The sequence below is a fragment of the Onychostruthus taczanowskii genome, unplaced genomic scaffold (assembly GCF_017590055.1).
Source record: "Onychostruthus taczanowskii isolate IOZ18803 unplaced genomic scaffold, ASM1759005v1 scaffold76, whole genome shotgun sequence".
NCBI classification, from domain to species: domain Eukaryota; kingdom Metazoa; phylum Chordata; class Aves; order Passeriformes; family Passeridae; genus Onychostruthus; species Onychostruthus taczanowskii.
In genome coordinates, this window is record NW_024505450.1 from 2,768,167 (window position 1) to 2,839,370 (window position 71,204).

General features: G+C 45.2%; 1 protein-coding gene across 2 annotated transcripts; it reads left to right on the plus strand.

Moving 5' to 3' along the window:
• The first annotated feature begins 8,633 nt into the window (after positions 1 to 8,633).
• Positions 8,634 to 42,066, plus strand: WT1 (WT1 transcription factor). Of its 2 annotated transcripts, none has more exons than XM_041423254.1 (9): positions 8,634 to 9,374; positions 13,326 to 13,448; positions 13,668 to 13,770; positions 19,653 to 19,730; positions 28,464 to 28,566; positions 29,965 to 30,115; positions 37,251 to 37,340; positions 38,059 to 38,151; positions 41,240 to 42,066. In XM_041423254.1, the coding sequence occupies exons 1-9, from the start codon at positions 8,984 to 8,986 to the stop codon at positions 41,359 to 41,361; spliced, it is 1,254 nt and encodes a 417-aa protein (XP_041279188.1). In that variant the 5' UTR covers positions 8,634 to 8,983; the 3' UTR covers positions 41,362 to 42,066. The 2 variants fall into 2 exon arrangements, with proteins under 2 accessions (XP_041279188.1, XP_041279189.1); XM_041423255.1 differs by having other exon boundaries at positions 8,984 to 9,374; positions 38,059 to 38,142.
• The last annotated feature ends 29,138 nt before the right edge of the window (positions 42,067 to 71,204 follow it).

Here is a 71,204-nt window from a genome sequence, read left to right on the forward strand (position 1 = left end):
ATGAGAGAGAGACAGAAGAATTATGTGGAGTTTGGCAGGAGGATGTAATGAGTAATAGATGGAATGATGAAGGGGAAATAAAATCGGCTGGATGAAGAAAAGCTTCCTGACCACGAGATCTTGTTTGATTACTGAGGTTTCCCAGGGGACTTCTGTGATTTGGGAAAAGTTATACAAGGCTGTTCAGAGCCTCACAATGCACAGCTCTTAGTCACCTCGTAACGCGGCATCCAGGAGTGGATAGTGCTCCCCTCTTTTAACTGTGTTTGAGGTTCCTGCGATTTGCTGGGCAGCCCAGAGCATCTCTTGAGTTCTGTCTGGCCTCTGGCTTCTCTTTTAGCTAGGCTTGATGAATAATATTACCGATCTTGAAGAAAATCTGCCTCCTCTGAGGTTGCAGGCTTGATTCTGGTTCTTTGATGCTAAGGGCAGGAGACTGCAGGGTTGGATTGAGCTGTCCAAAGTGACAGGACCTCTGAAGATGCATTAGGTGACAATTGCAAATGCCTTTGTGTATGTCCTCAGAGCTCTGAGCCCAACCCTTTACAAGATCTGCATTGATATTACTGATGCACAGTGTTGGAGTGGAGCACATTGCAAGTGTTAAATACTCTGAAATCCATATTTGGCCAGAGAACTTATCCAACTGATTCAAGAGCTTTCACTCCATGATAAAGCAGATATAGCTATTATGGGGTGTTCGTGTTACCCAATCATAGAATTATTTCATTATAGATCTGGTATCTGGCTAAAGCTGACTCCAGGAGTTCCTCAGAGAAAAGTTTATCAGATGAAAAATTAAGTGTGCTTTTAGCTGATATCCAACCAATTTGCTGAACTTATTTTGACTTCTGCCCAGAGGTTCTGAGAGTTGGTTTAAAGCTGAGAGTCCATTTGGGTTTGAGCATTTAGGAAAGAAGCATTCGAAAATCCAGAGGCAGTGAAGATCACATGGCTTCTAGAAACTGGGGAGCTCAGATCATGAAGTACAAAAATGGGTTTAAGTCTGCTTTCCTGGTGGGTCTCTTCTGCTTGGCCTTTCAGTACATTCCTTCTTTTCAGGCAGCTTCTCAGAGCAATAGGATCCATTTCCTCAAAAGCACATGGAAACTGCAAAGGGTGAAACTGAGATAAACTGGGATCAGTGACATGGACAGTGGGGTGGGGGGAGCAGGACACGGGGGAACAGCTTCACACTGACAGAGGGCAGGGTTAGATTGATTATTAGAAAGTTCTTCTCTGTGAGGGTGGTGAAGCCCTGGCACATGTTGCCCAGAGAAGCTGTGGCTGCCCCATCCCAGGAAGAGTTCAAGGCCTTGGAGCAACCTCATGGACTGAAAGTGTCCCTGCCCATGCCAGGAGGTTTGGAATGAGGTGACCTTTGTGGCCATTTCCAACCTGAAGCATTCTATGATTCTAAATATCGCCAAGAACTCAATTTTGAAACGGCACACGATCCAATGTCTACTTTACTCCCAGCAGCTTTCAGAGTTTTGAACTGTGGAAGCCCTGAATTTTGAAACAAATCACAGAGAAATGTGAGATTTTTCATGCAAGTTCATCTGCAAATTAAAAAAACCCCGAATTTATTGTGAAGATATTCCTTCTTTGAAATATCTTCTTATTTGAATTTAATATTTGTTATCTCATGGGTGCATGATTAACTGCATATCAGTAGGTACATAGCTTGTACATTCTGAGATCTATCTAATGTCTACAAAAGGAACAAAAATAAATCATTTAGATCTGGAACAGTGATCACAATGGAAGTTTCATTTGCCAGGGATTTATGGGGACTTGAAGTGAGTATTATGTTTTGAATAAATGCACCATTGACCAGTATCAGATTTCCATAGGCTTTATCTTGCTTTTCCTAAGCAACTGCTCATAAACTTTTTAATATCTTGACTAACATGATGGTGCTACTTGCAAATCTGTTCATAGAGCTATTAATCTATGATACTGCAATCTAGAGAAAGGAATCACACTTACTTGCTCATTCCTTTCACTATTTCATTTAAAAAACATAAATAACAAGTTGACAGAGTTCCTTTGTGCTTCTTTCTCTCTGACTAATATGTGATAAATATATCAGGAAAGGTTTGTCAAGACATCACAAAGTAGGTCTCAGTTCCGATGTGAACTTTACTGAACTCTGCTTTCATGTAATAGGAAGAAAAACAAGAGGTAGATTTGATCAGTCTGCACCCCTGACTCAACAGCTACAGCAAACCCTCAGTGCTTTTCATTCCTGTGTCATAGCAGCACTCAGATGAATTTAGTGCGCTCAAACAGACATAAAATCTGAAGGGAAAGGAATGTCCTTCTCATGAAGAAGAAATTTGACTTCTAAGGCAAGTTCAACACGTGGGTTCGCTCCCTCCTCTCCTTTCTTCCCCCACCTCTCCCTGCAGCTTTGTCTGTAGCTGTCCCTGCATAGCCCACCTCAGCATGAGCTTTGTGGGACAGTGGCATGGGGGCAGCAGAGGCTGCAGCTGGACAGTGACAGTCACAAAGCTGCAAGCAGGGACAGCTACAGCCCATCTGAATTGTGTCTGATACTGAGGCTTCTGTCCCTACTTGCAGCAGACCTCTCTTGGGTGGATGCCCTGAAGCCATGGACTTTTCACACTCATGTCCACACCAGATATCCCCCACCCACACAAGGGAGAGTTTGCCTGTAAACCTCCAGGTTTGACCAAAAGCCACACTGAGTGGGAAGCCTTGGAATTAAGAAGTGGGGAAAAAACTCCTGTATCAGCTGGGGGTACATTTTTGCTGCCTGTTGCTTCCAGCCATCCAGATGACTAAAATGAGCTTCTCTACCTCGTGTGTTGCTGCAATCCTCGCGTATCAGTACATGCAGTCCAGGGAGAGGAGAGACACACACACACCTTCCTGGAGCTGTGCTTACAAAGGACTGCGTTTGCTCTGTTTCTAAGGAAGCCAAAGGGCTGTGCTGGGAGGCTGGGGGCAGTGGAATGTCTGCCCAGGCTGCGAAGGAGCCGTGGGTGTTGGCTGTGCTGTGCTCCTGGGGCTGGGAGGAGGGACTCGCAGTGTTGCAACAGCTTTTGGGCCCTGCCACCCCCTCACAGGTCACATCACTGACACATCACACAGAGCCGTGCTGCAAAACGCAACCATCTGCCTTTCTTTGCTTACCCAAGGTCTCCAAGCACTCCACAAATGCTGCTGGATTCCCCCATTGTTCTGGCAAAACTGCTGGCACCTCCTCTGGGGTGTACAGAAGATATTGGACAGAACCCAGGGGCTTTTGGTTCTCTTGTGCTTTAGGCATTAGGCACATTGTCCCCACTGCTCGTCTTCCACGCTCACCAGGCATCCTCAGGCAGGGGACGTGCTCGGCCTTCTCCACTGCATGGTACAAGTCCTGCTGGGCTGAGCAGTGCCATCCTTGGCACTGGTTTCAGTGGGAACACTTGCCCTACAGCGCTTTCAGTCAGGGGCTGGCATGGGTGAATTCCTCTGAGGTGTGTACAGTGAACAAAACCCAGTGAAAAGGGGTTTAGACCCTCAGCTAAGAGGGACCAGCTGCTGGAGCCTTCTTGTTTCCCACTGAGGACAACTGATGAAGGAGGTATCTTCTCACAGGGCTGCAAAGGGGCTTTGCCAGAACAAAGGGAGATTTGGGCTTTGTTTTGCATTGTTAAAGTGTGTTTGTTAAAGAATTAAGTTGATAGCTAAAAGGCATGGATGGTTAGCGTTTAGGATAACGTGTTCACGGCCAGTCTGTGAAGAAACTGCTGAAGGACAATTCATCTTCTGTCCCTGTCCTGTAGTACCCTACAGTTAGTGAGACCTGAGGGTGCCTTTCCTTACCTGTGAGGTACCGAGGACACTGCAGCGTTTGCCCAGTGCACCTGGAGCCTAATTCTTTTGAATGTATAAATGTTTGGTTTGCATGTCCATGTCCATATTCAAAGATGGTGTCCCAGGTGGCTCAAAGAATTCTTTGGATTGGTGTCCATGCCAGGTATTGTTACTGATGTGTTTATTTATTATTACATTTTGAGTTCAGTGTGCCTTTACAGTGGGATCTGCATGCTACAACCTGGGAGTAATTAATTCCTTAAGTCTCAGTTACTAGACACCCATTTATAACACACTGCATTTTAAAATATTTTTATTTTCTCCTGCAGAAATAGTAATTCTATTACTTTCAAAGCCATTAGCGGTAATGCCAAGAACCTATTGAGGTTAGAGCATATTACCCAAGAGCATTTTCCCCCAAAATTTCTATTGTATGTAAGTACAAAATACCTATAAAAATTCTGTGTAATAGTTTTAGCTGCTCCATAACTATATCCCATTGTATATCTAAGACTTTAAAACCGTCACATACTCCAGATCTGAAAGATATTACGGATACCCAGCTTTCCATGAACTCCTATTCACCAGAACCCGGGCGAGGGCGGGACGCTCAGGGATGCTTTATGGCCCTATACAGCTCGGTGATTTATACCGAGCCTCGTCCTAGCCGCACGCTAATAAATTTCCCGGAGCCCGCGCGGTGCCTCGCTGCTGGCCGCAGGCTGGGCTCGGCAGCGGGCACGGCCCGGCCCGGCCCGGCCCCGCAGGTGCGGGAGAGGCGGAGCGGGGCCCGGCCCGGGTTGAACGCGGGGTCAGGGCCCCTGTCCCGGCGGGGCCGGGCCGGGCCGGGCCCATCAATTTCCCGTGCTCGGTGCCTGCGTCCCGGCGCGGCACTAATGCGGAACAAATTGAGACATATCCTCTCCGTAATTAGTTCCAGCGTTTCCAAGATTTACGGTACAATAATGGCCCGAGCCCCGCCGCTGCTCGGCGCTGGGGAGGCTGCCCCGGCGGAGCGGGGGAACAGCCGGGGCCGCGGGAGATGTCCAGCAGCCCGCGGGGGATGCTCGCCATCCCCGCACCCACCGGAGGGGTCCCCGCCGCGGGGGGACCGCAGCTTCGGGGAGAGGTCGCGCATCTTTGCTTCTCAAAAAAACACCTCTTTTACCCTCAGGGGATAAACAAAATGTCCTCTGGGCAGCTCGAAAGCGTTCCGGTGCCCGCGTCAGCCCGCACGGGGAAGGCTGGTCCCGCCTTGCCGGCTGCCGTGGTGCTCGCAGCTCTCGGCGGCGAGAAATGAGAGATCGGGCCCGCCGTGATGAGTTCCTGCCCCTGTGCCCTCTGCGCTCCTGCGGATGCTTCGCAGCTTTGTTTCTGCTGCTCTTGGCGCTTAAATGATCAAACTCTGATCAGCTCCCTGAGTGAAAGGAGACAGATCCCCCTGCGTGCTGTGAGCGGTGTGGGCAGGAGGGGAAGGGCTGGGGATTGAGCTCTGTTTCAGTCAGTCTCGCCCAACGCAGAACCCCGGGGCGTCGTTTAGGAGTTTAGTAAGAATTACCGATCCTTTAATTGGTTAACACGGCAGAGGAAAAACGCTGGCTGGGGAGGTGCGGCAGCGGTGCTCAGGTTAAAGCAGGTTCCCGAGCCCGTTTTTCTCGGGATCGAGTGGGACTCACTAGAATAATCCTCCTCCAGCTATTGTTTAGCCTTGCAGAGTATGCCTTCGAGCACAATCGAAGACTGAGAGTTATCAGGAATTACCGTAGCTGTAGAACAGCGGGCAATGAAGCCTGCCAGAGTTTTGGATCAGGTCGTGTTTGGAGGGGACAGGGCAAAACGTTCCGGACCGCCTGGCTCTGGAAATGGACAAAGGAGATGCTGGCCCTGAGCTGCCATCTCCTCGGCCATCGCTTTCAACTGCGCACCTAAACCCGGACGCGGGCGCCCGCTGTGCGAGACCTGGAGTGATTTAAGCCGGAGTTTGTCTGGAATCGGGGTCGGGATCTCTGGGGAAGAGGCGGGCAAATGCCTCCTGCAGAGAGGGAGCAGCTCCTCTCGGCGTGCCGTGCGACCCCGGGGGGAGCGGCTGCCAGCGCTCCCGGCCTGTGCTGGAGGATTGCAGCGTGGCGGGACATTTGTCTCTCCCTGGCGCTGGCTAGATGGGAACAGCTGGGGAAAGTGGCGCTGGCCGTTTCCCAAAAGTCCTCAGCCCATCCCGAGACAGAGGGATCCGGGCTGTCCTGCCCCGGGACGCCCCCGGGCGTGTTGGCGGCGGGCGCGCTGCGTGCCCCGCACGGCTCAGGCGGCCCGGGAGGGCGCAGGTGCCGGCGCCCGGGGCAGCACAGGGCTGGGCTGAGCTGAGCCGAGCCGAGCCGAGCCGAGCTGAGCTGGCAGCTCCGGAATCCACCCAGCCTCGCCAGCAGCCGCGGGGAGGAAGGATGCGCTAATGGCCAAGGGGTCGTCTTGTTTCACTGCTGGAAAGTGCGAGGGGAGAAGGTTTGGAAGGACTTTGGCAGTTCTTCCTTCCAGGTGGTGTAATGCAGAGCTAAGCGATCAAGAAAACATTTTTTTTCCCTTTCAAGATGATTCATCAAGCTAGGTTATTTCAAGAAAAGAGAAAATTCCCGTGTTAGCTCTAAAAAACAGCCCTCTAAGGGAAAGGCATTTTCTGTTTGCTCCTAGAGAGCTTTAGTTTTCATGGGAAATTAAATACGCCGCTTAGGCTGGCCAAAGGCTTCCATTCCTATATGTACGGCGTCCATCGCTGAGCCGGAAATCACAAAATCAATCATAAAATCGTTTAGGTTGTGAAAGACCTTTAAGGTACCAAGTTCAACCAAACCTCGTGTGTCTGTCCGTCACGGAAACGAGCAAAGCCAGCAGCAGCCCCTGTCCCGGTCCCGCAGCTCCCCGCGGGTCCCGGGCAGGGGGTGACCGCGGTGTGCGGGAGCCCCGGTGCGGCCAGAGCGGGAGCCCGCGGGCAGCAAGGTCAGCGCGATTTCCCCGCACGGGCTGCGTTCACAAGTGCCGTCCAGGGTGCCTTAGTTTGCCGTGGGCTCTGAGGTGGCACGTCCTGTAAACTTAAGAGGATATTTAATATCAGCAAAAAATAATGAAGAAATCTTTCGCGCTTACGTTACACGTGGATTTTTGTAATAAATGGATGCATGCGCCAAAAGAGAGATTTTTAAAGGGAATTATCTGAAATAGTTTGTGAAAAAATAATTTCGCTAATAACAAAACCCGACCTTATGACTAATTAGTTTTAAGAGAAAATGAAATTATACTTGGCTGCTCCAATAACGACCTATTTTAATTTCTTTTGTTGTAGCATTTACCCTTTTAATCTTAAAACACCTCTTCAACGTTGACGGTGCTTGCGGTGACCTTTGATGCCGCGAGGGATAGGAAATCCCGAGGTGTACACCGTTCCCGGGAAGACAAGGGGCTCGGCGTGTCCTGCGGCAGGTGAGCCATCACGGCGCTTCTGTCGCTGCTGTCGCCGCACAGGAGGGCGAGGGTGCGGGCTGGGCGCCGCGGGGGTGACCCCGGTTTGCGGTGCCGCGGGGGTGACAGCGGCCGGTGACAAGGGACAGGGCGGCGGGGCCGGTGCCACCACCCCGCGTTCTCCGCGAGAAGCCAGAGGCGGCGGGGCCGGCAGCCCCGGGTGACTGTTCAGCGGTGCTTCTGCAGGAGGGCGGCACGATTCCCCTCCTCGCCCTTGGACGGAGCGCGTCCTGCCCGCGGCAGGCACCGCCGCCTCCCTGCCTGGGCGCTCGGTCCTGGGGGGCTCCCGCACCGCCACAGTCACGGCACCCCTCGCTGCCCCGGCCGACCGAACCCTGCCGTGTGTCCTGCCAGGAAGGAGCGTCCGGGGATAACGTGTCGGGTGCCCTCGGGGGCCCTCCGGCCGCCGCCCCCGGGATGGACGCTGAGGAGCCGCTGTCCAGGAGGCTGGAGAGGAAAGAGAGGCTCCGGGCCTTCCCGGGAGCAGTGCCAGGTGAATCTCTCAAAAGCAGGTTACTCACTGCTGTCCTCCCCCGCCCGCCCAGCTGCTTCCTTCCCCTCGCCCACAGGCAGGTTCGAGGGACAGGGCTAGGGGCGGCCACACGCCGGTCCCGGGCCCCTGCAAAGGGCACCCATCCTTTCCCTGGCCGGCGGAGCCCTCGGTACCCCGGCCCGGCCAGCCCGGGGACAGGGAGCGCCCGGGGTGCGGGGGGCCCGGGCAGGCGGCTCGCACCCCGCAGGTTCCTCCCGTAGCGGGAGAGGCACCTGGAAAGACACTTTTCCCTCTGAGGAACGGGGTCCGCCCGGCCCGGGTCGTGTCACTTCCCCCGGTTCCTGCAAGGGCGGAGGCTTCCCCGCGCGGTCCCCGGGGCCTGCGACCTCGCCGCCCTCGGGAATCCCCACGGACATGCAGGGAGCTGGCGGGGGAAGTCAGCCAGCACGTACTTACTGGCCACCTGGATCCCTCTAACAGTGCCGCAAGTCTCTCCTAAAGCGGAGGAACGTTAGGGTGAGATTTAGTGGCGCTTGCACCAGAAGAAGGGTGGGAGTGATGTGTAGGGGAGATATATTCTCCCACAGCCACCTCTCCCCCTCCATCCCCGGCTCTCCTGTGTCTCCCCTCCCCCCGCGCGTCTGGTCCGGCTGGGTTCAGCGGAGCGGGCTGTGGGCAGCCCCTCGGCGGAGGTTGTGTGAATGGAGGATCAGCGTGGCTGACTCCTCCTCCCCTGCAAGCGCCTCTATTTGAGCTTTGCAAAGTTGAGGGTGAGCAGGCATCCGAGGTGAGGCGTGCGCGGCGGCCGTGCCCCCCTAGCTCGGACAGGCGGACGTTCGTACAGACAGACAGACACACGCGCGGACACACAGACACACGCACCCCGCACCCCGCCCTGCGCTGCGAGCGGGTGCAAGCCCGGAGGCGATCCTGGAGAACAACCTTTCCCTGTCGCTGCTGCCGGCTCCCGCAGGGCTGGACCCGGGGAGCTGCGTCGCGGAGCAAACTTCCCCCAAAGGGCTGAGCTCGCCGGCCTGGTGCCTGCAGCCGGAGCCGGCCTCCGGCTTGGCGGGCAGGGGCCAGGTGCCTTGGAACAAGTGCGGCCCTGGGGGAGACTGGCTGCCCGGCGGCAGGCAGAAGGTCTGCGAGCAGATGGGCTCCGACGTCCGAGACCTCAACGCGCTGCTGCCCTCCGTGCCCTCCCTGCCGGGCAACAGCAACTGCGCCATGCCGGTGAGCAGCGCGGCGCAGTGGGCGCCCGTCCTGGACTTTCCCCCGGGGGCCTCCTACGGCTCGCTGGGGCCGCACTCCTTCATCAAGCAGGAGCCGAGCTGGAACGGATCGGACCCGCACGAGGAGCAGTACCTGAGCGCCTTCACCGTCCACTTCTCCGGCCAGTTCACGGGCACGGCCGGGGCTTGCCGCTACGGGCCCTTCGGCGCCCCGCCGCCCAGCCAGCCGCCCTCGGGCCAGGCTCGGATGTTCCCCAACGGGCCCTACCTGCCCAACTGCTTGGAGAGCCAGCAAGCCATCCGCAACCAGGGTAAGGGCCGCGCTGCCGGGCGCCCCGGGCTCGGGGGGCGGCCCCCGGAGGCGCCCGCTCAGCCCCGCAGGGCCGCGCCTGATGTAAACACCAAGCCCGGTCTTTCTCCGCGGCAGCCGAGCCGGGTTAGGCGAGGCGGCCCTGCCGTGCCTCCCTTCCCTCCCTGTGCGGCAGCCACGTCGCTCCTGGGAGCTTTAGGAGCCACGAGTTGCTCGGCCCCCACCCCTCCTGCGGGGCAGCGGATGCAGCGGGCGGCTCTGCCAGGCGGGCTGGAGCCCCCGGCCCCCTCCCCGGGTTGAAGCAGCCTCTCGCCTTCGCAAAGGTTTGTTCGGGCCGGAGACGGCACAAGTCCTGGAATGGAGCTGGGGCCCGTGGCCCGAGACAATTCCCTCTGCATATCTCGGGGGTGATGGGGTGTTGGCGGGGGTAAGCCTCCAAACTTCCTCCTGAATCCGAAAAGCGTTGTCCGCACACTAGTGTTTTCGAGCCCCTTGTCGAATTAGCCTCGGGAGGGCTGAGTATTCCCGGGCTGGAATGCACAAGCGGGGGTGACTCGTCCTTTCTCGTCCGCATCTCCGTGGCCGGGACCGGCTGCGCCGTAACTCCCCGCGGTCCCCGGTGTTCGCACCGCCCCGAGCGGCTGCCGAGGGTTGAACGGCCGGGCAATGGGTCATCCGCCTGTGGCACCGGGGTCAGCACTAATCCTTTTTCTTCCAGTGCCTGCAGTATAAACATTTGCGTGTGCGAACGCGAGGAAGAAAGGAAAAGGGGCCAGCGTGCGAAGAGCTTGCATGAGACCTTTGGGGTCTCGTTCCCCCTCCTTCAGCTGGCCCCGGAGTGGCGGTGTGCCGGGGTTCGCCCCGCACTGCCCGGGGGAATTGGACCGAGGGGAGCCGGGCAGCCCGGGCGCCGCGGCTCGGGGCACCGGGATCGGCGGAGCGTGCGCGGCCCTGCCGGAGCGGGATGAGTGCCGGGTCTCTGCTTTTAGGATGGGGTTCCCCGCACCCAGCCCGCAGCTCGGGATTGCTGTGCCCCGCGGGGGCAATCGCGTACCCCCAGAGGGGCTGGGACAGACGGTCCCGGGAGGGCCCGGGCGATTCGGGCTGCAGGGCGAGGGCAGAGCAGAGGCCGAGGCCGGCGGACGCGCTCGGTGCTGGCCGCCGAGGTGTGTCCCGAGGCCCGGGCGATGTTTGCAGCGAGGGGCTGGAGTTGTTCAGCACGGAGCTCCCCCGGGCAGTGCCGGGTCACGGTCCCGGTGTCACCGCGCTGCTGCCTTCGATCCCCGGGCCCTGCCCCAGGGGTTCGCCCGGCGCTGGGCTCCGACGTAGGAAACTGCAGAGCGGGGCTCCTGGGCCGTGCTGCAGATCCCGGCTGGGAAAATGGGCAGCATCCCTGGAGCTGGGGAGTGCTCGGCCCTGCCGAGGCCCCGGAGCCGCTGCGTGCCCCGCGGGGTCCCAGCTCCAGCTGCGGGACGCGAGGGGAGTGGCCCGGAGCCCACCGGGACAGGGACTCTGTCAGGGACTTTAGAAAGATATCTGAAAAGATTTTGGACATTGGAAGGGATTCATAATCGTTGGGCGGAAATAACGACGAGAAAGCGGAGAGAAGGGCGAGGGAGTTAGCGAGGGACAAAATAACTGCGAACCCGCTCCATCCTGACGTCCGGGTTTACCCACCTGGGGAGAAATGGAGCCTTTAACGCCCCAAAACACGGAGCCCACGCTGGGCTCTCCTCGTGCCCGGCGCCCCGCGGGCCGTGCTCCGCCTGCGGCACCGCACAAACCCGCAAACACCCGCGCACACCCGCACCTGTGCGGGCCGGGAGCCGGGGCCGCGCTCTGAGCCCTCCGCACAGCCCCGAGCATCCCGGCCCGGTAGGGGCCCGGGGACGGCGCCGTGATGGGGAGCAGGGGCCGTGTCCCGGCTCCCTCCCGTGCTCGGAGAAATTCGGCAGTGTTTGGTTTTTTTTTTTTTTTTTTAGAGGTTTCTCCGACCGTGGGAAAGATGCTACCTTGGCTCTGTGATGACATTTCTGCCAAGTCTGGGATGGAATGGGGTGGGGGGTAGGAAGCTAAGGCTTTGAAACCTCTGCCCAGTTTCCCTCTTCTCGTTTGCCTGCCTCTTTCATCCAGCTGGGCTCCTCCAACAACTGGATGCCTCCAGCGGGCCCCGTTCTCCACCAGATGTACAACTTTCAATTATTTTCAGCACATTTTAATCAGGCCTAGTTCTGATAACGCCCTAATTAAAGAGACCTCACTATCGGCAGCTCGGTTCAGAACTCAACTTTCTTATCACATTCCTGAAGCTTTGGGTCAGGCAACACCGGAAAATGCGGCCAAAACCTCGTCCTGCTCCGAGCTGAGTTTTGAAGGTCACCGAAACTCTGTGGCGGGCCAAAAGTAACGTAGAAAGTGTCAGTGTTTTCTGAAAGCTAAAAAAGAGACAGAGGGAAACGGGGAAAAGGGAGTTGAAGGTTGAGCCTCTACCCTGAGGGCTGAGGGAGGAGATAAGGAGCGAGAAACAGCTGTGGGATGGGAGCCCGCTAGGTACCGGCCTGTCAGCGCTGCCCGCGCCCCGGCCAGAGGAGCTCTGCGCCTGGGGTCAGGGGGATGTGAGGGACACTTGGCCAGCCCCACTCCCATGCCAGCCCCGCGGTCTCAGGGCCGACTTAAAATCGCCGCGAAGGCGGAGGTTTTAAAGTCTTCTGGGATATTTTCATTCCTCCTGTGGCTCCCTCAGTTTCTCCCGCTCCGCCGCGCAGGTTAATAAAGTCCTGTGATGTCTCTGGACCCAGGCTGTCAGCAGAAAGAATAAAGCAGAGAAGCAACACTCGAATCCCTTTGCTGCCTCTCCATTTTATTCTCTCTGAAACCCCCTGTGGTTACGTGTCGTTGGTGAAGCAGAGACCTGCCCAGCGCCGAGCATCCGGCACCGAAAGGGAGCTGAGACAGGCGCCCGAAAACAGCCCCGAGTGCTCCCTCTCCAGCCACACACCCCATCCAGGCGGCTTCATGAGGGATGCCCGTGCGGGAATATGCGGGCTAAGGGAGAGGAGTGTGAGGGAGAAAGCGCTCATAGTCCCTTCGGTTTCTTTCCCCTGCCCGCGTTGGACTTTTTGTTCTCTTTTGGTTGGGGTTTTTTGTTTTGCTTGGTGGTTGTTTTTTTTTTTTGTTTTTTTTTTTTTTTGTTTTGTTTTTTTTTTGAGAGTGACTCTCGGAGGAGCTTGGTTCTCGGAGTAAATGCTGATGAGCCGAGAAGCCTCTGAGATAATATTACTTTGTAATTACTTTTTTAGCTGAAGTTGTTTAGCCAGCTCCAAGTCATTAATGAAAGTTGGTGTCCAAGCACCTGATTTACGATTCTGTGCCGGCCCGGGGTCAGCAGAGGTGGTCTCTTTCCATCTGAATCTGCTCGGTGTAGGAAACAAAATAGGCTGTTTATTATTTTGGAGAGCAGTTTTCGCTGAAAGGAGGAGTTTTATTTTTGCACGTAATATTCCGCCTCTTTATTGCAGACTCTTCAGAAAGCCGCTCTTAACAAAATAAAAAGAGCGCAAGATTAAAGGGCAACTTCTAAATTGGAAGCGCCAGATGTGTACACTGAGCAGATGGGAATCTTCCACTTTTAATATGAGCAACAATTAATGAAAACATCCTTTTTATTACCGAAGCCGATCTGTTCTCTTTAAACACGAACGAGATTTCCGACTTTCCGCGCCTGGGCGCGGGCTCGGCACGGCTCTCCCCGCGGAGAGAGAGTGCGAGTGCCGAGGGGCGGTGGCAGAGGGGACGGAGGGGCTCAGGGAGCCTGGCCCTGTCCTTGTCCCCAGCGTGGGCAGCTGCCCCGCGGGAGGATCGGCGAGCTGCCCCAGGCGTTCGGAGCCCGCCGTGGGTCCCCGTGGCTCGCCGGCGGAGGCTCCCGCTAACCCCGCTGTGCTCTCTCCGCCAGGTTACAGCACCGTGGCCTTTGACGGGACCCCCAGCTACGGCCACACGCCGTCCCACCCCGCCGCTCAGTTCAGCAACCACTCCTTCAAACACGAGGATCCCATCAGCCAGCAGCCCTCCCTAGGTAATTTCTGCCTCCGAGCGCGGGGGCCGCTCCGGAGGGCTCTGTCGGGCGGCTGGCGACCCGCAGGGACCTGCCCCAAGCCCCCTTAGGCCTGGAAAAAAAACCCTGGAGCTGCCTAATGCTGGAGGACGGGGCCCTGGAGACCCCCGGTTCAGCGCAGGGCAAGCGGAGGGGTGGCCGCTCGCCCCAAGGGTTAACTGTGTGCTGCTCTCTCCGCAGGGGACCAGCAGTACTCGGTGCCTCCCCCGGTGTACGGCTGTCACACGCCGACCGACAGCTGCACGGGCAGCCAGGCGCTGCTCCTCCGGACGCCCTACAACAGGTACCTCGGCCGGCAGGGAGCTCTGCCTGCCCTCCGTGTGCGCGGGTTGTGTCTGGGTTGCTCTCTCCCCCGCATGCCGTTCGAACAGCTTTTCCTTTATGCAAGGAAACAGATTTATTCTTTCCCTTCTCAAAAAGAACCCCAAAGAAAACACCAACAAAAAAAAAAAAAAAACAAAAAAAAAAAAACAAAAAAAACCCAAACCCAACTAACCGAACAAAAAAACCCACCAGAAACCAAACCAAAAAAAATGAAGATTCACACGTAAAAACAAACCGTACCAAGGCAAAACAGCCCCAAACCCTCAAACAAATAAACAAGCAAAAAGCCAACAAAAAAAAAAAAAAAAAATAGAAACCAACAAAAAGCCCCCAAACAAAACTACATCCCTAAACCCCCACAAAACGAAAAAAAGCTGCCGCGCTTTCCGTCGCGGGCCCCGCTGTGTGTCTCGGAGGTTTCCCGGCCGGCTCGCCCGCCCGAGCCGGGGGCGGCGGCGCCGCTCGGCTCCGGCAGAGCATCCCGGCGGGGCCGCGCTCCCGCAGCAGGTGCCGGCCGCCTCTGGGAAGCGAGAGCCGGGCTCCCCGCACTCCTTGGGACTGTCCCGTAGCCCGCCGGTGCAATGAATTTGGGGTTTGCCCTTAACCGCAGCGGGGGAAGCACTTGGGGCAGCCCGGCTGAGCCCCACGCCTCCTCTCCGGCCCTGGCTCTAGGAGTCCCCGCAGCCCTGGAGCTCTTGCCCGAGGCTGGGAAGGTGTGGGAATGCTGGCTGGTGAGCAGCAGCCACGGGCAGAGCGTGGTGCAGGCAATTAAAACTCAGCTCCGTCCGAGGGCTCCGTCTTGCAGGCCAAGGGCCATTCCGATGGCTCCCAGGAGTGATGGGAGCTGGCCCGCAGGGAGGTTATTTATTGAAATCGGGGCAATAAACCTATCGGATTTCCTTGCTGCGAGAAAGGTGCGTCTGGAACTGTGCTGCAAGCAACGAGGTCTCTCTGCCAACAGACGGACCCGTGGCAAGCGCGGCTTCCCGGTTGGTTTTTATTTTTTCGGCTCGACATGGGGGCTGGGCCTTGGAGTTTTACAACGTGTTTAGTGAGTGAAAGAAGTTCCCCAAAATTTATTCCTCAACTTTTTGTGAACTTGGAGCCAGTCCCGTATCTTGGAGTTGCTAAGTAACTCTCGCACACAAAACAATGCCCCTCTGCGAAGGAAGCCGCAAGCGGCTCCTCTTGTAGGCCGGTTATATCATCTCAGATTAATCGACACTGGACGTGAGACAACAAAATTCTGTCACTTCCAGAAGTCACTTCTCTAATGAACGTGAGTTGACGTCAAGGGAAGGAGGGAATGAGGTAATGAAGGAAGGAAAGAAGCCTATCCAGAGAGATTAGCTTGCAGAATAATTGGCGGGGCGAACTCCTGCGCTGAAGTGACAGAGATTGCTCGCCGCGCAGGGAAATCTATAAATATGGTTTGGAGGAGGCTTGGGGAGGGCAGCTCCGAGCGGCCGCGGGCAGCCTCCTCCTTCCCCTGTCCCCGCGGGCCCCGGGGCTCGCCCTCGCCCCGCTGCTGGAAGCGGCAGCGCCTGCAGGTGTGAATCCGATAGGAGAACGCTGATAGCGTCGAGAGCTCTCTCTTCCATGTGCCTCCGCGGCGGCAGGGCTGAGCACAGGGAGGCTGAGCCTCCCTAACGCGGCCACCCCCGCCCTGCGCTTGGGGACCCGCACCCGGCGCGGGTGGGCAGCGCTGCGCCGCGGGGACACATTTCCTCCCGACCTCAGCCTTGATCCTGCCCTGCTCGCTGGGAGGTTTACTGCTTACTCCAGTAAGATAAGGATTTAAGCCTTTAAACCTCTCAGGAGCCAATACTGATGTGTGGGGGTGTAAGCGAGGCAGCAGCGCTTGCTCCACGTCGAGGGCAGCCCCAGCTGTACAATCCTGCTCCCGCAGCGGGGCCCGCACAGGTGGCTGAGCTCGGCGCGGCCTCTCCTTGTCCCTTATTGAACACGTTCAAAACCGCCTGGAAAATGTGGCCGGGAAAGCGGACGAACCGTTGCGGTACAGAAACGGGCGGGACTCCTTTCCCACCTCGCCAACGCCCTGAAAACGACCGCCCTGCCCTTAACCTTTTATCTTGATTTGGCAGAATCGTGATATTTTTAGTTTTTTTCAAGACCGTATTTATTCCGCACCTCCTTCTTGAAGATTTCTTTTGCTTTTCGCAGTTCAGGTCAAGTTCGACAGCACTGCTTTGTCAAGCGATTGCTCGGTCGCCGCATCCGAGCTCCGGGGCTGGCGCCCATGCCCGAGAGCGCCCGCGGGATGGTGCTCAGCCCCGGAATGGGGGGTTCGTCGGTCCCCACACTGCCTGGGGACAACAGGCGCTCCCGTTCGCCTTCAGCAGCGGAGAGGGGGGGATGCAGCGGAGAAGACGAGGTGGGGAACGGGAGGGGGTGTTGCCTCTGCCCCCGGCGGGATGCGGCGGCCGGTGTTTCCTTGCACCGCCTCCTCTCTGCGTCTCCCGGTACCGAGCAGCGCTGGTTTGCGGTCTCTCAACCACTAATCCCAGCCAGGGCTGCGGGTCCGCTCCGCCTTGCAGCGCCTCGCACGCACGGCCATCCCAATTTTGGATCAGCCGCGTCCAGCAGGACCCGAGGGGTGATGCTTCGGCGGGCGGAGGTGAAGGGAGAGAGCACAGGGGGAGGATGCAGAGGGAGTCACCTCCACCTGATTCTCTCGCTTCCCCCTCATCGCCATCCCTCCAGCTGGGTGCGAGCGACCCTTCCGAGCGCGGCGCCAGCCCGACCCGCGGGAAGCAGGGCAGGGTCGCAGGCGGGCGTGGGCAGGAGGGTCCAGCCCGTCTGCGGTGCGGAGACACTCGGGGCGCAAGCGCCTCGCCCTCTCTCCCGTACCGCGGCAAAGTCGGGAAGAAAGAAATGGTTGAACGATCGTAATTCTTAGGCTGGAAGCAAAACGGTCTCTAGAATCTCTCGCCCCGGCCACTGCTTGCTCTCTGTTTATGGCCCGGCCCGCTGCGCTGCCAAGGAGCCCCGCGAGGGGCTGTGGCTGGTAGCCGGACACGGGTGACAAACCCGCGCAGATCGCAAGAAGCGTGCGTTTGTGGGTCCATTAAAACGGTGATGTGAACTTTTCTACCTCGCGCTGTTTAGTGTAGTAAACATGCTCGATGTTGAAAATTTACTGTGAGTCACACTTGCAAAGACTTTAAAAGTGGAGGAGTCTCGGTTCAGATTATAGCTCTTTCTGTGCAGAGGTCAAGAACTCGGTAATACTGCAGTGCAGGCCAAAACAAACTCTATATGATCTACTACTGGTTTCCTTTTAAGTTCCCTTTTTGCTCAGCGTTGACTTCCTTTTATTCCACTCCAACTTACATTAATCCCCGTTGTAGAAATGTTCCCCCCCTTCCTCTCGTTTCTCTTTAAAAGCATCTTTGTAATGAAAATAAGTTATTTTTAGTGTCTTCTTTGTGGCCGCTCGAAGGGCCAAGGATTCAGATTGGAATCAGCACAGGCAAATCCCTGGAGACCTCGCTTTCCTCCTCCTCATTCAAATCCCATCCAAAGCTGAGATTTTGAGTGGAGCTCTCTTGGTTCCGTGAGATCATCTCACGGTACCGTCAATAATAAACCACGGCGAGGCGTAAATGGCGTTAGGGCGTCCCGTTCTCTGTCACATGTCAGATCTGAGATGTTTAATCCGAGCCCGATGGCCCCCGGGCAAGCAGCGACCGGACGGGCCGTTCTTCTCTCCGGGCTTAGGGGCACGAAGCCCGGCGGTGCCCACCTGCCTCCCGCCAGGGCCGATTTAGCCAAAGCTCCGGCAATTCCGGCTTTTTCGGGATGAGAACCTCGCAGCTCCGTGGCTCAGCATAGAAATGTCTCCCCTTGGCCGCTGCCGGCAGCAGAGGTGGCTCAGACCCCCCCGCAGCCCGCGGGCGGGGGTGCGGGTGCCGCTCCGTGGACACCGCCGTGCGCGGGTGCGCCTCACCCGGGCCGTGCCGAGAGTCCGGAGCGCGGCTCCTGCGCCGCCCGGGCTGGCGTGGGGTCCGGGCCGAGCCGGGCACCTGCTCCCCCCACACTCAGCCCGCCGCAGCGGGAGGAGCAGGGGGGACGAGGGCTGAGGGTCTCTCCCCGCTCAGGAGACACCGAACGCGGCAGACAAAGCGGGGTTTAGCGCAGATAGCGGAGCTCTGCTCCCGGCGCATCCCACGACCTGCCCGCAGCCACTCCAGGCTCCCTTCGGAGGCTGAAGCCAGCCCGAGCTCCGCCGGGAGCCGCGGCCGGCGCTGCAGAGCCGGGAGCGGGGCGCGGGGAGCGCGTTGGGCCGGGCGGGCACCGGGAGAGCGGCGGCGGCGGCGGGGCGCGGGCACCGGGCGGCTCCCGGGGCGCCTCGTCTCGGACACCGTCACCCAAGGGCGGCACGGAATACAGTGGCTGCGGGCTGTGACAAGATGAATAAGTGTATTGCTTTATGAAAAAGCAAAGGAGGGGGAAAAAGTGGATATTGTGGGGGAGGCTCTTATAAATGAACTGTCAAGCGAAAGAAAGTTAAAGGGAAATCTCCTGCTGTAAATGCATCGGGCGGGCACTTCTAATAAAAATCAGAGTCCTGGAGGAATTAATTACAGCAGCATTACAGGAAGAATTCGTGGAATTGCAAAACGTAGTTGGCACAGGCCAGCACGGACTGCTATTGCAAATGGGGAAACTGCAGGAGAGTTTAACAATTCCTGAGCTGATATGCAGGACATTGTAGTAGCATAATAGCACTTCAGACACACTAATGAATAATAGCGTCCAGTGATACTGACAAATGATATTACGCATACTTCGAGATTGAAGTCACTTAATATGTTTTTATATGCAAAAGCTTCCCACTGGATTCTGGCTTTTTTAGGTCGCTTCTACCTGCCACGAAGTGAAAAAAAAAAAAACAAAAAACGAGAAAAAAAAAAAAAGAAAAAGAAAAAATGCCGTCTCCTAATAACAAAATGATAGAAATTCACCGCGTAAATCCAGCGAATTTAGGTGTAATTAATCAGCGAGGAGACTTGCGTTTATTGTGAGCGGCGGTGCCCGGCATCCATCACACCGCCCGCCGGAGGGGCCGGGGGCTCGCCGGGAGCTGCTCTGCGGGGAGAGCCCGTCCCGGGGGAGCCTGCCCGGGCCGCGGCACCTCCTCGGCCCCGCGGGGACCTGTCCTGCCGGGGGAGCGCTGCCGGGGCTCCGTGGCCGCCTGCCGCCCCTCGGCGCTGCCCGCTGCCCCGAGCGGAGCGGGGGAAGCCGCGGCTGCAGCCGGGCTGCCCGCGGTGTGTAGCGGCGGGGAGAGAGCCTGCTCCAGCCGTGAGCTCCGCTTATCGCCCAGCCACTCCATTTTTCTCCTGCTTGTCAAGCCCCTCTGTGTAGCAACATCCATCACGAGTCACGATAGCTGTTTCACTCCATTACCCACGTGGTCTCTCACACTCCTGGTTAAAACAGTTAACAGATTTGACTTTTTAAAACAAATAATCCTTTGCGTTACCCCTTTGCGCTGCTTATATTCGTTTCATTCGTTTCAACGTATCAATATCGGATATTATTTTTCGGGAAGGAAAAAGCTTTATGTTTCTATTTCCAGCTCTTTACAACTCGTCAGGTTTGCAGATTCAGTGTCTTTTCGACCCACAGATTCCCTTTTATTTCCTTTTATTTTTAAAAATTCGTAATGCATCGAAAAAAGGGATTATATAAAATAAATTCACTTTCTACTGTTATATATTTAAAACAAATAACAAAGAAATCGTTGACATTCTGATTTTTTTTGTTTTTATTTAATAGCTGCAATTTTAGTCCTAACCCTACATCTTTTCACAACAGTGACAATTTATACCAGATGACCTCACAGCTTGAATGCATGACATGGAATCAAATGAACTTGGGATCCACACTGAAAGGGTAAGGAGCTTTGTTCTCTTCTAACCTGCTGCCCTAGTGAAGCTGCATTACTGAGCTAACTTTATCTTGGATTTTTGAATCCGGTCACTTGCACGAAAAAAAAATGCTGTCTTGTCCTGAGGGTGGCTCATCACCTGGCTGTAGCTCGCCGTGTTTCTGGCCATCCTTGCCCCAGCTGGCCGTGCTGGGTGTGTCGGGGCCCCGGTGGCACCGGGCGGGGCAAGGCAGGGCAGGGCTGGGCTGCGCCCGCTCCCGGTGCCCGGGCCCCTCCCGCAGGGGCAGCCGCGGCCACTTCTCGCTTTGCTCCTTGAGCTGCCGCCCCTTCCTACCATCCCTCTTCCCTTTCCCTGCCTTCGCCAGGCCCCGCGTCCTGTGTCCCGGCCCGGCCGCCTCCCGGCTTCCTTCCTCCCGGCCATTGTCGCCCTCCCACCTGCCGGGAAGAGGCTCCGGCCCGCCTCCCCCGCGGGCTTCCTGCGGCCGCCCGGGCAGGAAGGCTCCGAGGCGCCGCGGGGCCCCGCCGGGGTGGCGGCCGCGGCAGGGCGGGCAGAGCTCTGGGGCCGCCGCCTGCACCTCCGCACCCACCGTGCCCGCTGCCTGCCCGGGTCTGCCGGGGCTGGGCCGGGGCTGGAGCGCTGTCCATTCTCACCCCGGTGCAAGCGCAGTGGCTGCCGTGAGCGGCAGAGCCACTTTTTGATCTTAGCCAAGGGAAAGCCACTCTGCTCAGAGAAGATAATTCACTGCTCTGGGGAGATAACTGACTCTGAGAACTCTCCCACTGAAGGCAGGTATTGCCAGCCTTGGGATGTTCTCAGTGTCCAAGCGTGTGCAGTCTCAAGGGAACAGCAGGAGAGGCTGATAAAAGCCTGCACAGATCTGTGCTTTCATGCAGTTGTCCATAGATGTGAAAATCTTGTTCAAGATGGACTTTGTGTACACTGCTGTACTGCGATAAAGAAAAAAATATTATGGGTCTCCTTGTAGCTCATAAACCAATGGTGTTTGAAGGTTAGAGGGAGTAGTGTAGTAAACTATCTGTATTGAAGTGAACAAGGGAACTGAGCCTGAAGAAATCCATCAAAGAGGTTTTTTTTTGGTCAGAGAAGATCCCAAAATCCTACAGTTGTGTGCAGTTCACTGTCTTTGCTGCCCATCCCCTCTTTTTAAAGGTTATTTCCTACTTTTCTTTCATAAGTCTTTTTTATTTCCTCTTGAAACTGTACCCCTTAAAGATCAGTCATTGCAATATTAGACACTGTTTTGTCTCTTCTCAAGAAAATATCCTGCAAAATGGAGAAACTCATCAACCTTGACTGAGGTCCAAGTTATTAAAGCAAGGAAGAGGTTATTCTTTGGGAACTCAGTGGAAAAAAAAAAAAAGTCACAATAGAAATATTAAAGGAGTACTGAACAAAATAAATGGCTTCTTACTTGTCCAGGAGTCAGACTGTTAGCAGTGTAAAGTATGTGACCTAGGATGCATGAAAAGGGGGAAAGAATCAAGATGAATGATCTATGGTAAAACAAAGCTGAAAGTTTTGGTATAGGCCAAGATTGTAGAATCTGTGGAAAATCAGTGCTAGACATAGCCTCATCACTGGTAATATGAGCCAAAATAGTTATCTGTCTTTTCTGGCTGAGAGTTACAATACACAGTACCTCCAATCTCAGTTGCCATGAACATAAGGTATTCTTCCCAAGATTTACATCTTTAAAATATATGAACTGTTCATAAGTGATTCCCAGGCGTTTAGTGTTTCAGATGCTTTTCTCAATCTCGTAGTTGTAATTTAAGAATTTTGGAGTCAATCTTCCTGTTGAAATATGGAGCTTCTAGATTCTGTCCAACGATGACAGTCCTGTTTAGCTCCTTGCCTTCAGTTCTCCCCAGCACTTCTTTCTGGCTTCAGTGAGAGTTTGCACATTCTAAGAAGGAAGAAAATGTTGCCAGTAAGTTCTGCAAATAGTTAGAGAACTCTACTGTTATATAAAGCTTATGGGTCACACACTTTATGCTTGACAGCAGACCAGGTCAGTAGCTTGCTTTTCTGGGTTCCTGTTCAGCAGAAGTTTAACAGACTGGAATGAAGCTTTTGCAGAGCAGTTTAGGCAGAGTTAGTTGGCAGTTTCTGTGCTGAAGTTGTCTAGCAGTTTATCTGAGAGCATCCTGGTTCTAGCTCTTGTGAAGAGCCAATGTTTGAGTGATCAGCTCCAGAATCCCCTCAGCCCAGATTCAAAGTTTGAAATTGGGCAAAGAATACTGTCAGGTGGCCAAAGCTGATTGTGAAAATCATTCCCATTGGGTTGCAATCTTATGAACTTGTGTGTCAGCAGCAGCAGCAGCAGGAGCCTGGCATCTGAACTCTTGAATGATTTTATCTGCTCAGAGCCTGCTTCAGCCTGTGGCTTTAAGGCCATGGAAGACTATTTTTCCTGAATGCTTTTTCATTCGTGGATATTTTAATATTGCATGTTGGAACTGAGAGCAAGAAGTTTCTGTGTACCAGTGGAGTTTGGCCTGAGTGCTTTCAGTAGGGGTAAGAAACATGAGTTCATGGAAGGCACAGCCTAGAGAAAGGCAGAGGTGGGCAGTAAAAGCTGTGGGACAGAGATCCTGGCCAGCCATTGCTGGATGGTGAAGAGACACATCTGAAGTGAGCTGAGATGTTGTCTTCTGCCAGAGTACAGCACCATGACGGACTGGCAGGGGAAGGGGAGAGTGGTGCCAAAAGGGAAGCAGATAGAAAAGGCTGCAGCCATGGGTTCTGGGGGTTTCTACTAGAAAAGTAGATGTCTGACAGCCCAAGATGACCTTCCTTCTGCCAAGAGCTGCCCCTCGAGAAGAAGACAACCCACTACTGCTACCATACAGTCCAAGTGACCTGAATCTGCATTTCAGATTTTCACTTGGGTCCTGAATTCCAAATTGATTGTGCTCTGATTGAGCTCAAGTTCTTACAACTCACGTGAGGGAAGAGGAGTGCTTTGTGAGCTTGTGTGTGTTAGTTGTGTTTCTTGTTTGTCCCGGCATCCCTCTGTCACCTTCTGAACTCTGGGTGGACCAGAGGGAGGGCTGGCTTGTCTGCAAGCTGTCTCACAAACTGGCAGCTTCTAGAATCTGAAAGGAAAGCTGCGTTGTTAAGGCAGTGAACCTCACTGTGGGACTGGATTTTATCTCCTCAGGCTGTTTGCTGATGATTTGTTCCTCGTTTGTGGTATTTTGTTTGGAGCTGCTGGGATCAGATTTATTCTGCTGCAGGAAAGTCAGTGGGTCCCAGACATCTCAAAATTAATGTTCCGCATTAGTGGACACTTTTGCCATTGGTTTCTCCTTCATATTTTTGTGTTGCTTTTTAATTTGTCCAATATGAAAAGCACTGCTTCCTTCCATAGCAGTTATAGAAGAAGATCTCAGGGCTATAAACCCCTCCTTTATATTTTGATGAGTTAAGTGTAAAAGTGACATAGAAATAACTGATACCAAGCAGGAAGTGATACAACATGGAAGGCAAGAATTGTAGCTACATTCCCAACAGCAAGACTCAATGTAATTTTCTCTTCAGCTGCTTGAGTGAAAAGCTTTGATCCATATTTCTAACAGTAATCTGAAGTCAGGCATAGAACCAGACAACGTTTTGGTTTTCCTCTTTTGGTTTTGCTTGGATGTTAAACTCCCAACATGTTCCATGGAAATTGGTATTGATTGCTGTTTTCTCAGGCTCACTGTAAGGAATATTAGGTATAATCTCTATAGAACACTATTAAAACCACATCTTAAGCAAGGCAGGGAAAACCTTTCTTGTTTAGGAGTGGTTTGTAAAGTCTTTTCTGTTTAGCTTTGGTGGTATTAATTAGTAAAATTTGGAGGTGTGAGACTTGGGTTTAGTTCTGCAATCAAGAGGAGCTGGAAATGGGGCAATAACCTCCAGTCTCTAATATGGAATTTACCCTTTCCCATAGGTCTTGTTCTGAAGGGAAGGGTTTGGTGAAATCCTGATTCCACTCAGGTCTATGGTAAAAAATCCCAAACCAAAGAAACACTGTTGAAGTCAGAAACACAAAGATCCCCTGAAAATTTAGAGCCTTCCTTTCATTAGGCAGCTGATTCTCCCATTGAGGATGGCAGAAGGGCTCAGATCTGTGAAACTGCATTTTTTAATATTCCTTTGCCTTGGAAAGGGCAGATAAAAATGCAGCTTCATACTCCACCCTCCATAATAGTATGAGACAAAAGCCAGGCAGAAACAGGATATTCTATATAACTAATCAGGATCTTTTTCTGTCTCCATACATATTTTTCCCAGGGTGCTAGGATGGTAAATATTTTAGCAGAGGGAATTAACTCTACTTCTCTTCCTTTATGTTCTGTTATCAACGGGACTAGCCCACACCCTCACTTTGCCTCATTTTTGGCTCTGTTTCTAAACCCTAAAATTCCTGTTCCTGCAGTGAAACACAATTAAATTGAAGCTTAATGTGGTGCCTGTTTTATGTAATCTTGCTTTCTGGCTTTTTTTATTCTTCCAAGTCTGAATCTCATGAATCAATGTGTATTCAAGTTTCATCTGAAATTTTCTAGCTCTCCTCAGTGTGTCCTAAAGCTTCCCTTTTTTGGTTTATGAAATAATAATAAAAAGCTTAACTCTTCAGATTAAGTTGTAGCTGCTTTATACATTAGACAGGCAATTTTAGTTTTACAAAGTAAAAATGGTGTGAGAGAGAAATTGCAGCTTGATTATTTTTTTGAAATATTCAGATTAGAATGTCATCTTTTATGAGGTTTTTTTTTATAACCACTTAGATTGATACAACTCTCTAAAGCTGCTCTGTTTTTCATCACACATTCTCATCTGTAAACCCTTCATTTTTATTAATCTCTGTACAATCTGTACAACTCCGAGATTAATCATTTTAAAAGAGCTACTCTGCGAGTGTTAAGGATTTGCTGGGCTAATGGTAAATGCAAGTGCTTCTAAATACTCCACAGCACAGAGCTCTTCCTTTGTAAGTATCAGCCTTTGTTTCCCAGTTATCTAGAATTACATTTTATGGCTGTGTTTCCAGCTCTGGCTGTCTAGATCCAAAGAGCAAAATACACTGAGTCCTTTTTTCACCAACTAACCCAAACTCTAAATGTTTACAGTCCATTTCTGGCTTTGAGCAATTCTGATTGAAGTTAAAGGGAGTTGTATATTTACAAATAATGGCAGAGCTGGACTGTGAGGCCAAATCTTTCAGTCCTTGCTCAAAGAAAGATTTGTGTCGGATCCTGGCAGGGCAGTTCGGCTGCATCTGGTCCTGCTTAGTTTTGAGTCCTTTTAGGACCTGTGGAGGGGTCAGTCCAGTGTCTCTCCTTGGTGTGACTCTGGACCTTACTGGGGATTTTTCTGTTTGTTTTTTTTTTTTTTTTTCCTTTGGTTAATTCAGCTGAGCTTATAAGGCATTGTCTCTTTGCTTACTTTAACACAGAGTGCCTGACTAGAAAAGATGAAAGTTAAGGACTGTGCTACCCTCTGGAGATTTCCATTTAGTTAATGTACTGCAGGTGTAAATTCACCAGCCACTTGTATTCCTCATGTATGTGGCATTGCATTATCTCTTGCATGCAATGAAGCAGGTGTTTGAGTTTAATAATGGATCTAGATTTGTATCTGTTCTTCTGTCCCTGCCTTTATTGTAGTATATAAACTGCAGCCATATGAAACAAGCCAACTGTGCCTGGTGTGATGCCTTTGTGGCATAAATCATGGCTAAAGCATGGACTGCAGAGGCTGGAAGGGAAAGAACTCTATTTCCCCATGAGGATGCAGAGTGAAGGCTGAGCTTCAAGAGAGCAGCAGTGCAGGGACAGTTTGTGAAAGCTCCTCCTTCAGTGCTCCAGTTTCCCACTGACTGGAAGGAATATCCACCTGTTGATTTCCACCCTCCCCAAAGGTCAGATTATTCCACAGCACTCCATAATGAATAAACAGTGTTTTAACCAAGAAATCTCTCATGATCCATTTTGCTGTCAGCAGCCATATGGCCATGCTGAGTGCCAGCCAATGCTGATGGAAATGTGCCCAATGTAAAATGGGAAATAGGCCTCCTGGTTATTGAAGCATCTCTCCTGGGGAGCTGGTTAAGGACTTAGTGTATCATGGGTCAGGGGGCTCAGAAAGCAGGTTTTAATCTTCATGGATTATTGTATGTGCAGTTTTCGTGAGGTATAACTAGAAATAAGGGGAGGAAATGTAAAAGGCTGGTGGTTGAGGAAGGCTTCCCAACTGTGCAATAAAAACTGAGATGGAGATCACCTGGAGGATACCTCTCATTCATTCCCTAGGGCACAGACAGGGTCTTTGTTCTGCCTCTTATTTCTGGGAGGAATTATTTCAGAACTGGCTGGTCCTTACAAAAGAGGTTATCACTGAAAAATGAAAACCATGAGAATTTGGAGGGAAAGTGGGGTTGTGTTTTATGGTGTAAGATTTTATTACGTATTCCTGCTTCTTCTTACACAGTTTCTGTCCTGGGAATTCTTATCAGCCTTTGTGCCTGTTGTTTATTTGGTGTTTAAGGTTGTTAGGACAGGCGTGAAGGGGAGGTTACACTCGGGGTGACCGGTGCTGAAGTTCACATTTACCCTTGATTTACTGCTGTGCTGCAGGTCAGCAACAGCTTCTGCTGCAGAACTTCCTCCTTATCAATGGTGGTTCCCATTCCATCCCATTCCATTCCATTCCATTCCATTCCATTCCAGCTTCAAAATGCTCTGTGGAATTTGTGATCAACTTGGGTATCACCACCCAACAATCACCCAATACCCCTCTCCCCAGCTTTTTTTTTTTTTTTTTTTTTTTTTTTTTTTTTTTAATGAAAAAAAAATTGATGTGTACAGACTTGCTGCCTTTAAACAGAGAGGAAAATTTGATGTTGGTGGGGAATCTGTGCTGATCAAGTGGTGATAGCAAATGGTAATTCGTTACTTGAATTAGGCTGCAAAAGGCCACTTGTGGGCTCTGGGCAGAGAGGAGACCCCATTTATTTGGACATGGTGCATATATACGGCAAAGTTTAATCCATTTAAATCAGCTAATGGTATCTTCTTTATCTATTATTACATGTACTACATGTAATAATACTGTATTATTATTATTATAGTATTACTATACTGTTACTACTATACTATTTTACTGCTACTATTACTGTATTAATGTAATAATACTGTGTTACTACAGAATAGAGATCCTTTCTTGTCACCCCCCCGTAACTTGTTTCATTATGATCACCTTAAAACTGAATTAAATTTACAAAAAGCAGAGCATGCCTTTCCAAAAGACGTGGCCTTTGATTTGAACGGGCAGGTGGAGCCAGGATAGGAAATCAGCAGAGCAGAGCAGTGGAAGAGCTGAGCTCAGAGAGCAGCTCTGCCAGGGAGCAGCCTGCCAGTCGTGCCAGTGGTGAGGAGTGCAGCCCACCCTGGGCAGGCAGAGCTGCTCCCAGGCACTGCTCCCCTCCTCTGCAGCCAGGCTCACAAACCCCTTGGACACGTCCTGCATTCCAGCTCCGCTGCCTGCTCTGCAAATCACTTAAGAGGTCTAAAACTTCCTTGTAATTCTACTCTGCACATGAACTTTGAGTGAAGGGAAAGGAAGGACCAGTGAAATGAGAGTCTGGACCTCTGGGACCCTTTCAAATTGCTATTGCAAGCATTTGGCAAAGGCTGGGATAACATCCTCCATATCCATCTTTGTCCCTAGCCGTGTGCCCTGGGGTTTTGTTCTGGGCTTTCTAATTCCTGGTGCTGTGCAAAACATGTACACTTGCCATTGCCAATGTGTACTTCTACAAGTGATAATGTAACATACTCGTTCAAAAATTAAACCTAAAATGTATTTATGTGGTTCTGACATTAGGAAGGCTGCAAACAGGAGACACAGCAGTGTTCCAACATTCAGGACAGTAGAACGTAGAATTTTGAAGAACATAATTAGACAAAACAAATGGCTGTGGCCACCCCAAAACACACCAAAATTTGCAAATTCTTAAACTTATTATGAAAATTTTTACCTCGTAGGGATAGGCTGTTTTGTTTTTTTAGATTTTTTTCCAATTTTATTTTTATAAAGGGTTAATCTGTAGTGTATCCTGCAAGCTGATACATGGGATAAATAGTTTAGACACTGATTTGTAATCTCTGTTTATGAGTACATGACTGCTATTCTTATAAATGTCATCACTTGCTTGGTAGTATCGGGTAATATCTGAGTCATGAGGTGCTGACAAAAATCCACTGCACTTAATGTGAAACTTGAGGCATTTTGCTCATTCCAAAAGATATTAGCAATAGCCAGCCCCACGTTTGACTGATAAATAATGTGAACATGTGCACATGACACTGTTGTGCTGCTATGTGAATTTTTCCCTCTTACCTAGAATCTTTGTGGAAATACATCAGAGTTCAAATAATGATAATTTCTTTTTTTTTTTGTTGTTTTTTCTTTTTCCCCTGGACACCTTAATGGATGCTATTAGATGTATGTATGGAGTCAGTGCACTGTGCCAGGGGGAGCAGATCCACGTGAATGAAGGCAGAGCAGGTTTCCTTTGGTGAATTTCACTTGAGCTTGGATATCATGGCTGTAAAAGCAAACTCTGCATATGTTACCACTGACTTAAGGAAAGCAACTTCTCACGTGGAGCTGAGTACTGAAAAATCTGTAAATTTTTGGTTATTCCTCTCTTTACTTACAGACACACAGCAGGATATGAAAATGAGAACCACAGCACTCCCATGTTGTACAGCTGTGGGGCCCAGTACAGAATACACACCCACGGGGTCTTCAGAGGCATACAAGTGAGTATGGTGGGGCATTCTTCACAGGGAAGCAAAACTGCTGCCTGTTTATAGTGTTCACTCGTTACTGCACTGGTGTTTGTAAACCCATCCTTGATTTGTGGCTTCCCCACGTTGTCAGGAGATGTTTTATGTAAGTGTCCTGACCTCACTGAAGCCATTGCTCTCTAACATAAGATTTCTTTCTGACACAGTCATTTAAAATTGCTCATCTCTTCTTCTGAAATACATCTGCAAGGCACTATTCCATTCTGTGCTTACTTACCTTACCAGTTTCCCAGGATGGTCCAAAATGAATGATCCAGCTTCCAGCCCCAGTCACCCTGGCCATGTGAAGCCTCTGTGGTTATATCTAATATAACCACATATCTAATCTATATCTATAGCACTATATCTAATAACTACATATATGAAAGTGTCAGATTACATTTTGCTTTTGCGTGTTTCTGAAACTTTACTAATTCAAATGTATTTCCTTAAAACGAAATATGTGATTGTTTCCTAATAACTAAGTAATTAGTGAATATCTGGGAGGAACTTACAATTCATGGGAGTTCATTTCCTCCCTTTCTGAGACAGTCATATCATTATTAAATACCCCTGTAAAAGATATGCCTTGTTAAAACTGATGGCAAAGTCATTACAGAGTATCTGTCTCTTCTGTGTTGCTCTGTGTTGTCAACCTACATCTGTGTTTTTAGATAGCATCTTTTCTCCTTTTCCTCTTCTGTGTAGTTTAGCAAGTCATTATTCAGTGGCAAGCTCTCAGAAACAGGCTCCTGAGCTAGATTTTTTTGGGTGAATAAAAGTAAATGGTTGACATTGTTTAAGGAAGTTAATTATCCCAGAAGGAGGAGATCATCTTTGATGGAACATTGTGACAGTGGCCAAAATGCATTAAGGCTGAACTATTCACCAGCTCCACCTAGACAGTTGTTTTTGTTTTGTTGTTAATCAGTTTGTGTTAATCCAAGACATCCATTTCCTTGTCCTTTAGCTTTAAATGAGTATCTAAAATTAAAAGGACAATACTCCTCTGGCTCATGCTCTTTCACCCTGGTATAAACTTAAAACTATTTTCTGTGGCAATAGAAGCTGTGCCAGGATTGTGTGGTTATACATGATGTCAGAGTGTGCCATCCAATCTCTCATACCAACTCTGGTGAGAGAATTCACTGGGCAGAGCTCACTGTGCTCCACCTTCAGATAACTTTAACACTCTGCAAAGAACCAGTCAAGGCACACTAAGGTGGCTGACGTAGAATGAAGCAAAATTTCCTGTTTCCAACATGAATCTATCCAAGCATCTCTTTGTCCTGGGGAGGTGCTGAGTGACCTGGGTGTGTGAAGTCAGAGCTGAGGACACGCAGGTGGCCTCAGCAGGTCTGTGTCCCGCAGGACGTCCGGCGCGTGCCCGGCGTGGCTCCCACCATCGTGCGCTCGGCGAGCGAGACGAACGAGAAGCGTCCCTTCATGTGCGCCTACCCTGGCTGCAACAAGAGATACTTCAAGCTGTCCCACTTGCAGATGCACAGCAGAAAGCACACTGGTGGGTATAAATCACGGCACAGCAGGGTGGGCAGGGCGGGTTTGAGGTGGCACAAGGGGCAAGAAATGCGCCGCCAGGTCAGGGAGCGCGAGAATCCGTCAGATGAGTGAGCACTGTCAGCTGGGCAACATCTTTCTTTGTCACCTGGGCAACCCCTCTTGTCAGCTGGGCAACCCCTCTTTTTGTCACCTGGGGAATCCCTCTTTGTCACCTGGCAATCCCTCTTTGTCACCTGGGCAACCCCTCTGTCACCTGGGCAACTCCTTTCTTTGTCACCTGGGCAACCTTTCTTTGTCACCTGGGCACCCCCTCTTTGTCACCTGGCAACCCTTCTTTGTCACCTGGCAACATTTCTTTGTCACCTGGGCAACCCCTCTTTGTCACGTGGCAATCCCCCTTTTTGTCACCTGGCAATCCCTTTTTGTCACCTGGCAATCCCTCTCTTGGAGCTGAAGGCTCTCTGGATCTGGCTAAGACAAACACACAGCGAGCAGATCTCCTCCCTCCCTCTCTTACTGTTGCAGGGCTATGAGTTATTTTCTCTTTTATTTATTTATTTTTTTCTTCTTTCCCCCCTCATTTGGGACCATTGAATCTCACCCCAAATCTCATCTCATGTTAATTATGAAGGAGTTTCCTCTGCAAGAGGAACCTAGACATTCAGCATCCTCTGGCTCTCCTGTGTAAACCTTTTCTGGTTGGGGGTGTAGGCAGGGATTGGCAAATAGGTTCCCTGCCATGGGATCTTTCCATGAAGGATTGAGCCTGAAGCCAGTCAGTTGTAGGATAATGTCTGGATTCTCTCTGAGTTGAGAAAATAAGACCTCAAAATGTGGAAATCAAGTGCTCTGCTGCACCTTGCCAAAGAGTAGACAGTGTTATTTCCCCTACTGGGAGATTGATGGTGTTGGATGTGTAAAATTATGATATATTTTTAGATATGTTCCTTCCTTATGGGTTTTTAATTTTTTTTTTAATTGGCTGTCATATTTTTATTTAGAAAGTTCTTTCTGTGCTTACCTAGAAGTCTGTGCATGTAATCTGTAAATATGGATGTTCAGTCAACCACTGATGTGATGGGAGACCAAAGGGATGAATGAGGGCAGGAAGGCAGCCCATGCTGGGTGACCTAGAAGATTATCTAACATCTCATGAAAGATAGTTGCAATCTTCTCCTTTTGGAGACCATTCACTCAGTTAATTGTGTAAACTGTGAGAAATGAACACAAAGCACTTTTAATTAATGAATGGGCAAGTCAGAAAATATTGAGACAGCTGTCTTCAGAGCTGCTGAAATAAAAAATTTAAGATACTTTAGACTGTAAGTGCAAGCTCATCTTTAGAAGTGAAGGTCTACAGAAATGCTATTCTATTTTCTGTAAATAAATTGGAACCGAGAACATTTGGAAATCTTTTGAAGGCCACTAAATTTAGTATTTTTCTCCATTATGCCTAGACAGTTCTGCATTTTTTTTTTCTCATAATCACTATTTCCTTCATTCCTAAAGTGATTTACTCTGTGTTTTAGCAGTCATTATTTGTTTGCTCTGGACCTGTATTTTATTGCATTTAGTTGCCTGGCTTACCCAGTGTTATTTCTGGATCAATCACAAGGACTTCAGCTTACATATATTATGTTTTTCCCTTAGCTGGAGATGATTTTTAATATTATATCATATATAATTTAGGCTTGTAAAGTCAGAAGACCCCAAACCACATAGGGGATAGGCCTGTGTCTGTCTGAATCCCCAGAGAGGGGTCCCATTCTCCTTGGGGCCTCTCCTCTGGCTCATGCTGCAGTGGGGCTGGGTAGAGGAAAATCACTTTTCTCCCCTGCCACACCTTTTCTGTACAGGTGGGCACAGACCCTTCTGCACACACATTTTGACATGCTGACAGCAAAAATTATTTCTTTCTCAAACCTTTGCAAGTTTCTGTGCATAAGAGGCCAACTTGTTTCCCAGAGCTTGTGTTTGCTGCTGCCAGCATTGCCCTGTAAGGTTTCCAGGCTGGTTGCAGCTGAAGAGGGGAAGCAAGGGATGCTGCACTGCTGGAATGAAAATTGCTGGGGCTGAGGAGTTCACATTTAGGATCAGAAAGCAGTTCTGTTCTCAGCCTGTTGAATGGCTACTGGACATTTCCTATTATTATGCTCTGGGAATTCTATTCACCAAATTCCCAGCTGCTGTAGGAGCTTTGAGTATGATGCTCTTCATTTCCTGTCTCCTCCTGTGGTCTGCCAGTCCTGATTTTGGGAGGGTTTGGTGAAGTGTGGGAGCATCTGGAGGGGATAACTTCCCAGTTGCCGTATTTTCCTGACTGCTGGATGTGGGGATGGTCTGGACTTGGTGGCCATGGAGGTTTTGCACAGCCATGCTCTTCAGGAGTCCTGGGTAGCCAAACCCACTGTTGTGATGCAGATCCATTTCCTTTGCAACTTGTCGAGTTTGTCTAACCCTGACTTGTTTCTCCTGCATGTCAAAAGGAAAATTTGGAACCAGTTTTCTCAAAAAATAATGTGGTTGTGTTTGTCACACCTCTCCTAATGAATCAAACAAACAAAAACTTATTAATCTTCCTGTAAGGTACTTCTGGACTCACTTATGGGTTTGGGGTTTCCACCTTATGCTGTATTAGTGGTAGGTCAAAGGTTTTGGTCATTTTTTAAATGATGAACACATGATCTGAAAACAAGTTGTTTCATATATATGATATTAAACCAACAGATTGTATCTTTGCAGGATATTGTTGGCTCTAGATTATATTTTTTATTTCTGTAATAGATACATACAAAGGACTGGCTCATCAGGTCTTCCATCCTTCTTTCCCAGTTGCTGTATTGCAAAACCAAGCAAGGCCCTGAAACACAAAGTTGGATTCTGTAATCAGTTTTTACCAATGTTTCAAATAGCCTCAGCTGAAAATATGTTAACACTTTGTACCCTCCGAGGCTGCTTATCTGTTCTAACAATGCCTTCATTGAAACATGTACAGCCAAAAAAGCTTTTTTCTTATCTTGGTGTATTTTGCTGCAGCAGATAGGCCTCTGAAAGGAAATGCAGAAATACATCTAACTTTTCAACTTTGCAGCAAATAATGTGAGTTGTCATTCCGTGGCAGGCTTCAGGCACTTCCCTGCAGAAACAAATTGATGTCTAGACCTCCATAAATTTCACTTCTGGTGGAAGCATCAGCATTCTTTCTAGAGAGCCTTTGGGTTCAGTGTCACTCATTGGGAAAACTGGATTTATCCTAACTGGATAAATCCTTTATTTTTTTAGGATAAAATCCAGTTTTTATCCTAAAACTGGATTTATCCTAACACAAAGCTGAACAGGTTTGCAGAGGGAAAATCCTCTGCCTGTTAGCCAGGGATGTTGTTTAGCCCAGATAGGCTCAGCTGCAGGTATGGTCTGCAATGGACTGTGAGAATCTGTAGATCAGGAAGGTTGTCCTGTATGCTAGGGTGTCAAGCTGTATCCTTGCAGGCTGATACTTCTGCAGCATAAAATAATAAAATGCTTAGGTATCTAAAATACAAGATTAATTTCAGAATAGTAATGGCATGTCACAGCTGAGCTATGGTGTGAAGATTACAGAAAATGTTAACTGTAAAAGTTCCCTAGTAAATAAATAAACTTGTATTTTGTGTGAATTTGCTAAAGCAAATTATATTAAATAAAAATATAGGATTAGCAAGGCAAAGTTGTGATAATGGGAGTTGTTTGATTAAATGGGTACACTTATTTAAGAAGAGGGGTTTAAATTGGTGAAGGATGTAGAGAGCAGCCTTCAGATTCTCATTCCCACTTGCAGGCTCTGGTTTCAGAATCAGCCTCCTTTTCTCATCTGTTCTTGTCAGCAACAGGCTTGTACTCTTGCAGAACTCCTTAATTAAAGCAATTACTGTGAATATTTTTGCAACTGCTTCAGCAGTAGCATTTTCTGTTTTCCCATGCACTTGAGCAAATGAATTTGCTCCAGAGAAAACATGCACACTTCCCTTAGTTTAAGATAACTGCTTTTGACAAAAATCTGTTTTATTAGAAACATTTATTGTAGTATGTGCAAAGGCAGATTCACGCTTCTTTTACAATTCTTGACCTTTTCTTTTAAAAATTATTTCCTAAATATTCAAGGCATGCCATTCCCTCTACCCTCTCTCATCTTTATTATTTCATGGTGCCCTTTCTTTTGCATGCCTCTTTCAGTAGTGTAAGTGATCATGTCTCAGGCAGGAGGGCTGGTGAAGCTCCACCTGCATCTCCTGTTTTATTTTGGCCCTGTGTGTGTTCACACAAGGAGGTGACAGCATTACTGGATATTTTCATAGACAAGGAGACTTCAGCCTTTTTCTGGAGAGGCTTTGGTAGGGCTGGGGAAATGAGGCGCTCTCACTGTGGGAATTTCATGGAACAGACCTTTTCTCATCTGGGATGTTTCTGTCGTCCCGTTCTGAGGAAATTTATGTGACAGTCAGCTTTGGCAGCTGTAGAAGGAAAGGGAAATTAGGTTTTCTGTCTAATGTTGTGCCTCTTTTTGTTTATTTGCTTTTTGTTTTCTTCCCTGTGTCATTGTATCCCTATGTAAACATTTTAGGTTGTTTCCTTTAGTATCTGCATGGGTTAAATCTGACTTTAATTTAACCAAGATTATTTTACAAAGTATTTAAAGAAATACTTTCACGTGCATACCATCAGACCCTCTATGCTGTTTTATTCCAATGCCTCCTTAGCCATCTTCTAAGTTTATATTGCAATTAGCAGACAATCATCCTGTCACTGCATTCTGCTCTGCTGACATTCCCCCTCTTAAATCTGCCAAAGGGCTGAATTCCTTGGAAGTAAGTGGTTTCTGAAAAACAGGCACCCCCCAGGGAGTCCTTGTGGTCAAAGTGTATGGAACTATTTCAAACACCTGTGGCAACTTTAATCTCCTATGCTAATAAATTAAGCCCAGCAGACATAGAAATTGTCCACACCCAGGTTTGAGAATCAGTGAAGTCCTTGGGGTGACTGTCACAGGAAGTCAGCTTGTTCTTGCAGATTTAGTTGCTTTTGTGAAATTTTTATTTTAACTGCACCAGGATGAATTTTGGAACTCTCTCCTTAATATGCTGCTTGTTCTCTGTCACCTGGGTCAAAAGGCATCTGCTTTAAACTAAACTGGCTTGCTTTGCTGTCTCAGAATACCAGTGCAAGCAGAATAAATTTCCTCACCACAGAATCAGACATGGAGACACCTGCAATGGAGGGTAAAATGAAACAGAGATAAACCAACCCCTCTGCCCGCTCCAGCTGGTGTTTTCCTGTAGGAAAATGTCCCACAGGATCTTTGGTTTGCATCTCAGCTTCCCACAGCAGGCAGAGCTGCTGCCTCTTACTTGAGAAGAGGGGTTTAAATTGGTGAAAGACCAGCCTTCAGATTCTCATTCCCACTTGCAGGCTGCAGAATCAGCCTCCTTTTGTCATCTGTTCTTGTCAGCAACAGGCTTGTTCTCCTTTTTACTCTTCTACTCTTGCAGAACTCCCAGACAAAGCCCAGCATCCTCCCAGCTCTGCAGTTCCACTCCTGCTCCTGCTGAGGCTCTGTGCTGTGCTGCTGGAACCAGACTGTCTGTGGGCATAAATGTCATTTAATGGAGTTGAGATTTATTAAGACGTTTATTAAATGTAATAAATGCCTGAGGCTTCAGCAGGATTCCAGGGCTGTGCAAAGGGACCTTAGTTTAGGAGGAAGTCAGATCTGGAAGATCATGGATCTCCTCCTGTAACAGCATGAGGATTGTTTTGGCTGAACTTGCCCAAATTTCACCACCCCTGTGCTCTGCTGGCAGTATTTCCCTCTTTCCTCAGATTCCTCAGTTGTTGCATTTCTTTTTGCATGTTTTTGTGCAGTCCTTTGCACTGAAATCTGTGTTCATTTGAGACACTGGCTTGTGGGGATTTCTTTTTGTAAAAAACTCAGGATCTTACTTTTCATCCAAGAGAAATCCCAGCCTGAGGATCTCTGCTGAACTGCATGGGAGGAGGAGAAGAGTTTATATTTACATGAGGCTTTGCAATAATTCATGGCTTTGCCTGTGGGAGCTGTGCAGCTACATGAGAAATTCTATTTAATGGCTCTTTATGGAAGAAATCTAATTCATGTTTTGGGGAAGAATATGTGTTTTTCTGAGGTTGAATTTTTTTCTCAGCTTTGTTCTAATTAATGTGGTTAAAACTGTCACCTATGTAGATGGAACTTGTTTAGTTTTTGCTTTAAACCCAATTTAGTTCAAACTGTGAGCTGTTCCCCTGTATGAATTAAATGCTACAGAAACAGGTGCTACTGAAAGGGTTTAATGGGGTTTTTAGAGAAATATAAACCAAGACATTCCTGCTCTTTTGCAGCAGAAAAAAACCAAAAATTCACTCAACCAGAAATATTTTGCTTCTTTAACCTGCTAATTTTCTTAGAGTGAGCAGATTCAGTATCAGTGTCAATGCAGCCTTTCCAGAGTTTATATTTACATGAGGCTTTGCAATAATTCATGGCTTTGCCTGTGGGAGCTGTGCAGCTACATGAGAAATTCTATTTAATGGCTCTTTATGGAAGAAATCTAATTCATGTTTTGGGGAAGAATATGTGTTTTTCTGAGGTTGAATTTTTTTCTCAGCTTTGTTCTAATTAATGTGGTTAAAACTGTCACCTATGTAGATGGAACTTACTTAGTTTTTTGCTTTAAACCCAATTTAGTTCAAACTGTGAGCTGTTCCCCTGTATGAATTAAATGCTACAGAAACAGGTGCTACTGAAAGGGTTTAATGGGGTTTTTAGAGAAATATAAACCAAGACATTCCTGCTCTTTTGCAGCAGAAAAAAACCAAAAATTCACTCAACCAGAAATATTTTGCTTCTTTAACCTGCTAATTTTCTTAGAGTGAGCAGATTCAGTATCAGTGTCAATGCAGCAGAGTTTTGCCAGCCTTTCCACCAGAGCTGTGTGGCTTTGTGACAAATCAGTTCTGGTGTGCCACTAGACTGCTTCAGACTGCAGGGAAATCTTTCAGAGCAGCACATTTCATCTTCTGGCTCAGCCTGAGGTGCTCCCTCATTTTCTCACATTTTCTAACAAACTGTTTTTCCTCTCCAGGTGAGAAACCTTATCAGTGTGATTTTAAAGACTGTGAACGAAGATTTTCTCGTTCAGACCAACTCAAAAGGCACCAAAGACGACACACAGGTTTGTGTACAAGACCTGCCTGTAATTGGAGTTGATCAGTATACAGGAATTGTGATTCTGAAGTTGTACTCCTCAAATTTCTATTTTTCTGGGGTTGTCTTCTCATGGCTTTTACATCCTGACACCATCTTTTGAAAGAACTTTCATAATGAAACTGTTTGCTCTATACTCTATGTCCAATATTAAGAATATATTGTGCTTAAAACTAAACAGTTCTGCAAGAAAAATTTGCCAGTGTGTAAAATTTGCTCAAGACCTCTGCATCATGTGTAAATTAATAATGTGAAGTAAGTTAAGCCTATTGGGAGCCCATGAAAATAGATTTTTTCTTATGTCCCATTTGCTCCTGCAGGATACCCTCAGGGCCAAACCTCAGGGTCAGGATTTACAACACTAATGCTACATTTTTTATTCAATAATGTGCAATTTTAATGCTACATTTTAATTTACTATAATTTGCAGATGACTTCAGTGGGTGTTTGTTTATGGTGGAGCTGTTCAGACCCAGGCACTGGCAGAGGAGGTTACAAAGGAGGTTACAAAGCCTCATTAATGACTAACTTTCTGTAATGTGTAGGCACAGGGCTGGGAGGAGCAGTTACAGTAACAAAAAACCCAAAAAAATCCAGGCTTTTGAAACTTCAGAAATATCTGCTATCTTTCAACCTTCCAAAAATGCTGGGACATAAGAATAGATTTTTTTTTTTCTGTCTCTTAGGTGTGAAACCCTTTCAGTGTAAAACTTGTCAGAGAAAGTTCTCCAGATCTGATCATCTGAAGACTCATACCAGGACTCATACAGGTAAAACAAGTGCGTAAACTTTTCTTCACATTTATATTTATTTTTTTTTTAATTTTAAATCAATGTTGTTGTGAATTACATGGATAGAAAGTGTCTCAACCAGGATTTAAATATTCAAAACAGCAGAAAGAATTTCAGTGTGCTGGTTTTTCATTGTGGCTGCTTTCCCCAAGTGTGATAGTCACTTTTCACAAAGTGATTTAGGTGATTTTAGAAACTATGCTTTCCTCCTTCATGTTTAAAAAAATTTCAGCTTGGCAAAATAAATTTTGTCAGCTGTTATGAAATGAGCATCGTGGTCTCAGCCCACAAATGTCAAGTTGATCTACTGCCTTTACTGAAAGAGCCCTACAAGATAGAAAATTTAATTCTAGCTTTGGCCAAAGGTCTGTAATCTAAAGTATTCGTGCCTACTCATGCTTCTCCCAAGTGTCAGCTGAGCCTGATGCAGGATAGCACAGCAAAGCTCCTGCTGCTGCTGCTTGTGCTGTAATCTCTCCAGCAGATAAAAGCAGTGCCTTTTGCAAACTCACACTGACAGACACTAAAGTAAAAGCTTACTCAAATATTCAAGGACCTTTTATATTTTTTTTTTTTGGTAGAAACTGTAGTTTTTAATCTAAATACAGGGGGGAAAAAGGAGGCCATTTTAGCCTGCTCTGCTCTCACATAAATGTAAACACCATTAAGGAGCAACTGCAGCAAGCTCTGTATTTTAGTTTTAGGTTTTAGAATTAGTCCTGTGTACTGACATCTGCTGTTCCTTCTGCTGTGTATGCAGTGTTTTTACCGAGTAATTGTTTACCAAGCACTTTGGCATGTTGTTAGATGTCACGGCGTTTTCCATACTGGTGTTAACCTTTTAAATTCAGTCTCTGTACAGATGGACAAGGAGCCTGAAAATCTTTTTCTCCCTGCTAAGAATTCTTTTTTCTCTTCTGGACCATAAAAACACACATTTCAGACTTCCAAAAATAAAAGAGAAATTTTAATAAAGGAAATGATTCACCTGAGAACAGTGGCATTTTCTGTGGCTCTGGCCAAATAAATGCTTCACCCAATGGCCATGTCTACACTTGCAATCTGCAAATGGCAAAGGCTGTGCTCCTGGGTTGTCCCCATGGTCCTGCTGAGCTGCAGGGCCTGGGGCTCTGTGCATTTCCATGAAGAAAGATGTTTTCTTAACCAGCAAGAGGTAATGTTCTGGGAGAGACAAAATGGCAAGTGGTGGTAACACGCTGGCAAGCTGGGATGAACTACGTTCCCATCACATTTCACTAATAACCGATCTGTAATTCAGGACTTGCATGACTCCAGCCATCTTTTATAGCCCAGATTAGCTACACTTGCTCTCTTTTGTGCTAGTGAAGCTCCTCTCCCTGTCCCAGTGGCTCCCTGGGAGCTGAGCCCCACAATCCTTGCCCTGGGTTTGCTGCCTGCCGCTGGCACAGCAGCTGGGCTGTGTTATGGAGCCACCCCTGACAACGATTTTGGATGTGTCAGCTCCTGAGGGGGATGAGCACGAGTGGTGGGTAGGGATTTTTCATCCCCACCTTGCCCTGCAGCTTCACTCCTCTTTCTTTTTCATAGCCCTTGGATTATGTGGCAAAGCACCTAGCTCAAGTTAACTTGCTGAGCGTTAAATCTTCAGGAATCAAAGCAAATCCATGCAATTCTATCCTAATTTTAGTCAACTACCAAACTGTTTGTTAGGATTCAGGGATGTTTTCCTTCACAAGCAATTTTGCTGTGACAGCAATCTTTGCAGTTGAAAGCAAAACCGAAAAACCAAAAAAAAAAAAACCAGAATCAAAGGAAGTTTTATCCATCCATAGACACATTTGGCAATGGAAATGTGATCCCTGATATCTGCACCATTTTCCCCCACTGTTTCATGCACTCATGGGAGATAGTTGATGCTTTTGCCAGCATCTATGCTAAGTAGATAAAGTAGATTTTAGGAATTCCCTTTCAACTTAAATACCTGACATGGGAGTTTGCAAACAGAAATACACATTTATGCAAATCTCCTTTTGTCTGAATTTGGAACAGGTTCGTGAAATGCCCGGAGTGTGAGGTAAATAAGAAGAGAAGATGCCTGGGTGAGGTTGTACCACCCCAGCGTGTCTGGAGTGTGTTAGAGAGGATGAGGTGTGTGGACAGCACTGAAGAGCCCAGCCCCAGAGCTGAACATACTTTAAAATATTGCATTTATTTTGAGGAAAAAAAAAAAAAAAAAAAAAGAAAAGAAGGAGCATGAGTCACCGGGCACTGCTCTGAGCTAATGAAAGCATTCCATCAGCATTCCTGTGGCATCACAAACACAGCCTGAAATTCCACTTACATGCTGCAGGAAATCAAGAGACCAGGTTAAAACGGTTAAAAAGCGGTGGCATTTCTTGTTAAATTTGAATGTGCTTTGCTTGGAGTTATTTGTAGTGAATATTATGCTCATGAAAATGTTAGAAAAATGCTATTTTGAGCATTTGATATCTCCCATAGATGTGAATCCACTTTATTTAGATAGCAGTGGAAAACTTTGAGTGTGGCTCAGCAGACTCCACGCTGAACCCTCTTGCTTCTACCATATTCACTTACACTCACCAGTTTCAAAGAACTTCAGCCAAAACTCGTTGAATTAGCTGGAAAAAACTCCCCTTGACTGGAGGTCAAGCTCTAGAAAGTCCCTGACAGTTTCCACGGTGACTAACAGAGTGTCTGCACCGCCGCCCGAGGTGTGACTGAAGCTTGTGCGGATGCCAGGGTGACTTTGAGACTTGGTCATTTGAGAGCTAAGAGCAGCACAGTCGTGGCAGCACGGTGCTCAGCAAGGGCCTGTCCTCAGGAGTGAACCACTGCAAAGTGTTCTGCATCACCTGGAAAGGCTGTTGGTAAACATCAGCTGAGGCAGAGGTAGGGAGGCACCGATGAGCGCTGATGGGAGCAGGAGCTGGGGGAGCTCCCACGCCCTCTCAGGACAGCCCAGGGTGCCTTTCCTCCTGACAGGGGCTCCTCACAGCCCCCCCAGAAAGAAAACAAATAGCAGTGTCTCAGATGAGCTGTGTGCTCAGCTAATAACAGGGTGTTTTGTTAACAGGTGAAAAGCCTTTCAGTTGCCGGTGGCCCAGCTGTCAAAAAAAATTTGCCAGGTCTGATGAATTAGTTCGTCATCACAACATGCACCAGAGGAACATGACTAAACTGCAGTTGGCCCTTTAGACAGTTCAAACAAGTGAAAATACCAGATGGGACATTATAAGCTACTGCAAAGTTTCTCAGCCATCCTCGATCACCTCTGTCAGAGAGCTGCAGCTGCCTTCGCATCCTATCTGACACAAGTTAACTCAAACGTAGGATTCTGCTCAGCCTGCCCTTCCCTTTGGAGCTGCACAAGTTCCCAGGCAATAAGTTCAAGAGGTTTTTACTTGTGGTTTTGTACAAAAGTAGGCGAGACCATCACAGTTTCAAGATTACTATAAACTGTGCTCAGCTTTCATGTCTGTCTCCAGCTTTTTTTGTGTTATTTTCACTTGAACTTTTCCAGGTACAAATTGCTGTACCTTTTTAATTCCTGCAGTGGGTAGGATGATTCCTCCCTGTTGAAGGTCAGCTCTGCACTTACATCATCCCTGCATATGCTGAGGCTCCTGAATGCTAGTGCAGCTTTCCTCACAAGATGAAGGAACAGTCACCTGAGATACTTCTGGTAACCTTTGTACTGCCAAAGGGCAGCCTTTTAGAGTTGGAAGCTCTGCTTTTGAAATTTCACAAGTCAAACCTTTTTTTAAAAGGTTGTTTTTCTAGAGCAGCTAAAGCCAGATGACCCAGAGCCTCTCTGTACAAAAAATTAAGAATCTTACCATTAAGTTAACTTGGTTTTTAAAGAATTGCATAACTGAACCCTCAAAACTGTTTTGTTTGTCAATTAGCTCGCTCCTTCTCTCTCTCTCTTTTTAATGTATTGGTTTAAATTTATTCTATCATGAAATGCATAGATCTCCTTTACACAAAACTAATTTCCATCATTGTAGACATTTGGGATTTGTTTACAATGTAAAGCCACACTGGTTATGTGGTAGCAAGCTGTATAAACTTAAAACTGAACTTCTAATGGGGCTGGTCCAGGATCTCCATTAACAGATTACTCTTAAGATAAGTAACTTAAAAAAGACTCTTTGTCAAGTATATGTGAAAAAGACATTATTAGTGTAAGGAAATATATTATTTCAGGGTTTTGGGAGGAGGGGTTTATTATTTACTTTTAATTGCTTGAAATTGTGTGTATATATATATATCTGATAATGTATTGCTATTAGACATCTCCAACTAGAAAATGTATAAATATTAGAAGCATCACTGTTCTGATGTTGTTGCTGTTCCAAACTATTGATAACACTAAGAATGTAACCTGCATTTTTCACTGAGCTTTCAATTAAAGCCCATTCAAAGAGAAACAAATGAGAGTCCAACAGATGTCTTGTGTCATGTCTGGTATTAAATTTCAAATGCCCTGTCCAATAGTATCCTTTTTTTTTTTTTTTTTTTTTTTTTTTTTTTTTTTTGTATATAAAGGTACCACCAGCACTGATGACCACTAGTTAACCTGTCCAGGTCTTGACCACAATTTATCCATCTCACTTGGGAATCATACTGGCAGCAGAAAACAGTGTCAAGTTTCATATTGTGCTATAAAGCAGTTGCTTCAATCCTTCGTCTTCTTACCCAACCATTCCTTCTCTTTTGAGCCGTGAGATTTGTGTAAGAACTTTATAGAACAAGCAAAATCCCATTTATAAATAGCAGAACTGGCCTTCTGTAGAACTGGGCTGAAACCATAAGCACAGATAACTTCTTAGATTAGGATGTCATAGACTGACTTTTAAGTAAAAGTTAATTTAGAGCTGGGATGGCTTAAATCAGTTCAGCAGGTTGAAAAAGACAGTCTTTCATAGATGATGAAGTGTGAAAACCAAGATAAAGAAATATTACTGTTTCTTTGTCATACTGCCTACTTTTCTTTGGAAGTAAGTACAGCCTGCCTCAGCGCCCTTTGCCCTTGCAAAATATTTGTATCTCTTTAGCAAAAATCTTTAATGTATCTTGCCAAGCTTTTTTCTCTAATGTACACAATGGAGTTCTATGATGGGTTGAGCTTTCTCTCTTAAAGTGCAGCTGCATCGTCAAGAAAACTCAACAGTTAATTCTTCAAGTCCTCTTTTTCGCCTGGGTATTGCATCACTGTTAATTACTGTTGGGGTACTGTGACTCATTTGTATCAGTCAACTTTATCTTTTGCTGCCAAAAGACAGCATCTCTCTGGAGAAACTCATAACAAGTGTGGCAAACATCAAATATTTGGAGCGAACGATGTACATAAAACTGCACAGAATTAAAAAATAAAGCAACTCCTCCTGCCCTCTTGGAAGAAAAGCTCAGCTGCAATAACAATGTCCTCTGATTTACCCAGCAGTTCTCGGCAGCTAAAAAACAATCTGTTTTTCAGTCTGCACCCAAAATAGAGAGCTGCCTTGAGTGTTTATACTAAAAGCCAAAAAAAGAAAAATCAGCCTCCAGTTTTGCCTGCATCAGTCAAACATAAATAAAACTATCTTCCCTGAAATACAACCAAAACTCCACTGGAGCACAGGCCAGACTTCCAGTGACCTGTAAATAGCTACAGCCCTGGTTTGCTGCTTGGGGAATCACATGCCGAATAATAATAGTAGATGGCTACAAAAAATGAAGCGTGGGTTGATGAGTGACAGAGCATGTCCTTTTGCTTGTGCTGTCACCACTTTCTCAGTGAAAGACTTACTGCTGCTCTGCTCTTTGATGGTCATTACGCCCCCCCAACCTGCCAAGCACGGAGAGCACAATGGCAAATGTTTACAAGATTTTTACAATTTTTATTCCCAGTTATTTTAAGCTGTTTGTTAAGAGAGGCATTTCATGTCTCTGTCTTTCATTTCCCTGGTTTTGGGATTCTGTCAGCAAGGTAAGCCACCTTTATGGAAGTGCTTTACTGCATGAATTTCTCTGAAGCTGCTCCCTGATGCTGGCTCTTGCAGCCTGCAATTCCTCTTTTTGGGACACACAAAGATTGATCAGCAGGCCAAGTTTCTGTGAGCTTGACCTCCACATGAGAGATGAGGGGGCTGCACTCCATTATATCTTACAAGTATCCTCAGCTCTCTGGAAAAATTTCAATCCCACAATTAATTGAGCAAATCTTTTATGCCTCTGCCCTGTGTTGTTAAACTGAAAATGGTGACTGATGGTGTTACGGCTGATGGTTAATGTCTCAGTGGGATTGGCACCCTCTTCCTGTCCCATGGCTTCTGTAGCTCCACAAATGGAGAATGTTCATTATATAGATAACACTTCTCTTTTTTCTTGGCACTTCCTGAGATACAATATGTTGAGTAGGAAAGGGAATGTCATCTTCTCCCTCTCTGATGGTGTCAACTTGAATTCAAGAGCTGATTTGGCTGAATATTTTTGAGGAAGGTGAATCCAGCAAAGTGTCTGTTTTAGGAAAGCACTAGAGTGAGCCTGCCACAGGATGTGCTTGTAGCCACAGGATGTGCTTCTGCTGCATGTGTTCATGGCTATGGACTGTGCTGGCCAAGCAAGAGGTTGCTTCAGTTAGGGAACCTACCTGGAGCTAACCCATCCTTCAGACAGGTGATGGTTCCTGTAAGGGAAGGGGGGACCTGTAAAGAAGTAGCTCTTCTCTTTCCTTCTCCTTCCTTCTCTTTCCTTCTCCTTCCTTCTCCTTCCTTCTCTTTCCTTCTCTTTCCTTCTCTTTACTTCCCTTTCCTTCTCTTTCCTTCCCTTTCCTTCTCCTTCCTTCTCTTTCCTTCTCTTTCCTTCTCTTTCCTCCTCTTTCCTTCTCTTTCTGTGGTGGGTTAAGCAAATTGCCCATTTCAGAAGCCACTCCAACCAGGCCTATCTGTTTCAGGATGTCAGTAGGATTCATTTCACTGCTCCAACAACCCACCTTGCAGCAGCTGGGAGCAGTTCCTGGAGGTGCAGGTAGGTGCCTTCACCCAGTGTTTTTCCCTCCTCTCTGCTCCCCAGAAATGGGAGTTTTCTGAGAAAAGCCTGCTGTGTGCAGCCTGGTTTTGTCACCCATAGGACCTGACAGCAAATCCAGCACGGTAAGCGAGCTGCTCCCTGCACTTTGTTTAACAGCCCAAGAAAAAAACTCTGGAGCGGGTCCTTAGGTGCCCAGGTCCTCCTGGCATGAGGTGCCACCCAAAGGCCACCAGCTGGCACAGCTGACACCAGCTGCCAGAGGACCTGGGGAGGTTCTGCTGCTCAGTCCTGCTTGAGCCCTGCTTGTAACTTCCTGCTGTAGGGAAAATCACTGAGCTTTTCCTTTCTTGGGGATGACCCTCATTCCCCTCCCTGCACTCCAATTAACAAAAAAGTAATTAAAGGCAGTGCATGCAGTTCAGAGTGGCACTAATGGACAAGAAAGTCCAGCTGCAATATTTGGGAAGATCCAATAAAATGTTCATTAGGATCCTTTGAGTTATTGGAAGTCCTGATGACACAAGGGAGCCTAATGAAACAGAAGACCTGGTCTTCACAAGAGTGATGAGTTAAAAAAAACCCAAACCCAAACCCCAACCCCACTGACACCATTCTAAAAATTAGACAATTAAGAGTAAAACCAGGAATGTAGCCAGAACTATTCCACCTCAAATAATAAACACAAGGATAAGTTGCCAAGCGAGGTCAAAGAAGCAAATGGTAAAGTGAGTTTAAGAGACAGCTAGACACTTTTATGGGGAGAGAGGGGATTGAAGGATACAGTGACAAAACTGGGGGTAGAGTTGAGATAAACCCAGAGGACAGTGGTGGGCCAACAGCCTCAGAGAGTGCTTGGAGCCCCAGCTGCTCAGCAGAGATGTGGAGCAGCTCTTGGTGTTCAAGTGAGACTTACCAGGGCTCTGGCAGGTCCTGTGAGGGGTGAAAAAAAAATTTAAAAAAAATAGCCCAGGAAGAAAACTCCCCTCTTTTTTAATTTTCATTTTTCATGAAAGTCTACTTACAAAATAAGAAAAAACAAAGGGTTGAGTGGAATATGATTCAAATGAGGCAAACCCAAAATATACAGAGGTTATGTTCTCTGCTTGTACAGGGCTTTGCATAATTCAATGTTGTCAGCAGAGCTTGGGTCGATCCCACAAAAAAAAAGCTGGCAGAACTTCTGTGGCTTTGCAGAGCAGCATGATGAAGCCTGGTTTGAGGTGCTTGGCTTGGCCACCTCTGCACTGACAAGCAGGTGTTGGTTCCACCAGCACAGCAAGGTGGTTAAATGAGGGTGGGGGGAGAACCAAGAGCAGCACAGCCAGTGGAAATAAGGCAGAGAATCAAATGAACAAAGTGCAGTTTTCTATACAGACTGCAGCCCAAACACAAATGCCAGCTTCTGGGGCTAAAATAAGTTAGCTCTGATAGCCCAATTTAATTGCATCACTGTTTTTTTCAATGATGAATATACTTGTTATGTTCTGATGAACTCTGGCAGAACTGAGATCCTAATCTGCAAAAATAGGCTGAGCAGTAACAGAAAGACCTGGCTGACCATCCTGACTTGAATGGCTAGATAAATAAAACTAACTGTTCTTCCCCAGCATCAAAAAATGCCTATTTAATGTAAGAAAACACAGGGCACTGAGACACCTTAGTATGGAGGTACAGGGGAGAAATACAACTGTATTTGTTCTCAGGATGTTTTTATGTCTCATTCTCATCTGAGTCATGCCCCAGAACTCCCATTCATTTAAATGAAACGTTGAAAAACATAACCACAAAATAAAAAAAAAAAAAAAAAAAAAAAAAAGGAATCTCACTGCCCGGAAAAATCCTGCCCTAGAATTTCTTGGGAAATGGCGTGTCCTCCTTCACGTGCTCTCTTGGTTCAAGAATCACATCTGCCTAATGTTTCCTCCCAGGAAGGTCTCTGACATTTTTAACTCTATCACTGAAGCCTTGAGGTTAAGTTATGGTGTGGCTGCACAGCAAAGGTGCACTGTGAAGGCAAATAAAGGGTTTTGATCAGCTCTGTGGCCACCAGCAGAGCCCTGCTCAGAGCAGGAGGATGCTTTTCACAGAATTCACAGAATCTCTGGGTTGGAAGAGACCTTCAAGATCATGGAGTCCAACCCAGCCCCAACAGCTCAGCTAAACCCTGGCACCCAGTGCCACATCCAGGCTTTGTTAAACACACCCAGGGATGGTGACTTTTGCTCCCAGCCACAAGATGTCTTGGCCCAGTGGGATTGCTGGCCCTTGGGACAGCTGCCTTCCCGGGAATGTGGGGCCACCAAGCCCCTGCTGCAGCTGGAGGAGTTTCCAAACTTGCAGCAGAAAGTTACAGCCCTGACGAAGCAGCAGGCAGAGCTGGAGACTCTTGTGTGGTGGGACTCCAAATGCAGCTCAGAACCCACGTGTGCTGCTGTGCTGCTGTTCCAGTCACTGACTGACAATTCAAAAAGTTCAAATCTGGTTGCCTAGGGTGTTTTTCAGAGGCCAAATCCTCTGCTGTCCTTGAGGCTGCCTGGGCTGGTGCTTCAAGCTCTGAAGGGTGCGTGCTCCGAGCCACTCTCTGCTTGTATCTCAGAGCTGTGGGGATGGCTGCTGCTGTTCTTAGAAGGAAAAACGAGAGTGGAGGAAAGGAAAGGTCACAGGCACTGGTGTGGCTGTGGTGTGGATGAAGCCCTGAGTGAGCAGCCCCCTCCCCAGCCCTGAGCTTCTCCGGGCTCCCCTCCTGTGCTGCCGCTCCGGGAAGGGCGAGCTGCAGAGTGCAGCGCTGAAGGTCATGGCACAAACAGCCTAACAACAGTCCAATATTTCTGAGCTGCATAAATTCCTGGTGTCTGCTGCAGGCAGAATCCAAACACTTGTGTCAATTCTGTACCATGCCCCAGACTGCCAAAAAACATTAATATAAGCATATTTATCTGGGCTGCAGTGTGTTACAAGAATTCATTAGGACAATATGTGATATGGTGCTGAAACAGAAGGCTGGGTTTCTCTGGCCAGAGATGAGGAAGTCTAGTCCCTGCTGAACTTTTACTACTGATAAAGACAATGTCTGCTGGCAGCATTCATTTTTTACTAGGCCATCTGCATCTAGTCAAGGATAACTTGACTTTCTGAAAAAGTCATTCATCAGAATCAACCCAGCACAACTTTCTCTTGATGAGTAAAGCAACACAAAGAAAGACCAAGATGGTTAATAAACTTCTTTGGGAGCAAAAGGTCAATGCTGCTGTAAACAAAGCAGTGTCATAGTACTATACAGAAGCATTGAAGTTCCCTGTGTGTTTATATGGCTGATGCCCCATTTATTTTTTTATCTGTGTTTGTTATCGTTTATTTTGCTCTGCTTTAGCTGATCTATAAATCTTTATAACAGTGTTCTTTATTTTCTTAATTTTTTCATCTCTCTTATCGCCTTTTATCACCTGTTTGTGTCCAGTGTTTGCCACTCTCTGCTGCTTGATGGCTGCTTTTTAACCCTTTGGTTCTCATCTACCACAGACAGGTATAATACTCAAGTCTTTCAGAACTTTCAGAACCACACACAGGTATAATACTCAAGTCTTTCAGAACTTTTCCTAGAGCTGAATCAAACACTGAAGAAACTCCCACTGTCTCCTTAACAAATCATTAACTATTAAAGGCAAAAAATGAATGAGTGCATTGATGGGGAAATATTCCTGCCCCAAGTGACAGAGCCTTCTTTTAGCTCCACAACACAGAGAACAGGCAATAGCCAGGTATTTTTCATTTCAGGCATTTGCTGTATTTCACTGGACTTCAGATCCACATTGGAAAGTCCCAGACTTGCACCCTGTTGGGGGGTAACAGATTTCTTCCTCTGCCCTCCCAGTTGTGGAGTTTTTCCTTTGGCTTTTGTGCTTCGTGGCTGCACATGTGGAGAGCACAGCCACAGAAACTGAAACACAGTCCCAGGCTCCCTTCACATCAACCACTGCTCCTCCAGCCAAATATTTTATCAGGAGCTGGGTCTAAATTAAAGGCAGTCAGCTAAAAGGAGAAGATTCCAGATCCACAATGACAAACATGGAGCAGCTGATACCTTGGCAATGTTATTCAGCTGTTCAGTGGTGATTGCTCTAGAGCCATAATGTCTCAAACCTCACAGATACACAGGTGAATTTTACCTAGGGAACGAATATTCTCTTGTACATTTCAGACAGAACTAAAACTCTGCTTGAAAAAATATCAAAGAAATAAAAAAAAAGTGAATTTTTCATAGTGGAGAGCCTCTAGACTTCATCTTCCTTCCTTTGGTGTGCTATTTTGTTCTATCTAATTAGATTATGGAAAGTTTTTTATGGACTAGATATCCAAAATTATATAAAAAATTGTGTGATTGAAATAAATTTTGGGGGGATAGCCTCAGTAAAGCATATACTGCTCTTTTTAAGGGTTTACATCTTGAAACATTTTACTTAGTAGACTCTTGTGCAATGTAACTACTAATGGCACTGGAGTATTTATTGAAACTGGGTCCTCTAGGGAACAAAAACATGCTAAAGACCCTGAATTAACCATGAATTTTGAGACAGCTAGTTAAAACACTAATCTCCTTTGTTAATAAATGTAATATAATGTAATGCACTTCTAATAGTACGATCCTCTGCTGAAATTGCAACCTTGGACTCCTACTTAGAAATGCCCCATGTTCATGAATTATTGCACATAAGACTTTTACCTGAGGAAAAAATTGCTGGCTTAGATTCAAAACTCAGTGCTTATTCCAAATTTAGTGTCCTAGCTATTCCACATGAGTAGACAGTTAGTGGAAACATGGAAAGCAAGACTAGAGGAAGGTCTATGTACTGGGATTATATTCTGTGTATTTCATAGTTCAGCTGCATTCCAGTACCTCTTGTATGTATTTCTGCCTTTAACATGGTAACATTTGTAAATGATAAATAAGTAGAACAAAATTTCAGGTGACAAGAGAAACCTAGGGCAGGTTTTTTGTTGCTCTTGTTGGTTTAGTGTGATTTTTTTTTAACCTCCTTTCTCTGCCTGGAAGGACTATTAAATTTTAGAAGATAGGGGTGAGCTAATCTTCAGACCCATACTGTCCCAAACCATGAAGTCACTTTAGAAGAAATGTAGTGAATAATCATGAAAAATATAACATTGTTCTTAGTCAGAGGATATTTTGTCAGTTTGTATTGCTTAACTTGGCCATTTGCTGGAAATAACTTAGTGCGTTCCTGGCTCTTTTTGGCATCATCTTTAGATGCAGGGTTGTTTGTTTAGACTTTAAATGTTCTTATTAAGACATATACAAAACTAAAAAAAAAGCCCAGAAACTTAAGTAACCCAACAGTATTTTTCAATTATACATTTAAATCAAAAATTATTGTGATTGAATTTTTATATCTGTTTTATAATGGTGCATTTGGAATTCTGACCTCCTCTGAAAATGTAAATAACTGGTGAAAACAATTTTGCCTTCTATTGGAGACTCTTCTGCCTACTGCACAGATCACTTGAGCTGACTGGCATAAAATTTAATTTGCATTAATTAGCCACAGACAAGGGCAAAATGAAACGGCCCTGACCCATGAGAGCGGGATTTTAGAGTGAAAATGCTGTCTGTGAGATGGCTGGGACCCTTGAGTTGATCTAGACACGAAGTTTCCCACCAAGTGATAAATCCAGCCAATATTTACCCTGCAGGTGTAAATCTGCCTGACTGAGCTGCTCCTTGAGAGCTTTTCCAACCACATCTAGTTTCATTTCCATACCTTGCTTAGGGTCTGCCCCAGCCATGAAGTAACAAGTGGAGGATTAAGAGTGTTTTAAGGTCACAGAATGTAACTGTGCACTGACAAAATCATGTATTTTGTTATTTAACTTTTATTCCCGGCTCTGTGAACGCTTCACGTAGCTCAAGGTTATGATGATTGTGTTTTGCACGTGATCCTGCATTTGGTGCTGCTCAGTGTGAACATGCAAGGAAAAAGTATCACCACTCTGTTTCCATAAAGAGGTACTAATTTCCTCCATAACATGAATCCCTCTTGGCTTCTGGTATGGAATAAATGCATATTGTTGTGGTATTGATACGGCTGTGAACTCTGAAACATTGCACATTTCTAAGTTAATTAGAGTTATGAATTAATTTTTCAGATGGGCATCCAATCCTTGGTATCTATCCCAAATTTCAAATTAATTGGGACAAATTTACGTATAATCTTTTGGGGTCTTTTTTATTTTTTAGAAATAAAATACTGGAAACAGTTATGTCAAGTTGAACAATGTGTTTCTCTCAAACCCGAAACTAAATGTTTTGTTTCAGTATCTTCAGAAAAAAAGCAAAGGGATTGAAGGGTACAGATCTGCTTAACAAAGAAGTCTTGTATTCAGAAATAAGGAATGAGAGCATTTGGGCTGCAGAAAATGCAAGTTCAATTTTCTCCTTTCTCTGGTGCAATTCCAGTGAATCATTTTCCTAACAAACAAGTACAGCTTGGAGATTTCCACCAGGCAAGCAAATCACATTTTTATCTACAGATACAGGAATGCTGGGGCTTTTTTTTTTTCTTCTTCTTTTTTTTCATTACACCAGATAAATCAGAAAAACTGATCCTGCTGGTGCTGGGAGAGCTTGGTCAGTGGCCACCTACTACAGACCTAGCAGGCACTGAATCTGTCAGGTAACAAGACTGCAGGCACTCAGGGCATCGTTAGTGAATCATGCCTTAAATCACTTTACTTTTGATTTACTAGTTGAGCTCTCAGTCAGCACAAAGATGAACAAAAGCTGCTGCTCTCTGCAGGATGCCTGAAATGAGGCTTTTAGTCTGTGCTCTGTTCTGCGAGCTGAGCTCACAATGAAAACTCCAGAACTGAGCTGTAGAAGCCACCAGAACCTCAGCCCACACATACCTGTAGTTAAGAAACTGCCTTGAAGTTTCTTAACTTCAAGAGGTGCAAAATTTACAGCCATGGAACGGCCGCATTTCGTGTTTCAGAGACCTACTGTTTCCTAGCATAAGCTGACAAAAGTAGGTCCTGGTAAAGCAGGGATGTGTGATACAATGGGAGAAGTATCTACTACAGAAAACTTTGGCCAGGGGTCACTAACTTGAGGGAAGTGCTTATCTCCTTTATTTGTTTCCATTATGTAATGAACAGTCAAAATAACACTCCAGTATCCCATTGTGCCTTGATATTTTTTTTTTTTCCCAAAATAAGGCTCTACGGCAGTTCCCTGCAGCAAACAGAATTTTCTTCTTTTGGAAATATCTTAGTGTATCTCAACATTTTGATAACAAGTAGGGAATGATCTGAAAGTCTATTTAAATTTTAAAAAAAAGTCATGGAAGCAAACAGTTTGTGTAAATGACATCTCTGATTGCACTCTGCTTTGTTTGTTAATTTAAGGCTCACAGTCATTATTATTTCAAAAGATTAATTCTGTTTAAATAATCAATTGAGCAGAACAAGATGTTAGTGGGATAGTTAGCTATGTGTCATAATATACTAGATAAAGGATTATACCCCTCTTAAGAATTAATAACATTTTAAACCTCTACATAAACTATTTTTTTTATCAATAAACATGTCTCTGACAGAGGGCCAGATGCACTCACAGGTCTTAATTGTTCAATCCAGTGACTAATCCCCACTTGATCAAGATTTTACTGACTTAGCAGCTGTCAGGAGAGTGACAAATTTATGATTCAATTGCAATTTCATCTTAAACTTGAAGCTACGTGATCATTTGTGGGAATTAGCTACTTGATAAGATAAGGAGGGTGGAAGAAGTGCACATAATTCTGTGCAGCAGAATCAGAGTGTTGCAGAACTCCTTAGGATGCACTGGAAAGACACAAATGGCCATTAAGGGATTAGCCCATCACTGATTGAGTGACTGCACAGAGTTGAGGTTTGCTAAATCACTGCAGTCCCAGGTCATTATCCTTGGATGCAGGAGCCAGTTGAATCTGTGTCCAAACACACGAGCAGTAAATTGGAGGGAAAGGATTGTGCCAAAAATGAGAAACAAAAAACGCTGAACCCTTGTTCTCCAAGTGTTCAAATTTCCAGGTCATACCCCAAGTTTTTTCCTTCTTGGCATAAAAAATATTTTTTCACTGCCTTTAGTATCAGCATACTCTTGTCTCTGTAATCTCTTTTGAGTGTATTGCTTACCCTCACTATCAAATTTGTGCTTAGTTAACAAATGCTGAAACTCAGATAACATTTCAGAAACGGATTAGGAAAGCAAAGTTAGGAGTTTCCCTCTCTGCTTTCAATGGCTTATGCACAGTTCCTACTAAAAATGTAATTAAAATAAATGAGTTTCCCTCATTTGGGTTTTGTAATGATAACATTTTGGTAAGCCCCTCGATTGTTTTGTGTGCCATTGACATGTGAATCAATAGTGCTGTAATAGCTCTGTTTATTTTCAAAAGTTTATGACAAAAGTAGTGCTCTTGTTAAAAATAAATGCAAACCCAATTGTTTTTTTTTTTTTTTCTGAGGGAAAAAATAATAAAATTATCTGCAGGAATAGCATAACATTCCTGCCTTCCTTGACTATGTGTTGATGCAGCTGATGAGTAAATTTAATCAATGAGCAATTCCACTTCAAGGCTCTGTAACAGTATGCCTAAAGACTATGTGGCAATTCAAATTAATAGCTTAAATATGTCAATTTTTGGAATTTTTGCAGTGCTGGCTGTGGCCTTTGGCTAGCCTGAATAAGCCCAGGGTCCCTTGGGGCTATTTCTCTGTGAGTTGAGCTTAGTGATCTCTATTCCCAAGGTATAGATGCATCTAATATTGTTCAACTTATCTCAGTCTAGAGGGACACATAAGTTTAGAGGGCTCGTTTCCTGGAGCACTACACTAGAAATTTGTGAGCTGGTAGATTGGAAAACTCACCTTCACAGAAATATACTTAATTTTCATCATGCAATGAGCAATTTTCACTTCTTAACATGGCAAAAAATAGGCGGTATGGAACAGAGATGGAGCTGGAGGCCAAACCTGAATATTAACAGAGAAGGAAGGTGAATGTATTCAGCAACAAAAGCCTGAGGCCAGGTAAACTTGCCTATCTGAGCCCAAAAATGTCCTTTTTAACCCAATATCTATCAGGTGGGCAATGTTATTTATTTTCCAGTTCTTTTGCCCTCTACCAGCCCCAGTTTAAATGTCAAAAAGCTACCAAGGTGCCCAAGTCTTTGGGAACATGATAATACCTTAAACAGAAATTAGGAGAATTGAGTCCAACTGAGTTTAGTGGGAACAGGAACAAGATAAAACAGAGGCTAACATAAGTTTGGGGGAAATAAATTAAAAGGAAAAATTATTATGCAAAAAACCCCAACCAAGCAAACATAAAAAAACTTATCAGAGGAAGTTACTGTTTTGTAGATTTGCACATCCGTCTAATGGCAAGCCTGAAGGTTTAAACTAGCTGGAAGTCTTCATCCACATTTTGGATGTTGAAATCCTTGGCCAGCTCTGCTTTCTAAGATTCAACCGAAGACCAGAAAATTTGGATGGACTCAGTAGGACTCAGAGAACAAGGAAGGAAAGTGCAAGAAGAAAATCAATCTGCCAAATTAGACAGAGCAAAGGAACAGGAAGAAAAACAGGAAATAACCTAATAAAATATAGTGGAAAATAAATAACTTCCAGTGCCCCAACAATTTCCTCTTACAAAAAGTATTGGCAGTACAAAGCAAATTACAGGCACATTTCTGTCTGGCTGTGGAAAGTCAGCTATTTAGGGACAACATATGGCATTTCCTCCCCTTCCACCACCAAATGCAGATAACAGGGTCCAGCCTGAGTCTGGGAGTCCCTCAGGTGAAGATCAGAGCACGACTGTGACCCAAGCAGAGCGAGCTGAAGGAAGAACCAGATGGCTGGTGAAGGTGAACTTTTCGAGGTGCAGCCATGGAAATCTCCACCTCTTTCAGTTATCCCCGTCTCAGGGTCACAGAAAGTATGGGAAAACTGGAGGAATGAAGGCAACTGAAGGAATGAAGGCATTTGCCACAGCATGCTGAGCTTCTGGAGATCTCCTGGGCAGCCAGGCACAGTGGCTCTTTGTGGCTAGAGCAGAGAAGGGGACATGTAAGATTTATGAGCTTGCTAGGTACTGATCCCTACTCTGTTAGGTGGCAAATGATAGCATTTCTTCGGGAGTGATGCCACAGCAGAGCTGCACAGTGCCCCCAGGGTTTTGGAGCAGTTTTCCCAGCAGTGATGTACAAAGATACCTGGCTGGGAGCAGCAGTCCTCCCCCAGCCGCAGGAGGTTTGGCAAATCAGCAATGAATCTGTTTTCAAGCGGAATCCAGGTTCTGCAGTGTTTACGGTATTTGCACTCGGCAGAGTGTGATTTTAAAGAGGCTCAGCGCTTACTTCAAATTATTAAAGTAAACATTGTAGCATTAGTTTTTAGCCAAAACCAACAGAAGGGTAATTAACTTGAGTAACTCCGTGCTGAGCAGCAACATACATCATTTGCTTATTTCCCTGAGTTTAACTGACCCTCCATGGAAGCAGAAAGCACACTGGAAGTGCAGCTCAGTCTCTTGGAAGTTGAAATGTGTCCTTTAAATGAGCCAGTAATTCCTCTGAAGGATTCCACAGGTGAATGAAAACACAGTTGTAATGGTGTGGTTTATTTACATATGTTTCATCCTATGCTGGGGATGTTTATGGAGATTAATTTGTTTTCTTCTATATCCCCTGTACTGGGAGATACAGAAGAAAACAAATTAATCACAAAGTGAATACAGACTGTGGAATGCACTTCATAAAATCGGAATCTTTAAAAGTACACATGCATTTTCAGCTTTGAGTTTAAGTGGAATAAAATTACTGTCTTTCACAATACAAAAGAAAAAAAAAGAAAAAAAGAAAGAGCTGCTTTTTAATTTACATCATTTCTAGCTTTAGAATGACAAAATGAACCAGGGCGTACCATGCTACGATTTCACCCGTTGACACAAAGGAAAAGGATAGAACAGACATAATACATCTGGTTTACGACTTTTAATTGCCTTTGTGACCCAGTTCATACCAAATCCTCTCAAGGCAAAGTCTCTTTCTTTGTATGCATCATGGGGCTAAATCTCTATCTGAAATATGTTGCTTAAAAAAACATCACCATGTTAAAAAGTAACAATATTTCTTGCTCACATAAATCTCTGGTGCTTGCAGGTGACCTGAGAAAGTGAGAAGTGGAGAGTTCAGTTGTCTGGTGAATGAGTATGTTCAACTTTCCAAATAAAAGCTACTCTTAAAGCACCAGATTCTTTCAGCAATTAATCACTATACTGTTGTTTATTAGGAAGACACGCCTGGAATTTTTTAGTAACTCAGGTAACCTTTCATGCTTTGATGGATACAAAAGATAATTGTGTCTGCAGTGATTTAAAGAGGCTCTCTGATGTAATAGAGCAGTCTGTGACTACTGAGTTGGGATCTCTGTCCTGGGAATAGGGAAGGGATATTGGAGGAGGGCAAAACAAAAACACACCGCTATGAAAACAATCTATTGCTAATCAGTTACCAGAAATATTTTCTGTGTCACGCAGCGAGCCAGAGCAGGCTGCTGGGGAAACAGCTCTGAGCTTCACCAGCAGACTGGGAATCCTCTGGCAATGTTAGTGACTGCAACAAAGAGGTTTGCTTGAATCAAGAAATGAGCAACGTGGTCAGGGCAATCTCCTGTGGACACAAAACTCTGAGATCTGAGTACTGGTGCTCTTTGGAGGGATGGCAGCATGGATCCTCAAAAACTTTGCTGCAATCAGGGGGCGAATCGCTTCATGTAGCACAGAGCTGGCATCAGATGATGGTGATGATAGTTATATTTGTAAAAAATATACAGGCTTCTGAAGTGTAAACAATATTGTCCTCGATTGTAACCATCCTCTCTCTGAGGCAGGCACTGAATCTCTCCCCTACACACAGCGGAGATTTAGGGTTTAACCCTGCCCTGTGTCCGGCAGGGTTGGCTTCCTAGCAGCAGTGCCACTCCCTGCTGCTGCTCAGGCTATCAGAACATCAAGTGTAATTTAGCAGAAACTTTCTGTCTCCTTGAAGCAGCCTCTTCAAGCTTCCTTCTTAGTTCCCAGTTCTGTAAAGTCTGCTTTCAGGTAACTGAATGAGTGATAACTACTGTTTTTCACTCACTCAACTGCTCAAGTTCCATCTTGACTTTATAATGGCGATGTAAGATTTAAAATGGCAATGTAAAATTTAAACTGGTGATGTAAAATTTCTCCTTCAAGGAGCCCTTTCCTTCAGTTGTATCTAGCAACTTTATTTCTAAACAGTATCTTTCCTCCAGAATTTTGGTTTTTTGGGTTTTTTTTTTGGTGCATGTGCTCTTCCTAGAACAGCTAACCCTTGTAAGTCTGGGATGTAATTCTTTCTTGTGCTGTGTGGCAGCGAGTATTTAGTAAGTTCCAGCTGTATGGTTTGTAAGAAAACATTCCCATTCACAAAATTGCTGAATAAGTCTGCAGTCTACCCACGGTTCAGAGTGATGGATTTGCTGAAGTGCATTCCTGAATTAGAAGCAGAGAGTCTGAAATGAAGGTGATGAGCTCTCACAAATGTACCTGAACAATTCCTGACTGTGATAATGTGAAAAGGGGGAAAAGTCTCTTCTTCAAACATGAAGATCCAAATGAACTTGGAAAGCTGTCAGTAGAGAAAGATCAGGTTCTCATTTCCAAACTGAGCCCTTCTGGATGTGGAACAAGAAGCTGTTAGCATAAGAATCCACAGTGGTTTGGGACATGCACAACTTATTAGTGGTAGCTAGAAGCCTTGAATGCTTCCATTTTTCAGCAGCCAAGTGGAGACACACCAAAGATATATTGTTTTCTAAAAGAAAGTTATCTTTCTATGAAAGAAACTACTCATCTGTCCTCTGAAAAATCCCAACCTTCATTTCATGTTGTGGAAGCAAAATCATGACCAGCATTATGAACTTTGGCAGCATCAGCATCAATGCAGTTCATACTGTTTATATGTGCTCTGAGCTGCCTTTACTTTAACAATGGTTTCACCACTAGTTTCTTCAGATAATTCAGTGTTTCCAAATATTTAGTACACATATTCAGAAGCAAAAGCTTAAACAGCCTGCAAAATCCCAAAATTCACGGTGATGGTAATTCCAAGAAATGTGGCACACATCAAAGCTTTGACATTTTAGAGAAAGCAAGGAGTATTGAACCCATTTGGATGAAGGAATTCTGCAGATCCCTCAGCTTCTCTGACTTTGCAGTACATCTGTCCCCACTTGCAAAGGCATTATCTGCCATGCTTTCTCAGCTTTGTCATGTTAGAGGATTCCTAAAGCCAAAAATACTAGTTTCAGATCTTGGTAGGTTAAGAATGAGTCTAAATATTTTGTAGAGGATAAATGTCTGAAAACATAATTTGGTCTGAGAGCAAAATTGACAAATATATGTTTCCTGAAGAAAAAAAACCAACTAAATGACAACAACAAAAGAATAAAATTTAGAATACAGTATAAAAGGAAATACATCCATCTAAACTTATGTCAGAATAAGAACTGCTGCCCACTGTACTTTCTGGGAAATTTGGGAGAATTTGAAGGATTTTTGCACAATTTGCAGGAATTCCTGGTATGATTTTACCATAATCCAACTCTGACAGTTAATATAATTATACATTAAAAAAAGTAATCACTGCTATATTTCCTTTTTCTTGTCTCTTTTAGATATTAGCTATAGATTTTCAGTGCTCAAGTAAGATTTCTATTTTGATTGAAACAAACATGAATTTATCCCACAAGGTGCTGGACACCATCCATTTCCATTCACCATTTCCCAAGTTTTGCTGCTTTTTTGTGGGAATAAAACCTTTGCAGGCCAGAAGGTGATCTCAGGATCTGCTGTTGGTGTCTTTCACAGAGCAGCAATACATACTGAAGGTACAAAGGTATTTTCCAGTCATTACTTTTTAGTTACAACCTGTTCAAACTCTTTGCCCTGCGCCAGGATTTTATTTGCTGATATTAAGGGAGCATCCTGCGTCCTGTGGATTAGGAAAATGACATTAATCACCAGGCTCCTGTAAGCTATGCATTATAATTTCTGTTTTACACAGGGAAGTCAACCTAATTCAACAGTCTGAGCAAAAGAATCTTCACTTTTCATTTAATTGTGCAAGTGCTACAGTAGTTGGGAACTTGGCACCAGTGGTTTGTGCACAGGTCACCTTCCAGTATACTGTTATGTGACAAAATGGTTTAGATCTCAATGCAAGAAATTTAGTTTTTTTACTGTAAAACAAATGATAATGAGTAGCTCTTTAAACAAATGTTTTTTTTCCAGTGAGTCAAAGTTTTGGCATTAGTTCCATGGAAAAAGCATTAATCTTCACCATTGAAATAGAGAGATGGTTGACTAAATATGACCGGACAAAATTAATTTTGAAAACCATTAACAGATCTTTCTCATCAAATTTTAAATGGTTATTATTTGCTATTGACTTTTAAGGACTAATATTTTTTTCTATTATTAATTCTTTTTCTATTTCTAGTATTTTTGCTATTATTAGTAGTGATAATAAGACTAGTAATTTTTTTCCTATTGTTATTTCTATTATTTTATTCTATTATTCTATTACTATTTTTTTTCTGTTCAGTTCCAGTTGCCATGGCATTTGAAATTGGCTTCCAGAACCAAGAAGGAAGAAATGTTTTAAGCATTTGCTGAGGTACTTGTGCATGTGCAAGGAACTGTCAGATGCAATAGAAACAAACATTTGCTACTTCCATTTAACCTTTGGTTAACTAATAATGCTGTGAGTTGTAGTTCACAGGAGCAAAAAATGTTTGTTCCCAGCTGTGTAATACAGACAAGCCTTGAGGGCTGTGGGGAAGTTCTTTGAATTATTTTTTCTCCTCTGTCCTGCTGGGAAATGTACAGGAATTGATAGAAGACCCCGCTATCATTCATGTGGCAGCAGACTGGGAATGACTGCTAGAATGTCCAGGACATGTTTTATGTTTAGTGCTGACAAACTGAGCAAGACAAATATGATTTATGGCACAATAGTTCAGATGGGGAATGAATGGAGATGTCTTGGTGAAAATATCAGCTTAAGTAGGCTATGAGAAGGAAGTGGTTTTAAGGAAGGATCTAAAGGAGATTTGGCATGTGGCAGATGGGAAGTTATTCAAACTATAAGAGGCAGCATGGAAAAAGAAGTGAAGCTGGGAGTGGGAGAAAAATATGAAAGGAACAGTAGGACAGAAGGGCACTGGAAAAGCTGCTCTTCCTTTCCACGTATTACTAATCAAAATACATCTTCATGACCTGGAAAGGTGACTAATGGACGTCTGGTGAATCCCCTTAGACAATAATTAATAACATTTTCAAATACCATCAAATCTTCCAAACCTGGATATAACTTCTTAATTAACCATGAATTTACTGAAATCTGAAAAAAAAAATCTCAGGAATCAGTATTTTTACTACTGTAGCACATTTATGCAAGCACCTCTTCTTGTTTGGAAGAGTTTATTGCCTGCTTGGACAAAGGGAAATATTGCCAACAGATTTCTATTACAGAAGAAGAAAGAGAGCTGCCAGAGTCAGGTGATTTGCCCAAGGACACGAAGCAATCTGAAATGATGATGAAACTGACACTCAGCATGCAAACCTGTAAGGCTTCCATAGGGTTGCAATTGCAGCTCCAGCTTCCTAACAGCTAAAAATCCTTCACACCTATTCCTGGTTTGAAAACAGACTCCATATACTCACACTCCACTCATTAGGAGTGTCCTGGGTCACTTTGGAAGTTGAAATGTATGCTTGCAGATAGGTCTACAGGAAACAATGTAATTCTACTAATTTCTTAGCAGACTTTTGTTCTATTTTAACTTTCTTTCCCTTGGCTTAAAAACCACATGCAGTTTTGCCTTTACCTTCCTAAGTAACTTTTCCCTGCCTTGTCTTGCAGGTGTCACAAGCCTTGGCAATCCATTTGTTTTCTGCTTCTCCAGGAAATTTTAATTTTGCAGGGTGTGTCATGCTTAACAGGCAGTGAGGAATCCTTTCTCTGAGCTGAGCCCTGGTGTCCAGCACCTCTCCCTTCCTGAGGTCTCCTTCTCCCGTGTATTAACTAATGCATTAACTAGGCCAGGATGTACATGGGCAGAAATTAGGTACATGTAATGAAAAAAAGGAAGGAGAGTTAACATCACTGGCATGTGAGATGTTACAGAGCTGCCATCCTCTGTGTGGTCATTGCCTCTTCTTGAGGGAGAGCTAAAACCAGAATGTCTGAGGTAAAGAACATAAAAAAATGAATAAGTGCGATGTCCATGCACATAAAATCAGATGAACATGTAAAGAATATAAAAAATGAATATAAAAAATTCTACCAGAGCTCCAGAATAAAGGCTGCCAGAAGAATCTCCAGAGGTGTAAGTGTGCCAGGACTTGCACCCCACAGCGGCACACCTTGTGTGGAGCAAGCACTGGGGCTCACTTCACCCTATTACTTAAATAACTCGGTGAGGAATCTTCTGGCTTGAGGATAATGCAGCCATAAAATATTTCTCTCCACTATTCTGAGAATGAACTTTATTCCATATCTTATCTTCTGCCTGAAAATGAACATCCTTTCTATTCTTATCATGTTTCTGCCTTTTTTTTTTTTTTTTTTTTGAATTGTTGAGTGTCAGCCATATTCTGCTTGGCAGTTATGCAGAGTTGTTCCTGCTCAGCTCTGTCGTGCTGAGTTACCTTTGAAATTCAGCCCTCTCTTTATGACTACAATCCAAAGGCCCTTTTAATAACCTGCCCAGGGCTAATAATACTTCCATGAAAGCCAGTCTTGCTCTGATGCACCCACCCCTTTCTCATTAGATGGTACAAACCCTTCAGTGGGACACAATTAGAGTGCATAGAGAAGAAAACCCCAGGTAGCCAAGTACCACAGATCTGCTTCGTGCCAAAATCTTGGATGAGGTGACAGCATGCTATTCACCTTCATGCCATCTAATCTGGATAAAACAAGTGTCTTTTTCCTCCATGGGCACACCAGGGATGTCAGATTTGGATTCATTGAGTGGTCAGTGTTGTATCATGGCAGGTTTGGAATGTGCTCATTTTATTTCTCCGTCGTATTGATGATATTCATCTTAAGAACAAATAATCCTTGAAAACACTGGGACAGTCCTTCGGATTGTAGCACTTTCCTGAGGTAAGGAGGTCAAATGCAAGGCCTGAAGAGACTGCCCCTTTCCTCAAAACACACACACACAGAGGTCAGGACCTTTTCCCTACCCCCAGCCATTTCTCAGCCCTTTCTGGCAGCGGGGTCTGCGCTCCCCTCCTGCCCCGGCACCGAGCCCGTACCCATGGGAGGCCATGGTATTTCTGAACAAAACCTTGGGTCTTCCTCAAAAAAATGCCATGGAACAAGCACTGCGTTGTGGAGTCTTCACTTCTTCTTGCTGGGGTCGGGATTAGATGTGTGAGAGAGTATTTCTTGTTGGGATTCAGAGGTTTATTAGTTCTTATCTGTGTTACAGTCTCACAAACTGTGAGTTCTACAGCACTTCACTCTAACAAACTGAAAACGGAGTCATATCTCCCTCTCTACAAGGCCTTTTAAGGATGAACTGTCCAATTAAGAAATGGCACTTTTTATTAAATTATTTTTACTTTTAACCCAATAACCAACCACCTGTGCCTGCAGTGTGGACTTTTTTATTGAATTACACCAAACCACCCAAACCCTTGGAGAAGAAGGAGGAGAAGAAGGACCAGCCACCACCCTAAAACCTCTATCTTGCTTTATATATATTACTATATTCTAAAACCTTAAAATCTAAGTTTTTCACCCTACACCACTATTCAAACTCCACACCCACAATCCCAGCTCTGTCATTCCATTTTAGAAGCCTTGTCCACATCCTCAGGTCAATGCAGTGTTCTCTTGGGGGTCAGTGCCTGGCAGCACAGAAAGCCTGAAGTTCTCAGCAGCCAGGGTTCCAGCAGTGGGTGACACTGGCTGGCTGGGCTGTGTCCTGAGTGGGACATGGCTGCCAGACCCTGCCCTGGCTGAGGCATCGCTGCCACAGCAGCCCCCGGGTGCTCAGGGATCTCCCTCTCCTTGGGGAAAGGTGTGTGTTTGCCTTGGGCAGTGTGCTCACAGAATCCTCAGAAGAGAAAATTAATTCCAAGGGAAATGTCTCTTTTTTCCTCAAAAAAAAAAAAAAAAAAAAAAGAAAAAAAAAAAAGCTGGATGGATTTCCTTGCTTACTGGTAAAAGCACAGTTCTTGGCAAGCTGGACCCTGTCAAGGCTTTACTTGGAACTTCCAACAGATACTTTGGTTAAAAACACTTAAATCTTTCCTTTGCTTAACAGCAGCATGCAGTAAGTAAAAAACAAAGAGGAGAATGTGAATTTAAATAATTAAACTTCTTCCAGATGAAAATCTTCATGTAACCTACAGAAGTAAGAATACAGCTTATGTTCACTTTATTCTGAGGGAAGCCTGTAACTAATTGGCCTATCTGTAATGTTTTTTGGAGAGATTCCACTATAAATAGACTCTTTATAATTAAACTAACTGGCTGATTTATAGACCTGCAGTTCAGATGCTGCTGCACTTAGGGGATTTTGTTGCATTTCTTTTAATAATGATCATGGTCTTTTCAGCTGGCGAAATTTAACTTCAGCAAATCTTTGGAGATAAAAATTGCTTGCAGGTGTTGAAGAGTAGTAGTTTCAAGGTTTAGCTTGGATGATAATCCTTTCAATTTATGAAAAACTTATGGAAAACTGATTGAAAAGGCGTGGCCTTAAAAAAAAAATTAGTGTATCCTACCTTTAGTATTTTAATGGCTTTCAAAATGCTAATGGACAGAATGTGGTCTGTGGTGCTGTGAGCAATGTGGAGTCAGTGCAGCTCTCACTGCTCCTGTGGAGGGAGTCATACTGGCTTCTGTGGAATTTGGGTGGGGTTTTGTGCTTGTGAATTTATTTTATAAAGTTATCTGAGAAGTGGAATAAGTACTTGTACGAATAATCGCTGGGTGGAGGACTTTTCTCTCTGGTAATTTACAGTTTTCTTTCTCAGAGTTGTTATGGAGACTTAAGTATTGTAATAAGATAAGTAATTTATGAAATATATGTGTTATATAAAAATAGTTATTGATTGAAGCTCTGGATTAGAAGTGAACTCTGCCTGCTTCTCTGCTTCTTATCTTTTTTTCTTATCTATTTGCTTGCTTGGATTTTGGTTTCTATGTTTTTTTAATCAGTTCTCTTTAGGCACCTTGGTGTACAAGGTCACTTTTACAGTGACAATTACATTTCAAGCTCTTTTTTTGAAACACTGTTTAGCTGTAGCAGCAAAGATTGCCAATCACAGACAGAAGGTGGTCGTGTTTAACTTTGTGTTTTGCAAATATGAAACTAAAAGTTTTCTTTAAGAACTTAAAGAGGGAATAGTCCTGGGTATTGGAGAAGGTGGTTTCCAGACAGCGGACACAGGAAGTGCTACAGCTGTGCTAATCTGGAAGAACATCACAGTAAACTGTGGCAACGAGCTGGGCTTGAGGATCTTCCAGATCTCTGCAGAAGGATCACCTTTGTCAGCAAAACAACTGACTTAGAGATTCCTCTCGGTGCATTTCAGCGTGCGCTGCAAACCACTGCTTCCCCAGAATGGAAGAAAACCTGTAAATCAAGCTGACCTCCAGTATTTTCTTAGAGCATTTGAAACGAACCAAAACGCAGGAGCACACAGAGACTGGCGTGATACCCTGATCTAATTCACTTCATTTGCCGTGCTGCTGTATTCCCAAAAATGAAATTACTCTACAGAAGCCCTCTCATAGTGCAACGGGGGGGCAAACAGCAGTCAGCCCGCCGCTGTCCGTGCCGGCTTTGCTGCCGGCAGGGCTGCGGAGCCCGGGGGCAGGCTGGCGGCAGTGCCAGGGATGCGCCGGGCGCGGTGCCCGCGGGCTCGGCTCGGGGGGCTCTCACTCCGGGGTGCTGGGGGGCTCTGGGCAGCGGCTGTCCCGCAGCGGGCGGAGCTTCTGCCAAGCTCTCGAGGTTAATTGGGTTAGTCGCTAACCCGGCGTCGCGTTCGGAGCCGGGGCGAGCAGGGTCACACGCTGCCCGACTGCTCCCTCTGGCGCTGGATGCCAGGGCTCTGCCAGCGCTGCTCCCGGGGGTCTGCTGCACCTCAGCTCTATCCATTATTAATTAACCACTAATTAATTAATTAGTAATCAGCAATTAATTAGCTCTATCAAACATTAATTAATTATTAAATATACACTAGTAATATTAATTATATTAACTAATATATATCAGTTATTAATATATGGGGGTCTGAATGGATAATTCACGCACTACACGTTAGCTCTATCAATTATTAATTAATTACTAAAGAATTAGTTATATTATTAGTTAGTAATTAATTAGGTCTATTAATCATTAATTAATTATTTAATATACATTAGTTATATTAATTATATTCACTAATTTATATCAGTTATTAATATATGGGGGGTCTGCATGGATAATTCACGCACTATACGTTAGTTCTATCAATTATTAATTAATTACTAAAGAATTAGTTATATTATTAGTTAGTAATTAATTAGGTCTATTAATCATTAATTAATTATTTAATATACATTAGTTATATTAATTATATTCACTAATATATATCAGTTATTAATATATGGGGGGTCTGCATGGATAATTCACGCACTATACGTTAGTTCTATCAATTATTAATTAATTTCTAATGAATTAGTTATATTATTAGTAATTAATTAGTTCTATTAATCATTAATTAATTATTAAATATACCTTAGTTATATTAATTAGATTAACTAATATATATCCGTTATTAATATATCGGAGGTCTGAATGGATAATTCATGCACTATACGTTAGCTCTCGCAATTATTAATTAATTTAAAATTAATTAGTTATATTATTAATTAGTAATTCATGCGGTCTATTAATTATTAATTATTAATTAATTATTAAATATACGTTAGTTATATTAATTATATTAACTAATATATATCAGTTATTAATATATCATTAATATTAACAAGTGTACATTAGGTATATTGTTATCAGTTATAATCGTTATACATCATTGTACAGTTATTAAATAGTTAATTATGAATTAGTTCAATTGTTAATTAGTCATTAATTATTATTATAGGAATTATCTATTATTAATTAGCAATTTACTAGTTTAATTATTTATTATTTATTATTTATTAATGTTATTAACAAGTATACATTAGTTAAATTATTATTAGCTATAATAATTATACATTATTGTATTAATACATAGTAATTATTAATAGTTATATTAATTATTAGTTATATTAATTATTAATAATTAGTTAATTATTAAATAGTATTAATTATATGTTAATGCCATTATAATTATTAATTATAATGGCAACTAGACTGAGTTTATTCTTTTTTATTATTATTGCCATTAATAATTTTACATGGAGCCAACACATCTCAGATTCTCTGGAACAAAACATTGTTTGCTGCACTTTGGTCTGTACACTTCGGCTGCTGTGATTTTCTCAGCCATGAGACAGATTGATATACACTCAGATGTGAACATGATTATTAAAATGAACAGCATATTGAAAAAAACCCACATTTTTAAAAGCAGGGTAAGGTGTGCATACCTGCCTTAGTGTCTTGTTCCTCAGTTAAAGGAGCTCATGTGTTCCCAGATACCAGGAACAGCCTTGATGCATCTTGGAAAGATGATAGTGAGATAATTCAGGTGAAATGGCTAACAAGAAATTCCTCCTCATGTTTAAGGGCTGTAATCATTGGATAACTAATGGTTGTAGTGCACTTATTCTGCTATTGTAAGCATTAGGTGAATCCTTTCTCTTTTTAGGATATTTTATTGTAATAACTTTTAGGAGATTGGAAATACCTTAATACTGCATAAAATACTACTTATAATTTTTATTTTACTACAGATTATTGAGGTACACAAGATTTTTTGGAGCATACTTTACATACTTGGTGTAAAGTTGATTTGAGCTTGGGCCCTCTTATATTTGACCTGATAAACATTTGCTAGACTTAAGAAATATTTGTGAATATGAGAGACCATACCTGTGTTGCCTTTTTAGACATTACTGGGGTTTTTAATTTTTATAGAGGAACAATTTCCTGGTTATTGTGTCATGCCTTTGCATTTTACTCTTAATAGGACGTGTATTATGCTAAGATCCATACATTTAGTCTTTAAGTACTTTTATGAAAATTAATAGGTTTTTATTTAAAGCAGCAGTATTTTAATTCATATAAGTAGCTTTTAAATATCAGTAGTTTTCAGCAGCAATTTCTGATTAAAATCATAAAATGTATTGCCAGTTTCTGTCTGCCCCTCTTCCCCAGATAATGCCAGTTATTTGGAGTGACCCTTTTTCTTGAATCCAGGTGTGGTTACAGTACCTTCCAGAAAACAGAGATGAGGAGAGATACAAATGCAAAGAGACTAAAGAGCAGTGGAGTGGTACCATAAAAAGGAACATGTTTTTGGAAGTGTAGGAGAAGTTTTGAAAGTTATACAGCATATCACACACTTCTCAATCATGAAAATTAAGGCAAAAATAATTTATATTCTCTCAATGTTTTTTAGTCAAGACTCATAAAATAGTTAAGACTCATAGTTATAAAATTTAGTTTTATAGCTAAATTTCAAGGCTCATATTGTGCTCCTCTGGGCTGGAGGCAGGGCACTTGTGAATATTTCATGACAGTAACACCAGCATTTAAAGCCATTAAGGAGTAATGCTGGGCAGGAGGCAGTGCACACAGGTGCAGGGGATCCTTTGTACAGTATTTTTTCACCAGCTAAAGCAGACACTCATTAATACAGCTTGGTCTGAAATCTGATGGGGTGTGGTTAACATTTGGATTCCTCATAGCCCAATAAGTTTGGCAAGTGACAAATAGCATTCTTAAATGCATTCAACAAATCCGCGCAGTGGATTTCTTTCTTTAAAGGTAAAAGGGATACTGCATCCATTTGGTGTCTTTACTGCTGTAAAAATAATGATGAGCAGAAGTTTTTTTGTGTTACCTTGGTAAAAGATCCCCTGGAAGTCAAACACTATTAACTTTAACGAAGTAGCTTTGATGGCAGGGAAGAGACAGCTGATACTACACTTCCTGAACAATAAACCACAGTGACAGATAAAAACAAACATGTGCAAGATAACATATAGCATTTCAGAGAATGGAGCCAGAAACTAGTGCAGACTGAAGTGATCTTTGCTTTCTTTTGAAGCCTGTTACTGCTTTTGAAACTGTTCTTTCTGAAAAGAGTTAAAATTAAGTTCTGATTCTGTGACACATTTATATCGTGCTGTTGAAGTCAGCAAGGAGATGTGCCTTATATTGTCTTGGGCTTCAATTTTTTGAGATTTGTTTCATTGGGCTTTAAATTATACACCATGACTGATAATTTAATAGGAAGAAGCAACCTGTTCTTTCATGTGTTTATTCCTTCCTCTATTTCCTGTCCTCTTTCCCTGAATTTGCTCACTTTTTGCCCTCAACTCTGCATGTAATAGAACAGCTGCTCATTATTTTTACCTGAGCTGGAGAACAATTTCATTTTCCAGTTATGTTTTTATACTGAGGACAAACAGACATAATGAACTTGCTAATGTAAATATTAAAGAGGAGAAAATGCTAGTTTTTGTTTCAGGTGATCAGAACCTGTGTGTGTGCGCTCTCTTAGGAGAGGTGGCAGATTCCTTCATTGTCCTGCTGTCCTGCTGTGGTTAGGCTGTTTTTATGGAAGACCTTTTGAATTCTTTTTCACTGAGGAGTTTCTATTCTTGGGTTTCTTTTGTTTTGGACAACCTGATTACTGTTGGATGAAGTGTGCTGTTTTCACTGGGCTTACTTTCAAGGAAAAGTGAATCACTCATCTCTACCAAGCAAGATAACTCAGTCATCTGAAGCCTAGGGTAGAGTTTTGGGATGTGAGGAGGAGTCTCACCTAGGAGACAGGTGAAGTTTCAGACCTGCAACAAAGCATTATGACGCTGATCAGTGCCCTGTTAAAGTCCTGCTGTAAATTGGACCACACTCTCTGATGTCCCATTGGCAATAATGCCATGGCAGGAGTGTATTTCCAGCCCATTTCCTGCTTCTAAAATTTTAATAGCAAAGTATTTATTCAGAGAAGAACAGTATGCTAAGGTCAACAGTGCACAAAAGCTTTAAATCCTATGGCCAAAGCTGCTTTCAGATGGGTGATGTATCCTAGAACCTGGAGCATGTGTGCTGAACTATGCCCCAATCATACCTGTATATTACAGTCTTTTTTAGAGCAGATTTCCTCTGCACAGTTGCTGTCAGCCCGTATTTTCATTTGCATGATTCTTGTGAGCTGCTTTTCAGACTGCATCTTTCTCATCCAAGCCCCACAGTGAATTTCCTCAGGCTTTACCTTCCCCATGAAGACAGGCGCTTTTAAACCAAGAAGACAAAGCAGTTCACTGCTTATATGAATTGTCAATAAGTGCAAAAAGCAGGAGCTGCTTGGAGATTTAAATGTGGCACCTGAGGACATGGTTTAGTGGTGGACTTGACAGTGCTGGGTTGTTGCTGGACTTGTTCTCCAAGGTCTTTTTCAGCCTGAATTATTGTGTGATTTAGTATTAACATTATCACGTGCTCCAAGAGCACCATTCTTCTTTGGGCAGGTGAATGGATGGGCTTGGCTCCTCTGAAGGCAGGAGGGATGGCTGTAAATAATGCAACTGATATGGCAAAAGGTGCACTGGCAAAGTGTGGGCACTCGGTGGTGACTGGGAGTGGGCTGGGGCTGGGGCTGATCCCTAATTGATCCCTAATTGGCTCCAGCTGTGCAGCACAGGTGAATGCTATTGAAGGTGAGGAGCCATGGAGTGCCCAGGGGTGCTGCCCAATCCCACAGGGAGCAGAGGGCACACAGCTGCACTGCATCAACAGCAGGGCACAAAAGGGCTGAAGGGCAAGAGGAGTGACACTTGCAGCCTTTTGAAGTGTCATGGTGTTACTCTGGATGGGCAGATGCCTGAAGCCTTCTGAGGAGGTAAGGTGTTATTCTGTTTGGAGAATGCTTAAAACCTTCTGAAATTGTGTGGTGACCCTCTGTGTATTGTGGCCATCTCAACTCCAACACGTGCTTAGGGAAAGGGACCAGCCTTCCTGCTGGGAGAACCACTGCCCTGCTTTTAGGGACAAGGTGATGCACAGAGTGCTGCCCCCACACCACTGTGGGGTTTGTCTGTGGGTGAGTTTATTAATGATTAATAATTAATTAGTTATTATTTATCATTAATTATTTGTTAATGCCTTTATAATTATCAATTATAATGGCAACTAGGCTGAGTTTATTCTCAGCCTGGTTGCCATTAATAATTTTATATGGAGTCAAATATTGTTTGCTGCACTTTGTTCTTTACACTTCAGCTGCCATGATTTTCTGAGCCATGAGACAGATTTATATACACACAGATATGAACATGATTATTAAAATGAACAGCATATTGAAAAACCCCATATTTTTAAAAGCAAGGTAAGTGTGCATACCTGCCTTAGTGTCTTGTTCCTCAGTTAAAGGAGCTCATGTGTTCCCAGATACCAGGAACAGCCTTGATGCATCTTGGAAAGATGATAGTGAGATAATTCAGGTGAAAATGGCTAACAAGAAATCCCTCCTCATGTTTAAGGGCTGTGTGGTGGAAGGGTAGGGGTGAGGAGGAAGGGAAACTTCTGTGCTTCGTGTGTGTGTGGTGCTTTTTCCTTAGTCCAGGCTCTTCACAGAATGGTGAGGATTTGGCCTGGAACTTGGGTTTTACCTGTCTGGTTCTGCACTGGGAGATGTTTGTAGAGGGTGTTTGAGCTGGGAGTGGAAACTGCAGTAGAATAATTCAGTCAGCTCT

Bases quoted from the DNA above. Each gene is read 5' to 3' on its own strand.
- WT1 (XM_041423254.1), top strand. From the start codon at position 8,984: ATGGGCTCCGACGTCCGAGACCTCAACGCGCTGCTGCCCTCCGTGCCC. The intron at 9,375-13,325 runs GTAAGGGCCGCG...TCTCTCCGCCAG, and splicing joins GCAAGCCATCCGCAACCAGG to GTTACAGCACCGTGGCCTTT. The intron at 38,152-41,239 runs GTGCGTAAACTT...TTTTGTTAACAG, and splicing joins GACTCATACAGGTAAAACAA to GTGAAAAGCCTTTCAGTTGC.